Here is a 71,684-nt window from a genome sequence, read left to right as displayed (position 1 = left end):
CTTGCACTCAGGTGACCCAGGTTTGATCCTTACCATTCCATATGGTCCCCAGAGCTGTAAGGAGTAATTCTTGAATGCAGAGTCAGGAGTAATCCCTGAGTACCACCGGGTAAAGCTTCCAAATAAACAAAACAACACAAAATAAAACAAGGCTGTTTATGATATTTAATAGAGTTTAGTGTACTGAGATGCCAAGCTTGGATTGGAAGACTCGAGGTAGAAGAGTCCATCAGGTCCCTGAAGTGGAAATGCTTGGCTCTGGCGCCACCTGCTGTCAACTCAAATTTCAGGTGTGGAAATGATCTCCCTGGACAAGAACTGGGTGCTGAATAAGGCAAAGTGATATGCATAGTACCCCTTTAGTAACAATATTGCAAACCAGTGTCTAAGAGATAAAAAGGAAAAGATAGAGAGAAACAGAAGAAAAATGTCTGTCATACAGGCAGGCGGGGAGCCGGTGGGAAACTGGGATATTGGTGGTGGGAAATGTGTCCTGGTGAAGGGATAGGTGTTGGACATTGTATGACTGAAACTCAATCATAAACAACTTTGTAACTGTGTTTCTGATTCAATTAAATTTATTTGAAAAAGAAAAAGGAAACAAGATAAATCATACATACTATTTACACATATACACATAAATTACATTTTGTACTATTGTGCAGAAAAATTGATCTCAATCAAGTTATTTTATTGTGAAACATTTGGATCTTAGATTTTTCTTTTTGTAACCTTATTCTCCTCTCTGTCACACATTGACTAAGACACCAGGGACATGTGTGCAAACCACCTGGACCTTGCCTGGCCTGCAGTAGAAACTTTCTAAGTAGGCGTGACTATTCTACTCAGTAACAATAGCTGTTGACATCTTTGTCCAGCAAGTGGAAAGCAGTATGTGGGTACACTGTATAGTGGAAGAGATTTTTATTTGAGCTTTGGTGCTGTTGATAGCTTCTAGAATGAAGGCAATACCATGTCACATTTAGAATCTTGTGGGAATCAGAGAGCACAGTTGGGACTGGGCCTCTTCAATAACAGCAAAGTATAAGGTTAAATTTGCTGGACAGAATGTTTTCCTGAGGCTTCAACAAGACCATTAGGTTCAGTCCAAGAGTTGACAAGATAAATTGCTCACGAGAGAATAAGACTGGGCAGGGGCCGGCGAGGTGGCGCTAGAGGTAAGGTGTCTGCCTTGCAAGCACTAGCCAAGGAAGGCCTGCGGTTCCATCCCCCGGCATTCCTTATGGTCCCCCAAGCCAGGGGCAATTTCTGAGCGCTTAGCCAGGAGTAACCCCTGAGCATCAAATGGGTGTGGCCCGAAAAACCAAAAAAAAAAAAAAAAAAAAAGAATAAGACTGGGCAGGCAGGTAACAATAGGGTTAGAAATAGAAGAATTACTATATATGTAAGAGGAAACTATGGAGAGCCTCATTTTATCTGGTGTCTTCTTCTGACAAGCAAAGGACCATCTTTAAATCTATATAGCAAGTATTAGAACCCCATGGTTCTAGATGGCTTTGAGTACACAGCTCAATGCTTTTCTGAAAAATAAGCATAACTGGCACTTTCTGGGACAGAATAACAGAGAATATAAAGAAATGAATGTGCCCATTTCTTCTCAAACAAAACATGCATCTGCCTTGTGACCCAGCAATTTCCTTCTTGAGTCTCTCTCAGATAGATAAAAATATATTTATATCTAAACCATGCTTTCTGAACCCATCATCCATAATCACTCTTTGCCAATGTCACTGTTTTACCATTCATCCACAGCTCTCTGCAGAGACACCAATCTGGCCAAAACTCCAGGTATGCTATTATTTAGGGTGACACTATCAGGACTTTTTTCAAGTGAGTGCTGGCACCCTCCCTCTGCCTTATACTTCCAGAAGCCCTGGCAGCTGAAAACACATGCCTCAAAAAGCCACGTTATCAGCAATTGTGAGAGGAATTCCTGGACCACAGAGACACATTTGCAGCTATGTACCAAGTCCAAATTTTTAAACAGGTATCCACCACCCCCATAGGAACACACCAATATGTGCCTGAAACCACCTACTGTTCAGAAACAAAAGAAGTAACAGAATGATCAACTAAACCTTATGATAATGACTTAATGACCTTATTGCAAAATGCAATAATTTTCAGACTTTCTTATTGTTTTACTGTTTGTTTCTTTTTTACTTTTTTATTTCTCTATTTTTTCTCCCTTATAATAATTTCACTCCCAACTTATCTGGAAACAAATGTATTATGATCAACTATATAAACCATGTGATACATGGTCTTTAAATAAAGTAATTTATATTTAAAATATTTATACTCAAATTTGTATATAAATGTTTATAGTAACTTTCTTCACAGTAGTGAAAATCTGACAGCTCCAAGTGTTCCTTGGAAATAGGATCTTAGTTGTCTTCTGCCTGTTCTTTGCCATTGATATGACCCTCTGCAATGAGTGTCTGGGATATGGGTTTTACCCTTTCAATATTTGCAGAATTTATGATGGGACCCAGAGACAAAAACTCCCTATTTCCCCTATCAGAACCTCCTTATAATGACAATATAATAGCCATAAGAGTCATAACTGTAAAGATGGATGGAGATTTCTCATTGGGAGTGGGATAAGGAATTAAATATCTTTGCAATTTCTCAAAGTCTATTATTTCAGAAATAAAAATAAAATAAAAATCAAAGGTGTATAGGATGACTTCCTAAACTAAGAAATTCTAAGAAGGCATGAGACCTAGCAGCCTGGCTAGGAGCTGCTGGCAGTTAGGGCTAAGGAGGAGAAGTGTTCTACTCACTTAGGTCAAGGCCAGGCCAATGTCAAGGTGGAGACAGATTTGACCCTCTCTGGACAAGAAGGCTGCTCTATGAGCCATGCATGCTTAATAGCACTGCAAGGGATATGCAGGGGTGATGATTTTTGGGAACCAACAGCCCTTGGTTTAGATTTCCTATCTATAGAACTAGCAAAGGGGAATGTTTTCAGGTGACCTTGCCTAGACACACATGAATGACCATGAGCCAGGAAAGGGTCATCAGGAATCCCCTAGAGGGAGAACTGGTTTCCCTGGATAGTTCCTTTTCTGCACTGTGCTTGCCTCTCTGGGGTTGCTAATCTGGGACAACTTCTCTTGTTTCCATTTCCATTTTATAGCATCAGGAACACTAAACATGAGGCCATTCTCTTAACAATGGATATTACATTCTGTTGACTTGTGTTGTGCTATAACATATCTGATTCATCTTGCTTGACTGAACATGCCTATTGATTAGTAAATGTTATGCCTATTGATTAGCAGGTTCTCATTTCCACCTCCTCCAGGCCCTTGTAATCATCATCCAATTCTTTGACTCTCTGGAGTTGACTATCTTAAATATGTTGTGTGTGAGGAAGTGCTCAGTATTTGTCATTTTGTTACTGGCTTATATCAATTAGAACTATGTCTTTAAGGCATGTCTCTATTGTCTCAGTGAAGAATTGCTTTCTTTTTAAAAGGCTGAAGAACCAAAAAATGTCCCTACAACTAAAGGGTGTGCTGGAGAAATAGGACATAGGGTTCAAGTGCTTGCCTTGCATGCCACCTATCTGGATTTAATCCTTAGCATATGATTTAATCCTTAGCATATGATTCCCAAAGCCCTTTTAGGAATAAATCTTGAATATAGAGCCAGGAGTAAGCCCTGAGCAGTGCCAAATATGGTTTTGGAACACAAAAAGGCTCCCTTTCTCTACCCACAAGTTGCAACAACAAAAAAGTGACTGAAAAGTATGCCATTGTCTATTGGTACAAATGTTGTTTTTATCATATTTTTGTCATCCATTGATGGATACTTAAATTATTTCTGCATTTTAGCAACTGTAAATAATGCTGGAATGAACAGGGGAACTCTAGTATCTTTTATATCTCTTAGAAAATCCTAGTTTCAATTCTCTTGGATAAAAATACCAAGAATTGTGATTGCGAGATCACCTGACAGGTCTACTTTTCATTTCTTAAGGCTTCTCCCTATTGTTTTTCACAGCACTGGCACCATTTTGTATTTCTATAATAGCACCCAAAATTTTCCCATTTCTTACTTCTTTGGCTGGAGCAGTAGTACAGCAGGTAGAGAGTTTGCCTTGCATGTATCCAACACAGCTTCTGTCCTCAGCACCAATATGGGCTCTGAGTCTACCAGGAATGATTCCTAAGTGCAGAGCCATGAGTAAGTCTTGAGCCCAACTGGGTATAATTCAAAAACTGGGAGGGGGGAGAAAAGAAAAATCAAATTATCACTAGTTTTCTTTGGGGGGACAGGGGATACTTTGGGGTCGTATCCAAAGGTTACTCAGTTACTCCTGACATGATGCTCAGAGCTTACCCCTGTGTGCTCTGAGGATTATCCTATGATAGGGATAGACCATGGATATCCAACATGCAAAGCATCCACATTAGCCCTTTGACCTTTCTCCTGAGCTCCCAATTTCTCTTTATTTTCACTAACACTTGTCTTTTTTTTTTTTTTTTTTTGGTAACCATCTTGATCACACACTGATGACCTTGAGGGGTACAATTCTTAAGGCTACCACACATGTTGAAACCAAGGAGAAACCTACAGATAGTTTTCTCCAAGACAAGGCAAGGAACCATTCCTCAGTTCTAAGTTTTCAAGAAAACAGAATGCTTAGTAAAGATTTGGTGTCAAACTACTAGAGATATAACCTAGGACTCCAAAAATACAATACAATAATACCCTCTGCATGCCTATGTTCATTGCAGTGGTACTTAGAGTAGCCAGGATCTGAAAATAACCCAGATGCCAACAACAGATAAAGTGGCTAAAGAAACTGTGGTAAGTACATCTACACAATGGAATACTATGCAGCTGTTAGAAATAAAATGAAGTCATGAAGTTTGCGTATACATGGATGGATACAAAGACTATTATATTGAGTAAAATAAGACAGAGGGAGAGAGATAAACACAGAATGATTTCACTCATCTATGGAATTTAAGAAAACTGACAGTATAGTAATAATACCCAGAGAGAATAGAGTTCAAGGCCTGAAGTATCATCCCATGATATAAAACTTACTACAAAAAGTGATAAGTGCAGTTAGAAAAATAACTACACTAATTCAACTACCATGACAACGATAGAGAGATAGATACAATGCCTGTCTCTAAGATAGGCAGAGTGGTGGCGAGAAGGGAAATGAAAGGCATTGGTGGCAGGAAAGTTGCAATGGTGAAGAGGGGTATGCATTTTATGGCTGAAACCCAATTATGATCATGTTTGTAGCCATGGTGCTTAAATGAAGAAAAAAAACTTAAAAAATACCAACGACATCAACAAAAAATGTTTGATGTCAAGATTTGGTGACTGTTTCCTATTGAGGCCCATCCTGAGTGCTTTAGGCTAGGGACACATGGTGATGAGGGAGAGATAGATATAGCCCATTTCCTCAGAGATCACTCAAAGAGACTCTTCCTGCCCTGTACACTCTCCATTCTAGATTATCACTTCAAACTAGACACAGAAAAAATGCAGTCAATGATCAATCTCCTTGAGAGGAAGGAGAGATTTTTGTCCAAAAGCTTCTGGAAGGAGATTTACTGAGTGCATTAACAGCAACCTGAGCAGAGAACAAAAGGCAGGCAAAATGGTTGGCATGATGGGGACACAGACATTGTGCCTCTGAGATGCCTTCTCAATTCCCTCTATGTTGGACCTGCCAGGTCCTCTAAATTTCCCCTGCCAGTGTGGGAAAATGAATCCTCCAACTTCCATCCAGTTTCATATACCTTCAACTCTCCTTAACCTTGATTTTTTTTCCTCTTTGTGCCATAAGTCTTGTATCAAGATAGGGTGTCAATCACTGTGGGACTGATGACAAGGGGGGTACTGTGTTATCTTAAAAAAAAAGCAAGAAAGAAAGGCAAAGCCCAGCCATGCAACCCATGACATGGGTGATCACACATGGTGGGTCTTGCTGAAGTTGATCTGTGACAAGGGAAATATAACTCAAAGAAGTGAAGTTGTCATCCTCTGATGGGGATTGCAAAATAAGCTCCAACTTCTGTAACAAAAGACTCATCCTCAGAAGCATGGAGCCAACTTAGTCAGATGAAAGCCTTGGGTGAAGACTCATCTGAAGGAAATAAAGGAACAACCAATAGTTGGTTTGCTCTGGCATTAAGCACCACTTCAAAAGCATCTAACATGATAGTTCCTTTGTTTCTTCTAAGGACCTCCTAGTTGTATGCCATGCTTATTGGAAATGCCCAAGCTTGCTTGTGATGTGGTGAAGTGAGCTCCTACCCTTAGCCAACTAGTGTCTCCAACTATTCCAAAATCACAGTCCTCTCACCAAAGTTTCTAAAACTGAGCTTAGTTTGCATCTTAACAAATGACACATTTGCATCTTAACATGCTGCTGCATGGAACAATTATTCCCCAAACAGAAACAAAATCAAACAAACAAAATATCATGCTCATGCTAAAACATTCCCTCTCCCAAAAGAACAAAAGTTAATCTTTAGTGGACCCCCTACCTTTCTATATGCCATGTTTTGAATCAAGAGCTCTTTTGAGCTTTTGTTTGCTTTTTGTCTGTCTGGGGGCCACACCTGGCAGTACTCAGGGGTTAATCCTGCTCTGTGCTCAGAAATCACTCCTGGCAAGCTCAGGGGACCATATGGGTTGCCAGAGATCAAACCCGCTTGGCCACATGCAAGGCAAATGCCCTACCCACTGTCACACAGAAAAGAGCTTTATAGCCATGATCTCAAGTATTTTGACACCAGTGAGATAGTACCAGCAATTCTTTCCACTGGATACATGAATAATCCAAATATTAAATCATTTGCCTACCTACTTTGTCACCTCCAAAATCATGCTCTTAGACTTTCTAGCACTCAGATATAGTACATTTTCCTTTCTTTTTGGAGTTTGAATTTAGTTTCATTTTAGGAACTGTGGTTTACACAACTTATTTTCATACATGAGACATTCCAGTACTCTCCTTCCATCAGAGTGTCCACTTCCCTCCACCAATAACCCTGCATCCCTTTTCTACCTCACTTCCACCATACCAGTAAGCTCCCTACTCAAGGTCAGCTATCAGCTTCCATTCCCTTCAGACATTTGTTGTCCCCTAAAATGTTGCTTTATGTCCCTCTGAGAGAGAGATCAACAATCAAGAGAATGAGGATTGAAGGAATTTTCCTCCACATAGTTAAAGCCAGTTACCACAAGCCCACAGCAAATATCATACTCAAATATCATACTGAGAAACTAAAAGCCTTTCCTCTAAAAAGTCACCCACCCTCACTACTGTTCAATATGGTATTAGAATCCTGGCCATAGCAATTAGGCAATAAAAGATATATTAACTACATCCAGTTGTGAAAATAAGAAATCACACTCTCACTTTAAACAAATTTCAAGTTACCTTACTTAGAAAAGTTCATCAAAAAAAAAAAAAAAACAAACACCAACCCCCCCCCAAAAAAAAAACAAAACCCTCTTAGGAACAAAAGACTTGTAAAGTAGCAGCTACAAACACAACACGCTTTCTAGTTTTGTCTCTAATTCCCCCAAGTACAAACCCATAGCTCTAATTCTTCTCTTTGTCATTTCCACTAGCAAGTGTTGCAAAAATTCCAGTGTCATTTCCCAAGGAGCCTTTTGAACAAAGATCTTGTCAGCCCAATTAGGCCATGAAACCAGCCTTTCTGATTGGGTTTTCTCAGTAAAAGCAATCTGAGATAGCAAAGGATGTCTTGAGAAGATGCTGTGGTGCTTGAGAAATTCTTGTCTTTCTTTTATTTTATTATTTTTTGAGGGGGTCACACCTGATGAAGCTCAGGGCTTATTCCTGCCTCTGTACTCAGGGGTCACTCCTGGTAGTGCCTTAAGAACCCATGTACAGTGCTGGGGGGTCGAACTAGAATCAGCCACATGCAAGACAAGCACGTGATTCCTGTACTATCTCTTCAGATCCATCTTGTACTTCTTTAGATCAGACTAGTATGTGAATGACTATAATTTGTAGATCCCAAAAATCCTAGCTCTTTTTCTCTATTACCAGATTGGACTTCAAGCCACATAGTTTAGAGCACCATTGAAAGAGAAAGCTCCACTGTGAAGCTCCACTGTGAAGCCAGGCTGACCTTCCATTTTCACAGCTACAGCATGCAGAGACAGTCATTCCCATGACCTTCAGGGGATTTGGTGGAGTCTAACTTATTCCAGATTAGATTACAATACTGACTCCACTTTTTATCCTGACCTCTTGACCTCTCAGCACCTGGATTTTCCAGATTGTAAAGTTCATGGAACCTTCTGTGTGGGCTGTAATCATGATTACAAGAGATGAACACAATAAATACATGTCCCAAGAACTTGCATGGTGTTATTATGAGGTTAGCTGTTAGCAAACTCCACTTTGCCCAAATCCAAGAATTTCCACCATGATATAAGAGGATATTTTTAAATTTGGCTTTAGTTTGGTAGCATGGCTACAATAAGTCTTGTTTATGGTTTCGATATACTAAGTTACTGCATCTCACCCCTACCCACATGCCCCCAAACCCTCCACACCACTAAAATATTACTTCTCCTTCTAGTTTCCCTTGACTCCTTTTCCTATCCTTTATAGCCTCAGTCATCCAAGACCAGGGATATTCAATAATGACTGTTCCCTTGTTTAGTTTCTTTATATTCTACACATGAGTAAATTATCGGGTATTTGTCCTTCTCTCTCTGACTTATTTCACTTAACGTGATGCTCTTTATTTCAGGCAGAAAATGGCACCATCTCAACATTTTTTATAGCTGCGTGGTATTCAATTGAGGGTATGAAACACAAAACTTGATGAGAGGAGAGAAAGAATCTTTTAGTAAATAGTAATTATTGAGCTCTTTCTTCCATCTCCTAGCATATTTTTCTGGTGTCCAATTTCTGTCCTATCAGGCAATAATCTTGTTGTTGTTATAACAAGATTATAAGATTATTATAACGAGATTATAACAAGATTCCAAATCCTTTGAAAAGTGTCCAGAGAGAAAAAGTTAAGCAAAAATTGGTTTGAGTGGGTGGGTGGTCATAAAAGTACATTGCCTGACCTCAACATACTAGTCTTTCTTCTACTTTCATTTACCATCCAGAGATGCCCCATTTTTCTTCCTCTCTAGGATGTTCTTCTCCCTCACTAGGAGCTCTCACCAGGGACTGGCATTTCCTAGGAGGAAACTATGCTTCTCAGGATGACCAGCACAGTCCTGGCTGGAGGAGGTATCAGTGGTGTTCAAAGTGGAAACTTGTAATGTCTTTGCATAATACCAGACTCCAACAGAGCACAGTCTGGCAGGCACCAAGGTTAATTCCTGGCTGTGGTAGGTATTTGACTTTCCACATCAGATTAGATTAAATTCTGGGGTTCTTAAGAGCCCAGCACGCAGATTAGCAAGGGTTGGGTCGGCTGACTCTGAGATGTACACATAGTTCTGATGAATTTGTGCCAGAGGAAAGTGGAGAACAGCCTGGTTTGGTAGCAAAGAATTTGATGCTGCTTCCTCGCTCCTAAGGTGAGTTCTTATTAAAATTGTGTGTGTGTGTGTGTGTGTGTGTGTGTGTGTGTGTGTGAGATTTTGGCCACACCCTGCACAAACTTAGGAATCACTCCTGGTAGGCTCTGGGGACCATATGGGATGCTGGGGATTGAACCAAAGTAGGCGGCATGCAAGGCAAACACTCTACTTACTGTATTATCTTGTCAGTTCCTCCATTACATTTTGTTTTGTTTTGTTTTGGGTCACTCCAAGTAGTGCTCAGGGCTTACTCCTAGTTTTATGCTCAGGAATCACTCCTGGCAGTACTCAGAGGACCACATGCAGTGCAAGAGATAGAAACCAAGATGACAGCATACAAGGCACCCTAACCATTATATCTCCCCAGCTTCTCCACTGCAAATCTTTTCAAGAATTAAGTAACCAAGCTACCTATTTTCTTTATCTAGCAAAATATGAAGGAAATGATCTTTCTAGTATGTCTTATTTTCTCCCTCCCTCCCTTCTTTTCTTCCTCTTCCTCTCTTTTTCTTTTATTCCATCTCCTTCCATAGTAATTTTCTACTCATTTATTCAGTAATTGATTTCATATGAAAAATCTGAAAAACATTGTGGGGACTCCCTGCCAGGTATAAATTAAATTCTCTTCTTAATATAAAAAAAGCTGGAGCTAGAGAGATTGCCTGGCATGCAGCCAACTTGAGTTCCATCCCCAGCATCTCAGAGGGTTCCCCAAGTACTTCCAGTAGTGATTCCTGAACTCAGAGCCAGATGTGAGCCAAGAATAAAAAATTTTAAAGTATGAAAGACTGTTGCCTTTTGCAAGTCTCAGAGATATTTATCATGCATCATCTTTTTGTTTTGTTTTGGCTATACATGGTGGTGCTCAGGGGTGACTCCTGGTTCTGTGCTCGGGAGTCATTTCTGGCAGTAGTTGGGATACCATAGGGATATCGGGGATTGAATCCAGGATGCATGTGTGCAAGGCAAATGCCCTCCCCACTGTGCTGTCGCTCCAGCCCTCACACTCTATCTTTTAAGAAAACAGAACATTCCCTTTGGCGGTCAGATGAGCATCACTTCCCTCAGTGTGTCCAGATTGCTTCTGTCATAGAATACACACATATTTTGAATAGACACATGAACTCTGGTGGTCATGACTAACCCAAAGCTCAGGACATAACTAAGGTGAATGAGCCCAAGTTAATAGTGGTCCTCATTACTGGGCTCATGTAGCACCCGGCACTGAACTGGCAGCCCTGTACTGCCAGAATGAGTATTGCTGGGACTGAGCCCTGAGCCCCAACACATTTCCTGGTGAGTCAGCCACACAAAATAGAGCAATGCAAGAGAACTTAAGAAAAGAGGGTCAGAATGATAGCACAGTGGATACGATGTTTTGCCTTGCATGTGGCTGACCCAGGTTCAGTCCCAGACATTCCCTATGGTCCCCTGAGCTTTGAGCCCAGAGTCAGTAGAAACCCTTGAGCACTTCTGGGTGTAGTAAAAAAAAAAAAAGGGTAATAAGAAAGAAAGAAGAAAGGAAGGAAGGGAGGAAGAAAGGAAGGAAGGGAGAAAGGAAGGAAGGAAGGAAGGGAGAAAGGAAGGAAGGAAGGAAGGAAGGAAGGAAGGAAGGAAGGAAGGAAGGAAGGAAGGAAGGAAGGAAGGAAGGAAGAGATAGAAAGAAAGAAAGAAAGAAGAAAGAAAGAAAGAAAGAAAGAAAGAAAGAAAGAAAGAAAGAAAGAAAGAAAGAAAGAAAGAAAGAAAGAAAGAAAGAAAGAAAGAAAGAAGAAAAGAAGGAAGGAAGGAAAGAAAGAAAGAAAGAAAGAAAGAAAGAAAGAAAGAAAGAAAGAAAGAAAGAAAGAAAGAAAGAAAGAAAGAAAGAAAGAAAGAAAGAAAGAAAGAAAGAAAGAAAGAAAGAAAGAAAGAAAGAAAGAAAGAATCTGGTACATAATAAAAAAGAAGGTATTTTTAAAAATGAGACTACCACCTAACTATTGACATTGACACTTTATTTCTTTCTAGTTTCTTCAGTTTTTATTCCATATTTTTGGTGAGGCTCACCTGCAATGGTGCTGAGGGAAGGGGAAGAGGCCAGAGAGAGCATTATAATCATGTGGGCCTAACGATTCATGCTCAGACTCAGTAATGAGGGCCTAGTGCAGTGCTTCTCAATTATTTTCTGTCATGCCCCCCTAGGAAGAAGAAAACATTTTTCATGTCCCCCAGGTGACTGTAAATAGTATCTTTATTTAAAAAAAACTTCAACCTGCTCAGAAATCGCTCCTGGCTTGGGGAACCATATGGAACACCAGAGGGAATTGAACCGTGGTCTGTCCTAGGTCAACTGCATGCAAGGCAAAAGTCCTACTTCTGTGCCATCGCTCCAGCCCCAGTGTGATTTTTTTTTTTGCCCTCCCTTAAACACTTGTTATTGCAGGCATTGGCCAAAGTATAGGCATCAAAACTCATGTTCTAAAGCTAGTTAATGGGCTATAGTGATAGCACAGTGAGTAGGGCATTTGCCTTGCATGCTGCCAAAGTGGGTTCAAACACTGGCATTCCCATATGGTCCTCAGCCTGCTGGAAGTAATTCCTGAAGATAAATCCAGGAGTAATGAGACTCAAAAACAAAACTAGAACAAACAAAAAAGCTAGATAATGATTTTAAAATATGCATTCAATCTCCTGCCAGGATAAGAAGGAATTATAATCGCTCCTAAGCATGTTGCCCTTCTTTTAAAGTAGCCATGTGTGGGGGGAAAAATAGTCTGTTTTCTGAACCGTGTTTGTGCACTTTATGATTTTAATGACAGCAGGAAGGAAGAAGCATGTCTGGTACCTCTAATCTCACTGAGACCCTGGAAGATGCTTTCCAGAGGATTTTCATCACGTATATGGATGACTGGCGTCGGAACACCTCGGCTCAGCAAGAAGCCCTGCAAGCCAAGGTGGACGCGGAGAATTTTAACTATGTCATCTTGTATCTAATGGTGATGATTGGCATGTTCTCCTTCATCATCGTTGCCATCCTAGTGAGTACGGTGAAGTCCAAAAGGCGGGAACACTCCAACGACCCCTACCACCAGTACATTGTGGACGACTGGCAAAAGAAATACAGGAATCAGGTCTCAGGCCTGGATGAACCCAGGGCCACCATCCATGAGAATGTTGGTGCTACTGGATTCAAATTCTTTCCTTAATAAGGGGCCAAATATGAGATGTGTAATATTGTCACTGAAGGGACATGGGTGGCAGGAAATATGCACTTGGTGAAGGGATGGGTGTTGGACATTGTATGACTGAAACTCAATCAGGAAACAATTTTGTGATTGTATATCTCATGGTGATTTTCATGGAGATAAATGAAAAAATGTATTTATTAAAAAAAATAAAAGGCTGGAGCAAAAGCAGAGCAGGTAGAGTGTTTGCTTTGCAGGCAGCTGACCCAGGTTTGATCCCAGCATCCCATATGATCTTCTGAGCCTGCCAGAAATGATTCCTGAGCACAGTGCTAGGAGTAACTCAGAGTGCTACAAGGTCTGACCATAAAATCAGATAAATAAATAAAGAAGCTGAGGTTGAGGACAAGAGTCAGCATTTGTCATATAAGACAAGGGAGCAGTCTCAGAACACAGCCCAATTCTCACTGCTTAGAAGACACCAACTTCCTTGTCCTCATATCAACCTGTCTGTCCGTGGAGATCATGAGGTTGACCAATGAAGATGTGTGGCAAGCCAGTCTAAGTCATTTATGCTTTGCTCCCTGGAACAATATTCCAACCCTGAAGAACTCTTACTTCCTAGTCAGTGTTAATGCTGCTTTCTCATTGATTGTAATCAAAATCTATCAGGAAAATTAAGTTTAATTTTAAAATAAAGTACCTAGGTTGTGGTGCGGGGGAACAAGGGAAGGAAGCCAGAGATTAATGACTGCATCATCTTTCTTCTGAAGCATTGTGTGTATGTGACACATTCTATTTAGAAATAAACAGGAAGCTGAGATTTAAAAGTCTAGCACTTATATACTGGATTAACACGGGAGAATTCACTAACTCATGCACTGTGGTGTGATGTCTAGGTCCTTGGGATCACTTGACAGGGGTTGTTGTTTTTTTTTTTTTTTTTTTTTTTTTTTTTGCTTTTTTGGACAGACAGAGAGAAATCCAAACATTTCTTAAGGGCAAAGAGTCCTCAAAAGAAAAGTAGAGTCATCATGAATCACTCAGTGCGAGGCAAACCTAATTTTAAACTAGCATTTAAAGGTTCACAGAAAATGACTTATGAGTTCTTGTTATTATATATAAAATATGACATCATTTTATAAACAACTTAGTCTTTTCAGGCAATTTGATTTGCTCCTATGTACAGTAACATTTTGACTTATATATATATATATTTTTTTTTTTTAAGGTGTTCTTTTTGTTTTGTTTTGTTTTGTTTTTGGGTCATACCCGGCAGCGCTCAGGGGTTACTCCTGGCTCAATGCTCAGAAAATGCTCCTGGCAGGCTCAGGAGACCATATAGGAAACCGGGATTCGAACCACCATCCTTCTGCATGCAAGGCAAACGCCCTCCCTCCATGGTATCTCTCCGGCCCTTGACTTATATTTTTGTTTTGTCTTGTTTTGTTTTGTTTTGTTTTGTTTTTGGGTTTTTGGGCCACACCTGGTGATGCTCAGAGGCTACTCCTGGCTGTCTGCTCAGAAATAGTTCCTGGCAGGCACGGGGGACCATATGGGACACCGGGATTTGAACCAACCACCTTCGGTCCTGGATCGGCTGCTTGCAAGGCAAACGCTGCTGTGCTATCTCTTCGGGCCCTCGACTTATATTTTTATAAAAAGTGTCTTAGTTCTTTCTGGAAAACTAGAGTCACTGTTTGGTACTTGGCTCTGTGGCACTCACTGGGTGCTAGTATTGCTCAGGCTATTTATCAGGTGATGCAGATGAAGAGAGTCACATTCACTTCAGACCACTTTGTTAATAGGTGAGGAAGCTGGAGTCCACAAAGGAGGTGACTTCATTTGGTAATTCAGTCCAGAACCATGTAAAAGCCTTTGACATGGACTCTTGGCCTGGATCCTACAGATACATACAACAAATATCCCTCACTTGGAGTTTTTTTTTTTAGGTAAAACATGAGCTGGAGGGGCCGGGCTGAGGCGCTAGAGGTAAGGTGCCTGCCTTGCCTGTGCTAGCCTTGGACAGACCATGGTTCTATCCCCCGGCGTCCCATATGGTCCCCCAAGCCAAGAGCAACTTCTGAGCGCATAGCCAGGAGTAACCCCTGAGCGTCCCCAGGTGTGGCCCAAAACCAAAAAAAAAAAACAAAAAAACAAAAAACAAAAAACAAAACTATGAGCTGGATCTGCACATGTACACATCATGACAATATCATGGGATAGAGAACCATACCAGCAGGTGATTAGAGCAGGGAAAGGGAACATAGAGAATAACTTTTCAAGATCTACTCTCAGGGGCTGAAGAGAGAACATGAAGATTCAATCCCCCTCAACCAGGAGTGATTCTTGAGCTGAGAGCCAGGAACAGCCCCTAAGTATAGCCAGGAGTGACCCCGAATGAGAAACAATCCATTCTCAGTGTGTCCAAAAGGAGGAAGTCAAAGGTAACTAGATATCACAGCTGTAGCTTCCAGAAGCTTCATGAAACTTTCAGAAATATTGTGCCTCTAGGCTTAGCCCTTTTTCCTCCTTCAACTACTTCTCTATGGAGTCAAGGCAGAGCAATCATGGGCAGTGTTCAAGTCTCAAGGTTAGAAGATGATTTAAAAAGAGAAACCCTAGGCCAGAGTGATAGTACAGCAGCCAAGGTTCTTGACTTGTATATGGCTGACCCAGGATCATTCCCTGGTACCCCCTTAGGTTCACTTGATCCCACCAGTTCATTCATCTCCTGTATCAAGCACATGGATTTTCTCTTTGGACTGAGAAATAAGTTGGGTGTGTTTCTTAATCCCAAAGAATACAGGATGCACATTTATGCTTCTGGGAGCAGCTATGGAAAAGAGAGGATCCTAGATGGGATCAGAAATTTAGGCACTTTTGTGCAACACAGAACATTTATCCCTTGGAGCTCAGGCCTGCATCCACACAGGCATGCAAGGTTTCCAAGGTGACAATGATGGTCTCATGGATGAGGCTGGACAGGTTCTCCAATCTCTCTTCCCAACTATAGTCTACAAGCCCTGAAAACTCTCAACATATATGCTATCACCCGCTTCCCCATCCAGGACACTTGAACAAACACAAACACTGTTTCCAACCTCTCTGAGTTGGTCCCAGGCTCCCAGCCATGTCAATGGCTGCCTGAGCATTTGTTGGGAGCATCTGGTTTGTTCCAGTCAAAATGTGGTAACAAGAAAACCAGCCCCACCACCATGCAATTCTCTCAAAGCAGTTACTTTAGAACATGTATGTATCTTCTGCTATCGGAAAGGGCTTTATCTCTGATATGTCAACACTTTAGAAGGAAACCCTGCCACCAAAGGGACTGACTACCTTGCTCCACTTATGCCACTACCTTTAGTCATGAAGATTGAGCTACTTTCTCTTTCTGATGAGTATCTTGGAAGTTTCAGCTTATCATGCTCTGCTCCAGTCCCTCTCTCCTCACCTCACTCCCTAAAATATCCCTTTAAAATGCCCAAGAACTACTACTACTACTACTACTACTACTACTACTACTACTACTACTACTACTACTTATTATTATTATTATTATTATTATTATTATTTAATTAAATGTCCAATTAGGAGACAGGGATGGTCCCAAAGAGCTGAAGTGGAGCTGGAGCAATAGTACAGAGGGGAGGGCATTTGCCTTGCACATGGCCAATCTGGGTTCAATCCCTGGCATGCTATATGGTTTCCCAATACTGCTGACCTGAGCAGCAATGCTCTGGCCAAAACTTCTTATCAAATTATTCAGCTTAGGGGCCGGGCGGTGGCGCTGGAGGTAAGGTGCCTGCCTTGCCTGCGCTAGCCTAGGATGGACCGCGGTTCGATCCCCCCGGCGTCCCATATGGTCCCCCAAGAAGCCAGGAGCAACTTCTGAGCGCATAGCCAGGAGTAAGCCCTGAGCGTCACAGGGTGTGGCCCAAAAACCAAAAAAAAAAAAAAAAAAAAATTATTCAGCTTACTTGGTCAGATAAACCCTGAATGTGGCCCCCCAAATCCTGGAGCATTTTCTCAGAAGACTAAGTTTAATCCTTAAATGTCCAGTTACCTCTGCACAGATCAAAGAGTAATTTTGTTGCTGTCAGACTCTCTCCTTACCACAGCTGTCATTGGCTAAAGCTGGCAGTTGACACTGTAACTCATGTTCAACTTTGCTTATCTTTGACAAGGGAAGCAAACTCAGGGGATCTTCATGAAAAGTGCAAGAGGAAACACAGATGGCAATGGGCTGTCCAGGGGAAGTGAGATGCTCACTCTGGAAAGTCAGATGGAGATTCAGCAGCTAAAAGCATTTGGCTCACATCGCCACACCAGCACTAATTCCCAAGTGGGCCACCAACACTTCAATTTATCCCCTTCCACCCATTCCACACATACCAACTTGCCATTCCAGTCCGGCAACCCAAACTGTCAAATCACACAATTTGCTCTTTTTTTCCCCCCACCTATTTTGTATGCATTTCCACCATTTTCTACTTGTCTACCTGCTGCATCAAACTGAGTTCCACCTTTTCCCAAGAAACTCAGAAGGAATTTGAAAGGAGTCTAAGCCAGTGGCTACCCTCATCGAAAAGTGTCCACCTAGACTATGAGAGACATGCCCAGCTGGTGTGTGTGTGTGTGTGTGTGTGTGTGTGTGTGTGTATGTGCGCGCGTGCGCGCACGCGTGTGCATGTGTGCCATGCCTGACAATGCTCGGAAATTACTCTTTGCTCTCAGCCCCCTGTACTATCTCTCTAGACCTCAGACCCCAGATTTAGCACATGTTGGCTTCCAGCCCCTTGACAAATTCAACTTTGTGTCTCCCTATCCTCATGTGTGAGGTGAGCACCATTTTATTAAGTCCTTAATGGCTTTTAATTACTGTGCCTATGCAAAAAAAAAAAAAAAAAAAGTATGGGAACAAACCTACCACACCAGCACTCCCTCTTTTTCTTGGTTTGCTTTGTTTTGTTTGTTTTTGATATTATTTTCCTTCTTTTTCTTCCACATTTTTATTTCATTTTCACTCTTGTGGTTATTATTTGGTGACTTTTTTTTTCTGGGTTCTTTTTTTTTGGGGGGGGAGTTGCTGCCAAATTTTCTTCTTTTCTTTTTCTTATTCTTTTATCTCCAACAGAATCACATAACTTGAATCATTCAGCTTCATAAGTTGAGGGGGTAAAAGGATGACACTAGGACTGGTCATATGAACATATAGTGGAAATAAAAAAATGATCAGACTTGAACACCAAATCCAAAGTCAATGACAACAGAATAGAAACCCAATCTACAACAATCGGTAAAGTGGAGACCAGTTACACTAGTATTCTGGGGGGTAAAGGAGGGAGATATGGGATGCATGCTGGGAACAGGGGTGGAGAGAGGACAACACTGGTGTTGGGAATGCCCCTCATTCATTGTCACTATGTACCATACATATTACTGTGAAAGATTTTGTAAAGCACTTTGATAACAATAAAAATGTATTTAATAAAAATAAAAGAGATTTCAATCAGATGAAGGACTTAGAACAGACTTCTTTTTCTGGGAAAGCCTGGTCTGTTAATAGAAGAAAAGTCTCTAACCTTATTGCATTTGTGTTTCCCTTGGCATTCCTAACACTTGGCACTTACCCATCACCCAAAATCCAGATGGGACCCAGAGTTAAAACTCCAGGATTTGGAGGACCGAAGTGATAGCAGAGTGGGAAGAGCATTTGCCTTGCACGAGGCAGATTCGGGTGCAAACCCTGGAATCACATAGAGTTCTCCAAGCACTGCCAGGTGTGACACCCACACTAGGTGTGGCTCCAAGCCAACACCCCCCCCCCCAAAACCCGCAAACAAAAGAAAACCCAAAACCTTTTGGGTTCAAAGCTCCATCCTGTGTTTTCTTCTCTGTAGCAAGTCAGCCCCTGAAGAGGTTGACTGATGGAGGGATGGAGAATGAGGCCCTTTTCTTCCAGCTCGGAGCAAGCGTCTGCCACCCTGTCTAGCCCACGGTTCTGAGGTGAAACGGCGGGTAAACAGCTCGCAGACAATCAGGCTCGTGGAAATATTTGCTTTATTCGGATGGACAAAACTGAAGTCCAAAGACTCAGATTCAGTTCCAGCCAGCAAAAAGCTCCCGGCCTTCCACAGACTCCTGTTTTTATACTCCAGAATCAGGTCCCACCCAATGGTGGGATCAGATACCAACCAATGGTGAAAGCAGAATCAGGTCCTACCCTAGGGTGGGGGCAGAATGCCAGGTCACACCCTAGGGTAGGGCACAATCACCTAATCAGTTTAGGGTGAGCAACATAGTAATCCCCCAAAATATTTACATACACAACACTTCTCTATAGTCTTGGGAGGGGGAGTGCACTCGTTGGTGCTCAGGGGTTACTCCTGGCTCTGCACTCAGGAATCACTCCTAGTAGATTTGGGGGGGCCATATGGGATGGGGGATGGAACCTGAGTCAGCAGCATGCAAAGCAAGCAATGTGCCATCGCTCCAGCATTTTCTTTTGTCGATCTCCATATCCCCTTACCTCCATCTCAACCACAGAAGGGAAAGCTTAGCACAGAGAAAGATCTGGGTTTCCTTAGTATTGGGGTACAGTGGGATGAAGAATGAATGTGCCCAAATTCTGAGGCATCTACTAAGCGATTGTCGAACCCAGGAGTCAGGTTAGGGAGTTTTCCTACAGAAAAATGCATGCATTTTCTTAGAGAAAACATCTGGAAACACCTGGAAACTTCTTTGGGAGGACCCTCACGTGTCCTCAGAATCTCAGCCTGCAGCGTTCAGGGGCTTCGGGACAGCTATCAGGCCCTGCACTCTGGCCACTGTCCCCTCCCAGCGAGGTGACATTCTGTATAAACGGGGCTCAGGACAGGATCCTAGAGATACACCCCTTACCCGGACCCATAGCATTATTCACATCCACCCCCAAGCCGGGAGGCAGGAACGCCCACTGCGCCTGCGCACTAAATATTCAGAAAGGATGCCCGGCGTACTGCGCCGGCGCGCGAAGCGATGCATTTCAGGACTTGTAGTTTTCTTCCGTGGCATTGTGGGAACCGTGGTTCGTTCGCTGACAGGCCCAGGAAGGAACCTGCATTGAAGTAGGTAAGTGACCCCGAAACCCGACCGCTCTTGGGGCTCTGGGCGTCACGTCCTGCAATCTCTTTTCCTCTCCAACAGGGTCTCCAGCCGGCTCCCGGGTGCTGACCTGGAAGGGTCCCTAAGATCCTCTCCTCTAAGAGCCCCAGCTTGGTTCCAAGAAAGAGTGTTAAGTTATAAGGGGTTTGGGGGAGATGAGCCAATCTTTGGGGAGGGGGAGCAATGACTTGGGCCTAGCCCGGCGTCGGATCTGAGCCAAGCACTTGTTCCTTGAGAGACAGATTCTCAACTGGAATGCATCCAGAGTCTGTTTTAGGGTTTACTGAGGCCCGGGGCATTGCACGCACGATGCCCAGGAAGCAAGTGTGGGTTCGTGCAGCTCTGCAGAGTGTGCCCTGCCCCATCCCTGTGCACCGGAGAAACCAAGCTGTCGAGTCCCTGCAGCACAGGTGGGGTACGGTGGGTTTCTTGAGTCAAGACCCTCTGCAGAGAACACAGGGTATACCGTATCTCAGACCCTCTGTGCCAAGAGATCCCCATATGTATTGAGGGGTGCAATTCAGAATGGCCAGGTGCTATCCTGGCTATTCCCGGGGACCTCTCTCCTCACCTTCTGCATAACTTATCCCTTTCTCATTTCACCCAATAAGTCACAGTGCCAAATGTTGGGGTACAAACATGTGTTTGAAAAACCTGTGACCAGAGGCCAGAGAATTACAGCACAGACAAGGGCATGAGGCTGGCCGGGGTTTGATCCCCGACGCCTCCAATGGTCTGTGCTCAGGGATCAGTGCTTCACAGATGCCTGAGCACAGAAGCAGGAATATATAAGTCCTGAGCACTGCTGAGTATGACCCATAAACTTAAAATAAAAGTGTGACATTACTTTAAAAACTTGGATTCTGTAGTATCCACAATTATCCAGGGGAAATGTGGTATTTCAAGTGACTGAGCGAAGCTTTGAGTGAAAGAGAGAGGGATGAGGTTAGTTTTGCAAAGATGCAATAAAGGGCACCGCGAAGGACACTGCCCCATTAGCACCTAGAATTAGTTAGGGGCCAAAGGAACTGGCTCAGGAGTATCAAGAAGAAACCATGGAAGGGGCACAGTTCATAAGCTGGCTACTTTTGATTGGTTAAGCCCAAAGAAACAACTTTTTTGTCCTTTAGGAAAAATGAAACCAAAGGGAAAAAAAATCAGTGTTTCTTAATTATTTATTTATTGGCCAAGCAATGTTGAGGGGTTACTCCTGGCTTTGCACTAAGGAAGCACTCCTGGTAGGCTTGGGGATGCCAGAGATTGAACCCAAGTCAGCCATATGCAAGGCAAATGCCCTTCTATCCTATTAGACCACCCCCCAAATCTCAATATTCTTTGCAGTTAAAGGGATTGTTAAAACTTTTGGATCTTGCTATATTATTATTATTATTATTATTATTATTATTATTATTATTATTATTTTGGAGTTCAAAGTAAGTCTGGGTAGCTGCAGAAAGATTTTATGCCTCTGGGAACTGTCCCTGTCTCCTTGTTTGGCTTACTTGTATAGCCCTTAGATACCAGCTGTCTCCTGATTCAGCTAGTGGGTCAAGTGAACAGAGGGACGGGAGCCAACAGCCTGCTGATATTTTTAGCCTTCTCAGTTGTTCTCACTTGGGAATGTCTGCAGGGTGCTACAAAAATGGCATAGTTGGGTCTCTGGGGGGCTTATAAATTGGAGAGAGAGGGAGGAATGAGCCAGATGGATCTTTCACCCTCCCTAAACCCCTTACTCTGCAAATTGACTTTCAGTGTGTTTGTACATTTCAACTGTACTAAGTGTTTATAGTTTTCAGTTCCATGTTATCAGAGTGAGTCACGACAAGGGAGTTCCAGGTCACCAATTCTTACTTGGATTGTGATTTTTTAAAAAGGGGACACATTAGTTAATGATTTGACCCCCCCCCCTCAGAAGTAGGCCTTCTCCTCAGCTCCCTTAAGCTTTCCTTTTGTTTTTCTCCTTTGTCCACTGTCTAGTCATGTCTGCATTTTGTCTTCCAGTACATGCCCTTCAGCTGGGCTTGTCCATGCGTGGATGGAGTGATCTTATCATCATCATAATAACTGGTGTTTGTTTAGGGCTTTGTGTGAGGTGCTGTGTGAACTTGGTGGTGTGTGTTTGCAGTTCAATCTCACAAGGAGAAATCACAGACACAAGCGACCCCCTCCCAAGGTCACCCCTATGAAAACTTAGAAGTTAATCAACAGCCCAGACTCCTATTATCTTCCTGTAAACTTTGGGGGTCGATTTGTTGGCCTGGATCTTGGGACTTTGGATCTTATACATTATTTGGCCTCGGTGCTTCCTGGAGAAAAGCCAAGTTTGCCCACTTTGAGTACACAAGTCAAATCAAGGGCCCTGAAAGTAAAATGTACAGCACCTTGAACATGTATTTGCACTGATTGAAAAAGCTTCTAACTCAATGGTTACTAGTATCAGTTCAAGTGAAATTGAAATTACAGCCATGAGTTATAGCTGTAGAAGCATATTTTCTCCATGCAGGTCAGAATAGGCCTGTTCCTTACAGACAGGTATATGATGTCTTTAGCAATATCATCATGTATAAGTGGATTTATGGCTTAATGGCCTTTGAAGTCAGCCTATCTTGGCTCTCTTGGGCTACCTGGCTGCTAGTTTTCAAAATAGGAGGATCTTGAATAAATGTCACATAATTTGGAGGCACTTGGTACTTTGAGAGGAGAAACTATGGATAAAGCATGTCTCCCAGAGGAGCTGCAGTGACTTGAGTTCAATACTCAGCATCCCATATGGTCCCCTGAGCACCACCAGGAGTGATCCCTGAGCACAGAGTCAGGGGTAACCCTTGAGTGTTGCCAGGTATGTCCTATACAAAACAAAGCATTTCCCTGAGTTTTGAGGTTTTCTGTCCTGCACTTCAGCACTTTCACTTCAGGTGAAAACCCCCCTCTAGTTCACTGGTTTTCAATCACAGGCCTTTGGACTGGTACCTGTATTCAGATGTGAAAAGATTGAAAGTCACTGCTGTGGTTGATACTCTCTCTCTTCATTTACAGATGGTCCTGAGGCCCCCTTGAAGGGGCTCACCAGCGTGCATAGGTTCTTCATCTAGAAGTTCATTAAGTGTACTGTTTGTTCTTCTGCCCCTTGGGGTGAGTGTCATAGTTTAAACCCAGTGGCCAAGGGGCCAGAGAGATAGCAGCAGGGCAAGGCCTATACCTGGCACATGGCAGGCCCTGGTTTATTCCCTGGCACTGGATTTGGTTCCTCAAGTACCACCAGGAATGATCCATGAGTGCAGAGCCAGGTGTGACACCCTGAGCCCCCCCTAAATTTACTAAAATTAAAACTTTTAATTTTTAAATTACTAAAATTACTAAACACAGCAGAGAACTCTGGGTCTGGTTCCCTCCTATCTCACCTTCTCCGTCTTATTCACCTTTGGTGGGAGTTGTAGGCATGGGTTGCCTTCTCAGAACCACTCTCTGACACCCCCCCCCAACTCCCATCACTGACTTTTTTTTAGGAGGGGAGGGTTTTTGGGCCATACCCAGCAGTGCTCAGTTGTTACTACTCAGTGATTACTGAGTGGCTCTGCACTCAGAAATTATTCCTGGCAGGCTCAGGGAACCATATGGGATGCTGGGAATCAAACTTCAGTTGGCCACATGCAAGGCAAATGCCTTCCCCACTGTGCTCTCACTCAGACCCCAGTCACTGACTTTCTTTGCCTGAAAGTAAAAACTCTCAGAACTTGAGAAACATCGAGGCATTCCCCACAAAGCAGTAGCAGTCCAGGTCAGTTAGAGATGGACTTAAGCTCTGGGCCCCCAGAGGAATGGACCTGGAGTCTCCTGACTATCTTGAGGCATAGCTGCCCTTGTCCTAGGCTCTAGGTCACATTGTTGGGGGGCTTGATGCATACCCCCCACTACAGTGACCTGCTCTGTTCTCATCTACTCCTTTTCTTTTTCCTACCAGAGCCAAGGACCCATCCTGCCCTGTTCAGTGGCCCTGCTCACCAGAAGTGCCTTCCCTGGGTCCAGCATGAACTGGAAGGTGAGCAGGGCTAGAGTTAAACACTTTCTTCCTAATAAGTACTCTGGGCTTTTCAGTGCAAAAGAATAGAATGATTCTCAGTTGTGGGCTCTCTTAGAGTATTGTTCTTTTGATGTGATATGAGGTCCTGATTATTTTAATCTTATCTGATCATTTTATTTATGTTGGGTGATGTCGCTGAGTTTTGGTCCTTCCCTCGTCCTCCAGACAAGCCTGGTCAATCACCACCCCCTTCCTGCCAGACAGTGCAGGTTCACTCCTGGCCAAAATGGTAAAGGGTGTCATTGAGCCTAGATCACTAGCCCTCCCCACCTGGGAGCCAGCCTGAGCTTCCTTCTTGCCCCTCTAGTCACTGGTCCTCCTCACCCTCTGTCTCCCTGGGCTGTGTATGATAGATTGATGAGTTGACGATCCCCACAAGTGCTCCCACTGGCCTTTCTCCCCAGCCTCACGGACCTAGGGTCCCCTGGGCTGCCCGTGCTATGTCGAAGAGTGGGCTCCTTTGGGTGGGCGCTCACTACATGCTCGAGTCGGTGGTCTTTCCGCCCTCCCCTGGCCTGTCTCAGTGACTCACGGCTCCCTTGAATGGGCGCTTTCCACTCGCTCCAGTCGACGACCTCCCGCACTCACTCTGGCCTGTCCCAGGAACTCACGGTTCCCTTGAATGGCCGCCTTCCATTCGCTCTGGTCGGTAGCCTCCCCCATTTTATTTATTTTAATTAAAAACATTTTTTTTTTTTTGGTTTTTGGGTCACCCTCCAGTGATGCTCAGGGGTAACTCCTGGCTATGCACTCAGAAATCACTCCTGGTTTGGGGGACCATATGGGATGCAGGGGGATCAAACCAAGGTCTGTCTTAGGTCAGCTGTGTGCAAGACAAATGCCCTTCCATTGTGCCACTGCTCTGACCCCTTAATTTTTTAATTTTTAAAATTACTTTATTTAAACACTATGGTTACAAGGTTGTTCATAATGCACTTGGTTTTTTTTTCCCCCAGATACAAAATTGTTCATGATTGAGCTTCAGTCATAACAATGTCTAACATCCTTCACCAGTGCCCATTTCCCACCACCAGTGTCCCCAGTTTCCCTTCTTTCCAATTCTGTCTACCTTTAGCACGCATCTGCAATCTGTAAGATCTCAATAACATCTTCTGTTGTTCTCACAGAGTCTTATTCCCACCTGTAGTTGTTTCTCTGGACTCAGTTCTAGCCTGAAGGCAGAAATTTGCCTCCTGGTAGGAAGTGACAGGCCAGAGGAGAGGAGAGTCACCAGATTCATTGTTTAGAGGTTTAGTGTATTGATTTTCCGAGCAGTTTTCCTGGGCTCATGGGCTCAAGCCAGAGGACCCAGAAGGAAAGCGGATTCCACCTTCCCTTGGCAGATAAAGGGACAGAAGTTCAGAACAGTGAAAAGAGAATGATTCGGGTTGCACCAAGCGGCTGAGGGCATAGCACTGCTGTGTTCTGTTCCCTCTCTAACCCTGTTCAGCTGCCCGGGGGTGAGAGCAGTTCGAGCTTCCAATAAAGTGGAAGCCATATGCCTACCATGGGCAGACACTGTCCTGGTGCCCAAGAATGCCCAGCAGGTTGACGTTGTGCCCCCAGGTCCTGGAACATGTGCCCTTGCTGCTGTACATCCTGGCAGCAAAAACCCTGATCCTCTGCCTGACCTTTGCGGCCGTCAAGATCTACCAGAGGAAAAGACTGGAAGCAAAGCAGAAAACACTGGAAAGAGCCAGGAAACAGCCAGAAGAGAAGAAGAAAAATGAATGACCCGAAGTGAGTGCCAGTCTGGGATGGCTGGGACAATGGAGAGAGGTCCTGGGGGTGTTGTTATATTATACCTTGTTTACTCTAAACAAAGATCATCCCTGGTTTCTTTGTATCTGTTTACAACTTGGTTTTACCCATACATATAAACCTGGGCAGGGCTGGCTCAGGATAGCCGGAGATATCTGTCCTTACTCTGTCCTTACTGCCCCACTTGGGTTGGTCTCTATACTCAATTAAAAAAACAACAGTTCTGGCAGGTATCTCACTCTCCATATGAAGTACAAGACTGCCAGACTACACGTGTTTCACCCACAGCTTGGTTTGAATTATTTTATGTATGACCCTGTTTCAGATTTGGGGTTGAAAATATGGCACATGGGGTGATTTTATAGGGGTGAGGGGAGAGGATGAGGGCCCCACATTGTGTAGGCACTATGGGACTAAGGATCAGCTGTGGGCCTATAGTGGCTCCTCTCCTATCCCAGGGCTCTGCCTAGACTTGCACAGAAGCCATGAATTATAATTCAGAGAAGTAGAGGCAAAATGGTGGTGCTACATCCCTCACCTACTCACAATTATGCATAAGCTTGCAGGCAGAGCTGGGAGGCTAAGGAGGTTGGTTGGACCCCTAGTGCAGACTAGGAGTTTGAGACCTGAAAGGGAGGGACTGGAGACTTCAGCTTTTGGTGAATGCTGGTCAGCCATCAGAGACAGAAGGGCACATTGCAGGAGAGAAAAGAGGAGCTGAGAGAGAGAAAAGCAGGGAAGGAACCTGACTTACATGTGGCTGACCCAGGGCCAATCTCTGGCTACACATAATGTTCCTCAAGTCAGACCACAGGTGATTCCCTGAGTACAGAGCCATGAGCAATCCCAGAAACCACCAGGCCTGGACCTAAAACTAACCAAAAAATGTTTGAGTCTTGGGATTCAAGAGATAGTGCTTTCCTTGAATACCCACCAGGTTTGATCCCTGGCATCCCATATGGTCCTTCATCACTGGGAGTGATCCCTAAGTGCAGAGCCAGGAGTACCCCTGAGCATTGCAGGAAACAAACAAAAAATATTGTTAATTATTTATCTTTTAGGGGGGACAGGTAGGGGAGGAAATTCAGGGTTCCATTCGAACCATTTGCAGCCCACTGGGCTGAATGGCCAAATGCTCAGATCAGACAGGGCGATGCTGCTACATCCTGGGAGTGCACAGGGGTCTCCGTGGTGCCAGGGATCAAACTCAGGGTCTTGCATGTACCCTTGTGCACTCCTGCCCTTTCTTTTCTCTCCAGGTCCCTGGCCTTTTCTTTTTCCAAAACAGTATTTTATGGACTGAAAGTAGCAGAAAGGAGGGTTGTGGGAGGAAATGCTCAGAAATGGAAAAGAAGGAAGCAGCTCACACTGAAAGGGGCTTACTGAAGTTCTGTTGGCTACAGCCTTCAGGATAGGGTATGGGGGATTGCATTGACAGAGAAAGCAAAGGTGAGTGAGGTATGGGGGGATAAACATTACACCCCAGGCACTCCCCGGGCCCACAGTGAAGGTTGTAGGATGCCTGCCAGGCCCCATGCACTGAACTGACCAGGAGTTGCCCCTGCAGGCAGCATTTCTAAACATAAGGGGCATTAGGGTGGAAGGATGTTGCAATGCACAAAGTTTCTTCATTTTAATTTATTTTAATTTATTTTATTGGTTTTTAAGCCATACCTAGTGGTACTCAGGTTTAACTCCTGGTTCTGTGTGCAGGGATCATTCCTGACAATCTCGGGGACCCTATAGGATGCCGGGATCGAACCCTGGTCAGCTAAGTGCAAGGCAAACACCCTAAATATGGTTCTATAGCTCTAGACTCTGCACCTTCATTCTTAACTGCACCTGTTAAATCTCTCTCTTTAGGTAGGTATGGGGAGGGAGGGCCATATGCCGTGGTGCTCAGAGCTCTGCACTCAGGGATCACTCTTGGCAGTGCACGGGGGACCCTATGTGGTTCCAGGGGTTTGAATCAGGGCCAGCCATGTGCGAGGCAAGTGCCTTAACTCAACCCTTCTACTGTATATTTCCAGCCCCTCCATTTGCTACACCTGACATGGTCAAACATACAGGTTAAGGCTGAGCAAGAATAAGGCATGATTTTAACAAACATTTCCTACTTTGTCCTTTGGACATTTCTTTCCAGATTTTGCCATGGAAATATTAAGGCAGGTGGATGGATTTCAGCAGACTGGAGAGAGTACAGAGACTGATGAAAGATGTGTCCAAAGACAAACTTCCAACCTAGAGTTTGAACTTCATGTGATGTGGAGCTTTGTATGCTTCTAACAGAGCTGGTATTTTTATTAAAACAAAAATTCCTTTGTAAAAAAAAGGTGTCTCTAGTCTTTGAAAAAGCAAAGTTCTTTCCTCCTCCTACTCTCTCTTTCTCTCTCTTGCTCTCGCTCACTCTCGCTCTTCCTCTCATCATTAACGTACATGGTGTTAGAAAAGGACCTGATTTTTTTTTTGCATGTATCTGAACAGTTTTCCCACCAGTATTTATTGAAGAGGCTTTTTTGGCTTCATTTAATAACTTTCTGCCCCTTCACTAAACATTAACTGTCCATGTACCTGAAAGTCTGTCTCTGGCCTCTCAAATCTGTTGCATTGGTCTGAGAATCTGTCTTTAAAACAGTCCAGTACCACACTGTTTTTAATACTATGAGTTTATAGAGTAGTTCGAAGTTGGGAAAATAAAATTTCCCTCTTCCTTTTTCTTATGATGCTTTGATTGTGTCAATGGGGGATGAGGATGTTATAATATAAACTTCAACAACAGTAGTTTTTTTTTTTTAATATACGGGTGATTTTTTAAAAATTTTTTTAGTTTTTGGGTTACACCCGGCAGCACTCAGGGGTTCCTCCTGGTTCTATGCTCAGAAATTGCTCCTGGCAGGCTTTGGGTACCATATGGGATGCCAGGATTCAAACCACCGCTCTTCTGCCTGCAAGGCAAACACACTACCTCCATGCTATCTCTCCAGCCAAGATATGGGTGATTTTTATAAAAGACAACATTGAATCTGTATAATGTCACAGTCCTTTCCATTTCCTCATGTCCTTTAAAAAAAAAAGTGTTCCATAGTTTTCTTTGTGTTAAGTCTTTCCACTTTTTTTGGAGGGGTGGGTTGGGCCACGTACTCAGGGGTTACTCCTCGCTCTGTGCTCAGAAATCTCTCCTGGCAGGCTCGGGAAACCATAAGGGATACTGGGGATCAAACCCAGGTTTGTCCCGGTTCGGATATGTACAAGGCAAATGCTTTCTGCTGTGCTATTGCTCTGGTCCTGTTTTTCCTCTTTTACTTAGCTGATTTCCAGGTACTTGATTGTTGAGGCACAATTAGGAATTGGATTGTTTATAAAATATCTCCTCTGTCATTACTTTCATTTCAGTATTATTTCATTTCTGCTAATTTCTCATTCTATTTATTGATTGTGTAGCCTGTCATTTTACTGAATAAATATATTATTTCTAGGAGCATTTTTTAGGTTATTCTAAATATAGTGTCATGTTACCTGCAAATAGACTTTAATTTCTTTTTATGTTTGTTTTTGGGCCACACCCGGTGACACTCAGGGTTTACGTCTGGCTATGCGTTCAGAAATCGCCCCTGGCTTATATGGGATGCCGGGGGATCGAACCGAGGTCCATCCTAGGTTAGGGCGCACAGGCAAACGCCCTACTGCCTGTGCCACTGCTCTGGCTCCTCTTTTCTGATTTGAATGCCCTTAATATCTCTCTCTCCTCTCTCTCCCTCCTCTCTCTCTCCCTACTCTCTCTCCTCTCTCTCTCCCTCCTCTCTTCTCCCTCCACACTCTCTCCCTCCTCTCTTTCTCCCTCCTCACTCTCTCCCTCCTCTCTCTCTCCCTCCTCTCTCTCCCTTTCCTCTCTCTCCCTCCTCTCTCTCTCCCTCCTCTCTCTCCCTTTCCTCTCTCTCTCCCTCCTCTTTCTCTCTCTCCCTCTCTCTCCCTCTTTCTTTCCCCCTCTCTCTCTCCTCTTCTCTCTCCCTTCTCTCCCTCCCTCCTCCCTTTTCCCCCTCTCCTCTCTCCCTCCCTCTCTTCCCCTCCCCCTCTCCTCCCTCTCTCTCTCTCTCCCTCCCTCTCCCTCCCTCCCTCCCTCCCTCCCTCCCTCCCTCCCTCCCTCTCTCTCTCTCTCTCTCTCTCTCTCTCTCTCTCTCTCTCTCTCTCTCTCTCTCTCTCTCTCTCTCTCTCTCTCTCACCTAATTGCTATGGGAAGGACTTTCAATACCATATGGAGTAGTAGTGGCGAGAGTGTGAGTGATCGATCAGTCTTGTCTTATGCTTGAGGAAAAACGTCCGGTTTTTCATGAGTAACTTAGCAGTGGAGAAGTGTTTTGGGGTCCGTGGACTGATTTCTGGTTTCCGGTCCTATACTCGTGTTGACCACTAGGGGGAGACGGTGCGCCACCAACTGGAGTTGTTGAGCCATTTGGGATGGGATCTTGGAGCCAGCCCATTTTTGACCCTAGCTGCGTGGATCAGCCAAAGTGGTGGCTGTAGGTTAGGAGGTGTTGGAAGTCCACAACCCAGTCCCAGCTCACGGCAGCTGTCCAGAAAGTCTCTGGGCTGCACAGAGAAGAAACTCCAGGTATGCCAAAGGCACTTAGTCCTCTGAGGTACCTAAATGGCTGAGATGCCCAGTTATCCACCACAATGTTTCTTTTCCTCTTTCTAGTAATGGAAGCCTGGTTTTCGCATGAATCACATCTCCCAGTTTCCTGGGGCACAAGTGTGGCCAACAAGAGGTCAATGGGAAAAATGGTTAAAATTTCCTGGAAGAGCCTTTGAAAGAAATAGTTGAGTCCTTTTTCCTTTCTTCACTGCTGTCTCTGAAATGTGAATGCAGTGGACTTTCAGCAGCCACTTTGGACTGTTAAGTCAGTAATAGAGGGGAGGGCATTTGCCTTACTTTGCCTTTCATGCAGCCAATCTGGGTTTGATCCCCAGTATCGCATATGGTTCCCCAAGCCTGCAGGAGAGATGTCTGATCATAGAGCCTGTAGTAACCTCCTGAGCACTGTTGGGTGTCGCCCAAAAACAGACAAAAAAGTTTCAGGAGACCTGGGGATAAGGGAGTTAGTGGCCTTGAAAGGAGGAGTTCTTCCACTTTCCAGCTTGATCCACCCAGAGAAATGCATGGGAGGGGCGGTTAGGATTTTGATTTAGTGAAATAATTATGAATTGTTGGAGAGCCCCTGTCCATAACCTTAATAGTAGGGAGATGACCCAGAAGAGGAGAAAGGGCCTATGAGTAGGAACCAGAGATTGGACTGATGTGACCTTAACCCAAGACATATTCCCAGGAAAGAAAGAAAAAATTCTCTCTGGAGCACTAAAGGGGGTTTTGTCAGGCCAGAGAGATAGCACAGCATCAGAGCGTTTGCCATGTACACAGGTGACCCAGGACTGATGGTGTTTCAATTCCCAGTATCTCATATGGTCCCTTGAGCCTGCCCGGAGTGACCCCTGAGCACTGCCAGGTGTGACCCAAAAAAACAAAAAAAGGAGGGGGAGTTTTTCCTCTACCCCATTTTGATTTAGCCTCAGTGGAACTCATTTCCTCCTTTTTATTAGAAAATTAATAGGTTTCTAGAGTTTTATTTTAATTGATTCTGTTTTTAAATTTTATTCTTAGGGAGAAGGTTTATGGCTACCACTAGTGGTATTCAAGGGCTACTCCCAACTCTGTGCTCAGAGGACCACATGGTACCAGGGATTTAACTAGACAGGAGTACACAAGAAAAGTGTTGATTGAGGCCACACTCAGCAATTCTCAGGGCTTACTCCTGGCTCTGCACTCAGGATTCTTCATTCCTAGCAGTACTTGAGGAGCATATGGGATACTGGGGATTGAACCTGGATGGGCTGCATGCAAGGCAAAGTGCTCTACCCACTGTAATATATCTCTAATTACAGTTTCCTTGGTTTTAAGACACTGAGTTTGAGAAATGAATATAATGCCTTGCTGTATTTCAGTTGTAAAGTGGAATGTGCCACCTTGAAACTTTCTGGTGGGTGTAAATACAATTAATTCATCAGTCTATACCCAGATAAAATGCACAATAACAAATGTCCCAAAAGTCTAACACTTAGTTTCTAGAGAGCACAAAACATCTATTTTCATCTGGCAAGAAACAGTGGCCCCTCAGACAACATGGCTTGAGGTTCTACAGATGTGTATTGCATGAAGTTTTATTTCATGCCAATTTTTTGGGGAGCAGATGATATATATATATAGATATATATATATATATATACACATACACACACATATACATTTAAAGTATCAATAAACACAACACAGTGTCATCAATGCAGCTTCTACTTGGAATTTTCTTTTTAATTTTTGGGCCACACCTGCTGGTGCTCAGAGGTTTCTCCTGGGCTCTGTGCTTAGGAATTACTCCTGGCAGGCTTTGGGGAACCATATATGATGCAGGGGCTCAAATCCATGCTGGCTGCATTCCTGGCAAATGCCCTCCCACTGCGCTATCACCCAAGGTCCATCATTGGGATTTTCTTCTCTCTAGCTTACTATATTTCAAGAATACTATAATTGAGACATACAATGTGCAATCGATGTAAGTCACCTGTTTATGTTATCAACAAGGGGGTCTGGTCAGCAGTGGGCTAATTAATAGTTAAATCTGGAGGGGGAGTCAGAAGTTACACATGAAAGGTTAGACCCCCTAAATCCCACACTCAGAAATCCATGGTGAATAATTCAGGGATTTCAGTAGAGAATTGGAGCAGGAGGGAAAAATATCTGATCCTGGCAGCCAGGACTTAGTTAAGTCTATTAGGAGCTGGATGGAAATTTTCCTAAGTGATTTTTCACACACACTAGTATATGATTCTTTCTATGGTAAAAAAGCACTACCTGTGAATCTGTATTTATTAGAAAGAGGCTTCAGGAGGATTCCAGGCAGGCTCATGGGGCTCAGAGGCACCTCCTGGAGAATCTTAGCCTATCAGGCTGATGGTTCAATATTCAAGTAGCCCAAGGATTCAGGGCTACTTGGTCCTTGCAGTGCTAAGGGCTATTTGGGTTACACTGGCAGTGCTCAGGTGCCCCCCCCACACACACACACAGGACCACACCTAACAATTCTCAGGAAGACAGTGTGGTACCAAGCATCAAACCTGGTGGCAGCAAGCAAGGCAAATACTAATTCCATGGCAATCTCTTGTCAAGGATATAAATATCAAGTTATTTTGTATTTTAACAATAAGGCTTTAAAAAAATAATAAAGGCCAGAAACAGTACAGAGGGCAAGTCATTTGCCTTGCTTGTGGTCAACCAGGTTTGATCCCCACAGCACCACATATGGTCCCCAAGAGTCAGCCAGGAATGACCCCTGAGCACAGAGTCAGGAATAAGTCCTGAGTAGCTCTGGGTGTGGCCCCAAAATAATTTAATTAGATATCAAGTGCAATAATACATCATAAACCTATGTCCCATATCAGTTTCAGCCTCCAGATTTGAACAGGAGGACTTTGTACTATCAGGGCTCACAACACAATGTCATGTGTTTCATGACCTCCTATATAGGTCTTAGGATCAAGAGTTCTATTGGGATTCTTGAAGTTGAGATGGGAATTGCATCAGGTAAGGGGAAGGGACACAGACCCTTCTGTTCAGTTTATCTGTTCCTCACCAAATCCTGCTTATACCGATCAACAGCAGAATCCCACCAAGTCCCACCTTGGCTGGCAGGCTGGATGAGGCTTCACCATGTTGGATGTCTCTTTGACCCTCTCTCACACCTTTCCAACAAGCAATGGGAAAGCAAAGTCTGGTTATTTATTCTGTGGGCTCCATCTCCCACTGATGGCAAACCTGCCTGGCCAAGGAGATCCTTGTGGTAAGCTAAGATTGGTTTATATATTCCTTCACTTCAGTTCCACAACTCGATCCTCTTTACTGAATTTTCTCAGACTTCAATTTTAAGCTCTGCTCACCCTGCTCATCATTGACTTTCTATGTGCTAAGTTAGTTTCTTTGTCTTTTTGTTTTGTTTTGTTTTTGGGTCACGCCCAGCAGCACTCAGGGGTTACTCCTGACTCTACACTCAGAAATCGCTCCTGGCAGACTCAGGGGACCACATGGTATGCCTTGATTCAAACCACTGTCTTTCTACATGCAAGGCAAATGCCTTACCTCCATGCTATTTCTCCAGCCCCGCTAAGTTAGTTTCAATCCTCCCTTTAACATAGCTGTTAACAAGATGGCAGGCAAGGTCCTCATTGACCAACAAGCTTTAATGACATCTCCAGTTAATACCATAAAGCACTTTGCCAGGGACATTCATCCTCACAGATTTCCTATGTGTGTCACTGTTGAAGAGTCTTTGACTACTACTATCAGACTACTTCTGGTCCACATCAGAGGCCAACAGAGTTGGTTTAAAAAAAATGCCCTGCCCCAAGATGTGGTCTCATTCTTAGGAAAATTTACCAAGATAGTAGTTTTCCCATCTCCGTACCTTGTTGGTCAGTGTTTTCCATTTGTTTAAGTTGATCCTTTCAATTCCTTTGCTAAGTAAGTCACTGAAAAGTATATATTGGTAAGAATAAACTATGTCAGTGGACTGCAAACAAAAATCCTTCCTGTTATTGATGATAAACCATTTCAGAGAAGACCAGGCTGAGTCTAGTGGGTTCAAATAATAATAAGGGGATGGCAGAGAAAGTAGCTCATGGCCATAGGATCTGGCCACCTTGGGGCAGCATATGATGCCTGTTAAGTTAATGGTGACTTGGCCCTGGACCTGAAACTCCTTGTCTTCCATTGGCTTTATCTCCTCCTCTTGCATTTTCCCTTTGACCACAATGGTGCACTTCCCATAAGCCTTCTTGGCCATATCACAGAACTCAAAGAAGAGGTTGTCATCTCGTCTGATGGACAACTCATCTTTCAGGAACATTCGATACTTCCAAGGCACCCAGCCTAGGCTGCCTCCGCCATGCACAACATACCATGTTGGGGCATGCATGAAGTAGCCATCGTGAAAATCTTCCCCGGTTACAAGACTTTCTGGGATTGCAGTCTCTCCAAAATACACAGTCTTAAATCCTTCATGTTGCAGTGTTCTCAGGCTTTTCAGATATTGTAGACATTGTTTTCTCTTGAGGCCATCGAAAGTACTTCTGATAATGATATTCCTTAAAAGAGGATTGACAAAGGACACCATAGTGGCTCCTTGAATGTTTTTAGAGGTTGCATGTCTCTGTCTATGGCCACCTGGCAAGGGTGGGTTTATGACCTCATAAGGGCTTTCTTATAGCTGAGCCAGTGCCTGAGAGACTGGATTTCAGAACTCTGTGGAGCATCTACTCAAAGCAACCCCCCATGTGAGATGGAAACGAGAAATCACATACATATAAAATGCGGATGACACCATATCTACCATGAGTCTGTGATAGATTGTCCATTGTGATGGTTTTCTAGGATAGCCATAATAAAATACCTCATGTTGTTTGACTTAAATGGATAAGTATTTGTAAGATAGGTTTATCCTTTCAATCTTCTGCTAAGTACATCACTGAAAAATAGATATTGATAGGTGTAAAAATACCCCACATGCCTATTTCCAACCATGGTGAGGGGTCTGAAGTAGGATTTCTGCATGAACTAATCCAAACCAGGCTGAGGGTGAAACACGTGTAATCTGGCAGTTTTCTATCTCAAGAGCAAGCTGCCTGCCAGAACTATCATCTTATTGAGTAAAGATATAACCCCCAGGTAGGGCAGTAAGGGCAGAATAAGGACAGATATCCTATACTTAGCCAGACCCACCCAGTTTTACATGTAAGATAACCTCTGTTTTGGGGTAAAACCAAGTTGAAAACAAACACAGAGGAACCAGGGGTGATCTTACTTTTGGGTAAAACAAGGTATAATCTAACAGTAGGAATATCCTATATCGTGAACTACAAACAAACCCTCTTTCTGTTATTGATGGCAAACCATTTCATATTAAGGTCAGCAGATCTGCCATCAACTGAGTCTTCTCTCATTGCCTTCTCATTTCATCCTCACTTTTCCTGAGAATTCTCCTATTTATATCCAAATTTCCTTATCTTAACAGGATATCTATTCTTTAAAAAATAATAAAGTTCTAGGGGGCCGGAGTGATAGCACAGTGATAGGGTGTTTGCCTTGCATGCGACTGACACAGGACGAACCTGGGTTCAATCCCCGGCATCCCATATGGTCCCCCTGAGCCAGGAGTGATTTCTGAGCGCATAGCTAGAAGAAGTTAACCCTGAGTGTCACCGGGTGTGGCCCAAAACAAAACAAAAAACAAAATAATAAAGTTCACCTGTATGACATCATCTTACTTAAATTATTTCTTTCTAGATGCTTCTTTCAATCTTCACTTTCTGGGATTTTAGGAACCAGGTCATTAGCATAAATTTTGGGACTGAGACTCAAGTCAACCCATAGCAGCAATCTTTGAACATGAGTGAGCCAAGTTCTGGTCTCTCACATTTGGTTCATTAGCAAAAGGAAGAATATTGATATTAATCCATTTCAACAATATTTACTGGACCCTTCCATGCAGTTGGTGGTATGCCATCTACCAGGTATCATGACAATGTATGGTGAAGCTGAAATACTTGTGTTGTACATGCATGGTGAAGGTCCTGGCTACCTGGCCCCTTTACAGTCAAAAGTGTTATCCAGGTGGCTGAAGGATGATGTAGAAAATAACCAAAAAATGTCGGTATATTCTGCATATTTGCCTTTCACAAGGCTATCAGTTCCTGAGCTAATTTCCTATTCAGCCTAGAAAATAGTTCAGATGTTACATATTCTAAAGCAAAATGGCTGTTGACTTCACACTCTAGTTGCCTATCAGTTTCCTTGTTGGTCATTTCTTGTTCCCTTTCTGTTGGGGACTGACTTGTTTGAGGCCATTTTGCTGTTCTTTCTGCCATAGCCCAGCTTTTCACCTAAAAGCCATTTTGCAGTCTTGCTGTGAATTTTTTGAGCTAAAGAGAAAGGCATGCAGCTGCAAGATATAATTAGCTCTAGCCCGGAGGAGAGCAAAAGCTGCCTGGTACCGTTATCAGAAACTAGGCCTCACTCCTTAAGACCACATTCCGGAGTGAACTAGGCTATTATCAATAAGTGTATGCTACATTGTCTGTTCAAGATCACTGAGGCAGGCACATCTCGCACCACCTCCTGATAGTTAAGCAATTAGGAATGCAGCTGGAAGGTCACTAGAAATTTCCATGGAAACAGCACGTTCATCATAACTTGAAGGTCATCCAGCCCCCCTAGTCCCACTGCCCACTTCCTTATTTAGAGAATGCCTAAATTTCTTTGTTCCTTGAAACCTGAAATATATCCTTGCCTTGTATGGGCCTTCGCGCCAAAAGTATGACTGACATCACCTTTGTACTGCCCCCTTCTCCTTCACTATATAAGAAGGAACTGTAGCCAATAAAGGTACCCTTGAACAGTGAGACGCTGCCTTGGGTCTTTATTATTAACCTCTTTCAGATTTTTTACAGGTGTGGTTGCTCTTCTACTCAGCAAAATAGGAGTGCGGTTGTCTGAGAAGCCTTTCCAGCTAATTCCTGCTGGCCGGGTCCCCCCTGGGGGGGCTTCAGGACCCCGCATTTTGGCGCCCAACGCTGGGCTCGAAGACCACCGCCACACTCCGAACGACTACGGGTCGGCGAGTCCGGAGCTGTTTCGTAAATCGCAGGATATACCCCATCCGGGTAGGCGTTGAAACGAGTTAGCCTTAATCAAATATTTAAACTGCAGTTTTTTCAGTCGTTCTGATCACCGCCCCTGATTGGCTCTTGGGGCTTCGCCCGTTGGCTTCACTTCCATGGGTGTTTTCATTGAGTACTGAACTTAAATTCATTATTGATATTCAGTCTGAGTTGAAAGCCAGACATGTAGAGGTTACCAAAAAAGAATATTTGTAATTTTCTTATGTTTATTCATAATGTATGTCATTGGTTTATTATTACCTGTCCAGAAATTGTTGCGTCCACTTGGGACAAAGTAGGACATGAAATGAGTGATTATTTTGTAAATAATGATGATTCACAGAAGGAAAAAATTATGTTCCAATATTGGAGCCTGTTAAGAGATATCATTGTAACTAAAAATGCCGGAACCGCCAAAGACATCATCCATGCCGTTGAATCTCATGTACAACAAGTCTCCCGTGAGTGTTCCAGGACTCCCTCTCGTTCTAATTCTGTCTCTCATCTCCCTTCTCCCTCTGAGAATACTTCCCCTTGTCCTCCCTCCACCACTGATTCTTCTACCTTTGTCTCCAAAGTAACTAATGCTCTTAAAGATCTCTCTAATGCTTCTCATTTATATCCCTCCCTTACTTCTGTCCATACTTCTGCTCTATGCACCCAGACCCCTACAGAAGAGGCCGCTGCACCCTCTGTGCAAAATCCTAAACAGCCCTTCACTTCCCTAGCTTCAGCTCCGTCCCTGTTTCACCACCCTCCCCTCCTTAGCCAGCAATTGCAACAATACAAAGCCTTTAATTGGAAAAGCCTCAAAGAGCCATTTCAAGCCGTAACCTCCTATGGCCCCAAGCCCCTTACACGCTCTCCTGCTTAGAATCTAAAAGCTGAACTCTTTGTCTCTTGGGAAGTTAACTTTTTTTTCCGCTGCAAAGCCCTTGCAGACAGGCAGGAATTCTGATCTCTAAGCTCGTATAGCTAGCCTCGCCTCTTTTCATACCTTAAAGGTACAGCACACACTTTCCAGGTCCCAGCTTGCCAACATGGCTCTTGCTGCCCTCTGCGCCTGGAAGTCGCTCCCCAGAGCCGGCATTCCAGCAGCTCCCCCACACCGGCAACAAACTGTTACTGCTTTCTCCCTCCCCCCCCCCTTTTTCTGACTTGAGTTCCCAACTCACCACAATTACATCCATGGTCTCTCACCTCTCTAACAAACTTGATAATGCTCTTGGCTCAAAAACCAGCGCTACCTTTCCTGTCTTTCTCCCTAATGGAGAAAGTCTTCCCCCGCCTGCTCAGCAGCCTCCACCGCGGAGAACGCTCAGTCCCTAACCATGGCAGATTCCCTCCTCTCACCGCTCCCCCTCTTAAAGCTATAGATATGAAACTACTTGGCCAAATTGAAAATCTTAAACAAATCTTAAGCCTTCAAAAACAGGCTGCTTCTCTTAATTCACAGGTTTCTGCCTTTCAAGCTTTCCCCCGCCCTCCTAAATCTATAGTTGTCTGTCCTCTGCCCACTGAATTCCACGGCCAAGCCCCCCCTCTTGAGAACTCAAAGAGACAAACTAATGAAAGTGAGGCTAAGTGCCATAAAACAGAAACTGCTGCAGTGCCTACAAAAAATTCTAAGGGCACAGTGAGCAGGATAATTACAAAGTATCATCTGCTAAGCCATAAAACCTTGCGATATCTACACTTTGCTGTTAAAACTTCTGAGCCTAATGTACCCTTTACTTTGCTCAAACCAATCCTCAGCCTCCTTCAGCCTCTTTCCTGCCAGCCTTGGAGAACAGCCAGCTCAAGCCCTGACACTCCCACTTTAAGCCTTCCAATTCACCTTGAAATACCCAATCTTTGTTATTCAAAAAAAAAAAATCTGAAAAGTAGCATCTCTTGCATATTCTCAAATCAATTAATAAAACCATGATTCTCATGGTGCTTTTGCAACCCAGACTCCCCTCTTCGGTTGCCACTCCCTCTAATTCCAATAAATTAGTAATTAATCTTAAAAGATTGCTTTTTTTTTCTCTATATCATTACACCCTGCTGACTGTAAATAATTTGCCTCTAACCTTCCTGCTGTTAACTGTGCTAGCCCCTCCCCAAGTTATCAGTGAAAAACTCTGCTTCACCTTGTCAGCCCTACACTTCGTCAAATATGTGTTATTAGGTTTAGTGCATTAAGTAGTGTAAAGTAATTATTAAAACATTAAAAAGCAACAGAAAGATAAAGGCAATAAATTTTTTTTTCATGCCTCTCAGAAAATTTTAAAGCAAGGTCATGATTCTGTCACTTTACAGATAACAAAATGTTGGTAAAAGAAAAACTTCTTTGTGTTTTAAAATCCAACCAAACACAAAAGTGTTAAATTTAAGTCTTATATTTCTATTAAAAGTTTTATTTTAATTTTTAAAGTATTTACAAAATTATGTGAAAAATAATGTGGTTAGCCTTTTTAAACAATATAGTTAATTTAATGCACAGTAAACACCTAAGTATGCTTTATAGTACCCTTAGTTTTAACTTTGTGCTACAGCAATGGTTGTTCTTTATTTCTGCATTAAAAAAAAAAAAAAAAAAAAAAAAAAACTATTATTTTAAGTGCATTCAAAATATCAGCACATTATACAAATCTGTATATTTGTGTCGCAGTAAAAAAATAATATTGATGAAAAATATATTATATATAATTTTATAAGTAATATATAAAAGTAACTGTTGCATTAAATAAATAACGATGGGGCTGGATGGCGATGGATGGAGGCCTTTGTGCTTAGGCCCCAGCCACGTGGCTTCATCCCCCATCCAGCTGGCGAATTTCAGGCCCAGGTAATCCGCGTAATTAAGACTCACTCACACGCAGGCTTCAGGAAGAATCATCTTTATTTATGCCCTAGCCACCACAGGTGTGTGGCCTATATCAACCTTTCAAGCGCAGCAATATTTTGCTAGCCCTGCATCTTATTTCCTGTTAGCCATCTTTCCTTTGGGGGGCTCCATGCGGCCCCAAGATCCAAAAGCCAGGAAGCCAACCCGGGCCAAGAGAAAAATGGCCAAAGGGCAAAAAGCCAAAAAGCCCGAATTCCCTTGGTCCCAGCCTTATCTACCTTTTTCCAAACCCCTCCCAGGAATGGGAGGGGCTTGCAGGTAAAGTTACACCTACTATCCGGTTCAGACCCCTCCCAGAAATGGGTGGGTCTTAGGGTACACCACATTTCCCCCTTTTTTAAATATTTTCATGCGCCAACGTAATAAAGTGAAAATTAATATACCAGCCCTTTTCAAAAACATATTATTTGCAAAATATACTTTACACCTGTAACCTAAAATTCTATTAATGCTTTTTTACCAAGCACTATTTCGGAACTTTTATGTTTCTATATTTTTAAACTATATTGGGGGAACTTCACTGTTCCTATATTTTTCCTATACACAAGTACTTCAGCATACATGCATAACATACATTTTAAAAACAGGCTAAGTACATTAAAATACACAGTAAAACATTTTGCAATTGAAAATATTAACTCTGAAAGACAACAAAACACATTTAAATTATAAAGAAAATGACTTAAGACAAAGATGCAGGTGGTTAGAAATTAGATGTTAAATGAGCTAAACTGAATTACTTCCCTTTTATTTTTATTTTTTAACTACTAACTAAGTAAAACTTATCCCATCACCAACTATGAGTAAAATATTACTACCCACTAATTTTTTACACCTAAAACCATAGTTCAGATGATTAATTTGTCCCACGCTGATCTCACCACGTGGCTTCTTTAAACTTTTAAAGTTCAGATGTTGTTTTGTCCCACGCTGATCTTACCACGTGGCTTTTTTCCGTAGTTCCAGGCTCCGCTGCCGGTTTGTGATCTGGAGCGAGGATTCCAGGTTTTTTGCTTTTCCGGGCAAAGCTGAGCCCAGCCAAGCCGATTCCAGCCGAGATCCCAGCCGAGCCGAGCTGCTTGGAGCTTGCCGCTTGGAGCTTTTTGCCGCAGGGGCTTCACCGCTGCCTTTTTTCCCCTCTGGGAGCACTTTGGATGTTCAGAGTTCCAAGTGATTTAAACTAAAAGTTCAGTTCGAAATTTCCAAAGTTGAAATCCAAATTCAAGCCAAAGGTTATTTTCAGAAAATCAGTCCACTTTAAATACAGTCTTTTTTCTCCTTCGTTTCCAATTTAGACTTTTAATAAGTTTTTGAAGAGGCCCAGGTTTTTGGTTTTTGTAACAAAGTTTTAGTTCTGGGCCTGGGCTGGAGGTGATGCAAGCTTCCACCTCTTTTGTTTTAATTGCCCTTGTTTTCCTAGAAGGGATTACGGCCATGTTTGAACATGGCTCCACGTGGCCCAGTGTTTTGGGCTCAGTGCACCCGAAAAGAGCCAAAATGAAACAGAAGAGCAGAAATATTACCATTTTTGCTGTTTTGTTGGGTCCAGGATTCAGGTTAAAGTTCGGAGCGCCATTTGTAGAATTAATTAATTAACGATGGGGCTGGATGGCGGTGGATGGAGGCCTTTGTGCTTAGGCCCCAGCCACGTGGCTTCATCCCCCATCCAGCTGGCAAGTTCCAGGCCCAGGTAGTCGGCGTAATCAACACGCAGGCTTCAGGAAGAATCATCTTTATTCATGCCCTAGCCACCACAGGTGTGTGGCCTATGTCAACCTTTTAAGCATTCGCCCTGCATCTTATCTCCTGTTAGCCATCTTCCCTTTGGGCTCCATGCGGCCCAAAGATCCAAAAGCCAGGAAGCCAAGCCGGGCCAAGAGAGAAACGGCAAAAGGGCAAAAAGCCAAAAAAAAAAAAAAAATGAATGAAAATGGAGCTGGAGAGATAGCATGGAGGCGAGGCGTTGGCCTTTCATGCAGAAGGTCATTGGTTCAAATGCCGGTATCTGCCAGGAGCGATTTCTGAACGTGGAGTCAGGAGTAACTCCTGAGCACTGCCAGGTGTGACCCAAAAACGACCACCACCACCACCTACAACAACAACAAATAAAGAAAAGGTGCTTCTTCTTGCCTGCTACACAACCTTTCTGGTGTCTCTTCGAAAGATCTATGTACGTCTTAGATTTATCTTCTCAGGAGCTTGTAGTTGATTCCTTGATACATGTTTCTGGTTTTAGACACCCTGTGCTTAGGTTAGAAGTTTTTCTTTACATTTTCCTGTGATGCGCTTATGCAAACAGCCGCTCTTTTATTATTGACTAATTTTTCTTTTAATAATTGTAGACAATATTGTTTGTTTACTAAAAACAAAAGGGGGAATTGTTGTGTATGTAAATATTTTGGGGGATTACTATGTTGCTCACCCTAATCTGATTAGGTGATTGTGCCCTACCCTAGGGTGTGACCTGGCATTCTGCCCCCACCCTAGGGTAGGACCTGATTCTGCTTCCACCATTGGTTGGTATCTGATCCCACCATTGGGTGGGACCTGACTCTGGACTATAAGAGCAAGGGTCTGTGGAAGGCGGGAGGCTTTTGCTGGCTGGAACTGAATCGGAGTCTTTGGACTTCAGTTTTGTCCATCCAAATAAAGCAAATATTTCCACGAGCCTGATTGTCTGCGAGCTGTTTACCCGCCGTTTCACCTCAGAACCGTGGGCTAGACAGGGTGGCAGACACGTGCTACGAGCTGGAAGAAAAGGGCCTCATTCTCCATCCCTCCATCAGTCAACCTCTTCAGGGGCTGTCCTGCTACAGTAACTAAACTTTATAAGCAAATTAACTAGTATTAAATATAATTTTAGTCTTAAGTTCTAGGTGTGTAAATGCATCAGATGTCTTTAACTATATTTTATAATAATCTAAGCATTTAGTTAATTTAGTATATAATATTTTTTACAAATTATTCACTTAAAGTCTTCATAGTAAAAACAGTTGTTTGTTTTTTAAAATCAGTTTTTTATACCTTTAATAATCATAGTTCATGCTATTGTGTTTAATCATAAAAATTTTAACACTTTATTGCAGCTGTCTTACTGTTCTACTGCAAAACCAATTTAAATAAAACCTATTCATTTACAGCAAATGATTTCATACTTCAGAGTGAATACTCCTTCTACAGTGCTCATTAACCATTTTACTTAATGTTTTAAACTTCAAATTAAAATTGTTTTAAAAATGTTTTGTGTTAAATCTAAACCTTAAAATTTATTTTCAGCAAAGTTCCACTCCATCTACATTAAGTACTTCTCAAAACTAAAAAAGTTTTTCTACAAAATTTTTTTTTCTTCTCACAAACATGCTAGCTAAATATTTAAAAGCGCTTGTCAATTTTTTTATAAATAAGTCTTAAATCAATCCTTTTGTCTGTTTATGTGTCTGTTGTGATGAATGAAAGTGGCCACAAGTGTAAAATGTTGTGTTTAGTGTTGTTTTGTTTTGTCTGTTTATTTGTTATCTCTACATTTTATAATAATACAATTTTTAAAGCCTTATCCATTTTTTAAATTTCAATTAATTTTTTCAACCTGGTTCAGTCTGGTCAGTTCACAGACTGGCATCTTACAACTAAAAATCATGTGTTAAAAATTATGTATTAAGCTAGCTTTGTCCTTCTAAGAACATGGCGGAGGGTGTGGAGAATGGCAAACCCCAGATTTCTCAATGGCCATCGGGGATAACTTTTCCCTGGAGAATTTCTGGACTTTGCAGTCACCTGGCTTTCCTGCTATGTGTAAGTTCAAGCCTATAGAATATGTATTTATGGCTAAAAAATAGCATCCAGCTTTAACATAATAACTAGAAGTTTAAGAAAAATCCTTTATATTCAGTTTAAAAAAAATTTTTTTAATTAGCAATTGTTAATTATAAATTTTCTTTTATGCCAAAGTCTAACAGAGGTCAAATAGCATTCCCGTGGTATTCAAAAATAACTAGTGTAATGTAAATTGCTAATGTTTTCTGCAAATTCTTAATTTTTATATGAAGTAACCATTTTGCCTTCTGCCAAGCTGTTTTCTTATAAACCTCCTGCTAGACGCCATTCCTGCAAACCTGTTTCTAACTGACTCCACCTTTGACAATGCTGAATTAGACACTCTGCCTAGCTGCCTTGGATGCCCACCGATGCCACCAACAACCTCCATCCTCTCTACCTCCATCCCTTGGCCGGTCTTGCAAGTCGACCTTTGTGCCCTAGCCATGGGTGCAAGCCTATACTGGGGCACCTCCAATTTCCGCCTGCCTCAACCTCGTGCTGTTGACCCCGATGACTATTACTCCCCTGCTAGCGGTGGCTGCAACTCTGTTATTCGCCGTGATGTACTACGCCACCCCTTCACCACCTTCTACGTCTGCCCTGGTCACCACCGGCCCCGTTCCAGCGACTATAAGTGTGGCGCTCATAACCAACACTTTTGCGCCTCCTGGGGCTGTGAAACCACCGGAACTGCTTATTGGAAACCCTCTTCCTCCTGGGACTTCATCACCGTTTCACGCCCCCCAACTCCTCCTTTTCTGAACTGTGATGCATCCTCTGCTACCCGTGGTTGGTGTAACCCCCTCATCATCGAATTTACTGCTGCTGGACGTCAGCATCACTGGACTCAACCCGTACAATGGGGACTCAGACTTTACGTTAGGTGTACCGACCCTGGACTTCTTTTTTCCCTCCGTTTACTTAAACAGTTGCCGAATTCTCACCCCCTCGCCGTTGGTCCTAACACTTTTTTTCATCCTCATTCAGGTCCATCACACATGCCTTCTCCTCCTCCTCCTCTTCCATCTGCATCTTCTTCTCTCAGACAACTCACTATGCCTTCAGGTCCTTCTCCGTCCTCTCAGGTTATTCTCAATCTCATAAATGCTTCTGCTCTTGCCCTTACAGATCCTGCCTATGAAAGATGTTGGCTTTGTTTTTCTCCTCAACCTCCTTTCTATGAAGGTGTTGCAGTGTTTGGCAACCTTTCCTCTACCTCCAACCCCTCTGACCTCCGTTGGAACACACAACCTCAACATGGCATTACAGTCGGTCAAGTCGTAGGCTCTGGCCTCTGCATTAAGCCTAACGACTCCCTGCTTCCTAGCCAATTACTTGACGTGTGCAACGAAACTATTGACATCTACAATTCTTCCTCCTCACAACCCTATCTGTTAGCCCCCAATGGTACTTATTTTGCCTGTGCTTCTGGCCTTACTCCTTTCATCATTTGTTCCTCTTTTCTCCTTTCACATGATTACTGTATTCTCGTTATTCTCATTCCAAAAATCACCATTTCCCTCTCCTGCCGCCTCACCCTATTCCTATTCTTCTCAATCCCTTTCTCGACAATGCCGTGAGCCCTTCACCTCCATTACACTTGCAGTGCTCCTTGCTGTTGGCGCTACTGGCGCTGGCACTGGTATCTACTCTCTTGTATCCTCTCAATCCAATTTCCGCACTCTTACTCAAGCAGTGGAACAAGACATTAATGAAATCAAAACTAGTCTGCAATTTCTCACAGATACTATTAGTTCCCTTGCTGATGTTGTTCTCCAAAATCGTCGTGCTCTATATTTTGCCCTTATGTAAGAGGGGGGAGTCTGTGTAGCCCTTAAGGAACAATGTTGTATTTTCAAAGATAAACCTGGATTAGTTAGGAATAGCGTTCAACACATTGGTGACGGTATAAAAGATTTTGAAAAACATTTCGATGAAGAACAAGGCTGGTACCAGGGCTGGTTTTTCTCTTCTCCTTGGCTTCACACTATCTTGTCCACTATTTTGGGCCCACTCATTAGCCTCATGCTGCTCCTTTCTCTTAGCCCATGGATTTTCCGCAAAATCACTGCCTTTATTAAGAACCAGGTAGATGAACAGGCAAAAACCTCTATTCAGGTTAACTACCAGCATCTAACCCCGCGTGACTCCTGTGAAAACTTGGCTTTAGTCACCAAGCCGCCTTTCCAGCCACTAAGTTTCCAGGAGATAGAGCGCATAGCTAACAAGCGGAGCTCGCTCCGGCACTTGTGCTCTTGGCTGTGGAGACACCTACGACGGGATTAGCAAGGTCCCAGTTAGGGCATGGCCCAAAAAGGCTACAGCGCATAATTCGGATCCCTGTGCACACCCACGGCGTTTGTAGCCACCTTTTAAATGCGGCTTTGGCCGTGTCCGACCTGGTCAAACCTTGTAGCCTAAGACACGGTTCTACCACCCGCTCACGACTTTCCTTCTTTTATTAGAAGAGAAAGGGGGAGATGTTGGGGACTGACTTGTTTGAGGCCATTTTGCTGTTCTTTCTGCCATAGCCCAGCTTTTCACCTAAAAGCCATTTTGCAGTCTTGCTGTGAATTTTTTGAGCTAAAGAGAAAGGCATGCAGCTGCAAGATATAATTAGCTCTAGCCCGGAGGAGAGCAAAAGCTGCCTGGTACCGTTATCAGAAACTAGGCCTCACTCCTTAAGACCACATTCCGGAGTGAACTAGGCTATTATCAATAAGTGTATGCTACATTGTCTGTTCAAGATCACTGAGGCAGGCACATCTCGCACCACCTCCTGATAGTTAAGCAATTAGGAATGCAGCTGGAAGGTCACTAGAAATTTCCATGGAAACAGCACGTTCATCATAACTTGAAGGTCATCCAGCCCCCCTAGTCCCACTGCCCACTTCCTTATTTAGAGAATGCCTAAATTTCTTTGTTCCTTGAAACCTGAAATATATCCTTGCCTTGTATGGGCCTTCGCGCCAAAAGTATGACTGACATCACCTTTGTACTGCCCCCTTCTCCTTCACTATATAAGAAGGAACTGTAGCCAATAAAGGTACCCTTGAACAGTGAGACGCTGCCTTGGGTCTTTATTATTAACCTCTTTCAGATTTTTTACAGGTGTGGTTGCTCTTCTACTCAGCAAAATAGGAGTGCGGTTGTCTGAGAAGCCTTTCCAGCTAATTCCTGCTGGCCGGGTCCCCCCTGGGGGGGCTTCAGGACCCCGCACCTTTCAGAGATAAATGCATGTAGCAAATGTGTAGAATGAATTCCCTCAATTGAAAGTATGGACTGAGTATCAAGTACTTAAGAGTACTTGATAGTTTGACTACTGAGTGGATTAAGAATTTCTCCTCAATGGGACCGGAGAGATAGCATGGAGGTAGGTTCTCTCCCCTTTTACTTTCCTTCTGTCTCTTTTTCTTTATTTACCCCTCAACATCATCATCAAATTTTGAACACCTCCAGGTTCCAGGTTCAGATAATCCTAGAAAGCCTAGAGTCCCACCACCATTCCCCTCAAAGGAAGACACCGGGGCCGGGCGGTGGCGCTGGAGGTAAGGTGCCTGCCTTGCCTGCGCTAGCCTAGGACGGACCGCGGTTCGATCCCCCGGCGTCCCATATGGTCCCCCAAGAAGCCAGGAGCAACTTCTGAGCGCATAGCCAGGAGTAACCCCTGAGCGTCACAGGGTGTGGCCCAAAAACCAAAAAAAAAAAAAAAAAAAGGAAGACACCATCTTCTGGCCATCAGCCAAGTCACAATGGAAAAAATGATGATTGTTATAGGAAGAGGTGAAGTGAGCTCTAGAAATTGGAGTGCCTACAGGGAGACCTTGCTATGGAGAGGCCTCGGTGTGAGAACGTTTGTAGAACCAGGTGGCTGTGGAGAAGAGCTGGTATTTCTACAGAGGGCAGTCTTCAAGGCACCCTTGCCTCTGTCTGTTCTCAAGAAGCCAGCAGGGAGTGAGCTAGACAGAATTCATAGAATGTGCTACTGGCTTTTCCAGAATGGGTGTTCAGAAAACTCAAAGGTTTTTTTTGGAGGAGGAGGTAAGATGACAGGGCCAAGAGAGACTCAAAGATGTAAATACAGTGAGGGGTAAAGAAAAAGAAGAAAGGGGAGAAAAGGATGATACCAGGACCAGTCATAGGAACATGTAATGGAAATAAAAAATTATCAGACTTGAACACGAAACCCAAAGTCAATGACAATAGAATAGATACCCAATCTACAACAAGCTGTAAAGTGGAGACCAGTTGCACCAGTATTCTGGGGGATAAAGGAGGGAGATATGGGATGCTTGCTGGGAACAGGGGTGGAGGGAGGACAACACTGGTGTTGGGAATGCCCCTCATTCATTGTCACTATGTACTGTAAATATTACTGTGAAAGATTTGTAATGCACTTCGGTCACAATAAAGATGTATTAAAAAAAAGAAAGAAAAAGAAGAAAAGAAGATTATCTGGGGGGTCTCTGCTCAGAACCCTAGAAGAAAGCCAATGGTTGTACTGGTGTGTGTGTGTCTGTGTGTGTCTGTGTGTATGAAGGTAGTCAACAAGCTTGCTCATTGTTTTCCTCTGTGTGTGTGTGTGAAGGTAGTCAACAGGCTTGCTCATTGTTTTCCTGTACCGTGCACTTCCTGTTTGCTGACTCTTCTGTTAATTAAATCTCTGTTGTATCTGGGATTGTGAAGTGCTTCCTTGTATATCAGATGTCCCCTGAGGGCAGAGGGGGTTGAGTAGTGGAAAACTGGAGATATATTGTCCTATATAAAATCAAACTTCACAAAAAGTAAATACCTTTTATTTTTATTATATTATTATTATTATTATTATTATTATTATTAAATACCAATTCCTTTTAAGTTATAAATAAGACTTATTGTGTTATAAATACTTCTGGACACTTTTTCTTTCTCATACTTATGTGACAGTAAGAATGATGCCTCTAATTTTAGGGATTGATTTTTCCAGATAACCTCCTATTTGGTAAGATCAGTATAGATCTAGATCCCAAAGTAGAGGCTTAGTTTTTTTCTTTATTTTTTTAGGCCATACCCAGCAGTGCTTAGGGGTTATTCCTGATTCTGCACTCATAAGTCACTCCTGGCTGGCTCGGGGAACCATATGGGATGATAGAGATTGAACCCAGGTCAGTCACGTGCAAGACAAACACACTACCTGCCATGCTATAACTCTGGCCCCAGATGTTTAATTTTTTAAGAAATCATATTATTTATCCAATAGTGTGTTTTTGTAAACTTGGTAAGTCATATATTTTTCCACATCATTGATACTGAAAAGCCTCACTCTTTTCTAATTCAATGCAATATTGAATTCTAATATAGAATTATCTAATAATTCTATATTAGTTTTTATATTGAATTCTTACACTCCTAAGTCAACAACTGTACTATAGCAATTAAACCTGCAGGAGTAAACAAAACCATTGAGATTTTAGCCTTTCTATTAGATCAATAATGATAGAAACAAAATTGACATAAACAAATAAGTACATTTTAGGGTAATGATGTGTGGTAAAAGGAAAATTAATATTTAGATGTTGATATGTCTGTTCACCTAAACCTATACAATTTTATATAGCCACTTGGATAAAAACAAATTAAAAAGGGGCTAAAAAGTAATTTCTCCTGGCTTTGCATTTAAGAATCATTTTTGGCAGGCTGGGAGGAACCATATGGGTTGCTGGGGATCAAATCTGAGTCAGCCACACACAAGGCAAGTGCTCGACTTGCTGTGATAACTCTCTAGTGCCACATGGTAATTCTTTTAAATCAATAATTCATTATGCTGGGTTTCCTTAGCCGGGTGAGAAAAATAGACGCCTGCCTACATTTCAAACAGGCTAACACTGGAGAACAGGTGTGGCCAAGGGACAGCTGAATCTGGTCGTCAAGACATAACCATGCAGTCCATTCAGGATGTCCTTGAGATGACTATAGGCTTAATTTATAATTTTGGTAACCTGGGAATATATCCCATATATCCCATGTCCTTGGGATATATGCACCCTTGCTTTGCAGATGATATGCTTGGGAATTTCTGCTTCTCTGCTCTCCTGCCAGCTGCCTGCAAGTGCTCCATCTTCAACAGATATTCTTTATTAAAAATGTTTATTATAACACCATGATTTACCAAGTTGTTATAACACAGTCTTTTTAGTCATTAAAGGTTCCAACACCAATCCCACCGTCAGTGTGACCTTCCCTTCACCAGTGTCCCCAATCTCCCACCCACCACTCTAACTGCCCCCTGGCAGGCACAAACAAATTGACTTTATAGTATCTGTTACAACACAAAGGCAAACCAAATTATCAAAACTTAGATCAATGAGGGTCAGTTTGACATGATTGTTCTGTCTCTCCCTGCTGTTACTAAAGCTAGTGTCTGAGGATTTCTTGGGCCATGATTGGTGCTAGTTGAGCCTCCTGTGTTACTGGTTAGATTCCAGAGCTTGGTAGATTGCTATGGAACTTTCCTATCAGATTTCTGGGGATCTTATTGGGATGACATCACCATAAGATATTGAAGTGTTGTGCGACCACATGCTGCTGTGTAGTCCATGAATTGTAGGTGTGAAACAAATTCGGTGGTTTTAAGTTTGATAAGGGTAATTCATGGAGATTTGAGGGTGTAGATATTTGAGGGTGTAGATAGCAGTGTTCCCAATAATTATTCCATAAAAAGAAGCTCTGACCTTTATTTGGGAACCAGTCTTTGGAATACACACTCCGCTGGATTTACTAGAATAATTAAACCTGGGTTCTCCCAATATTTAGTTTTCTGTTTGCCCTCTGTGAGGCTTTCCACAGTAAACCCCACTCACAAGGCCTGAGTCTTGGCCAGGCTTACCATATCTCCTTGCAGAAATCCCAGGTTGGATAGATCATAGTCTATTCCCAAGATACTTCTGGTTAGAACCTGAGTCCATGTACCTCAAGTCCACAAACAACTTTCCTAGGTATGTTTCCAAAGTCATTGGCCTATTTATCTTTAGGGGACCTAGAGTGAGTGAACCAAGAATTCCAACCCAGGCCAGCTGTGGGCACAACTCAGCCCTTTTTCACTGTCCTGTCACTCTGTCCTTCCTGGTTCCCTGTGGACAAACAGGAAGAGGGTTTGTTCACTGTCAAACTTCTGACCTGGTCTCCTTTTGGGTCATAGTTTTGGTTTATGGGTCACACTTGACAGTTCTCAGGGGTGACTTATGAGTCTGTATTCAAGAATCACTCTTGGCAGGCTCAGAGAACCATTTGAAATATTGGGGATCAAATATGGTTTGGCCGGATGTAAGGCAAATTCCCTACCTGTTATACCATCACTATGGGCCTGGTTTATTGAGCTTCTGTGAAGACACCACAGAGTCTGGCTCCCATAAAAAAGGCAAGACAGCAGGAAACCCTGTGAATAAACCCAAAGTGAGAACTTGCCCTGACCCTCATTGCTAAGGTGCTTGTGGATGTCAGATGTCAGCTTTTTTTCATTCTCCCAAACTTGGTTTTTGGATAATACTCCCAGGGAAAAACATCTGCTATGAGAGGTCACAAGCAATGTTGCCTATGAGGAATTAGAATGATGAGGTTAAGTTTTGAGCTTGGAAAGGCTCTGACCTTCCCACAAGATGCATCTTAGGCAGCTCTTGTTGTGAGCCCATAAGCTAGTTGTTAAGGAAGAAGAGGCAAAGTTCCTCCTTCCCCCATCACCTCATTTTCTGGAAGAGTGTTTTTTGGGGGGCCCACACCTGGTGGCACCCAGAGGTTACTCCTGGCTCTGCACTTGGGAATCACTCCTGGCAGGCTAGAGGAACCATATGGGATGCCGAGGATCAGACCCAGGTTGGGTGCATGCAAGGTTAACACCTTAACTGCAGTGCTATCACTTTGGCCCCAAGAGGGACATTTTTATTAAAAAAAAAATCTTATAGCAAGAATGATAATACATTGGGTAGGGTGCTGCAGACGTCCTGCGTCTCAGCAAATCTAGTGGGATGGAGTCCTTCACAAGAAGAAAGCGGGAGCACAGGTGGCCAAACAGAATAATATTAAAAAAATAATAACCACAAACACAGAGTATATGGGGTTAACAAATCTTCTAGCAGGAGTGCGAACAGTTTATTTTCAAGGTAGGTTTTTATAGGGGTAAACCAGTCATAGATGTTAAGGATGATAATTACATAACAAAGCAAAGTTACTCAAAACAGTTTTTATCAATTAACCTCAAGTTTTCCCAGAACTTCAGCTGCAAGGACATAAAAAAGAAAAAACATTGTTTTGGGCCCGGAGAGATAGCACAGCGGCATTTGCCTTGCAAGCAGCCGATCCAGGACCAAAGGTGGTTGGTTTGAATCCTGGTGTCCCATATGGTCCCTTGTGCCTGCCAGGAGCTATTTCTGAGCAGACAGCCAGGAGTAACCCCTGAGCACTGCTGGGTGTGGCCCAAAAAAAAAAAAAAGAAAAAACAAACAAACAAAAAACATTGTTTTAACTTATAAGTTCCAAAAAAGGGGTTCTCTTGTAATCTTTGGTGCTTGAATTTCTTTAGCTAAATTATTTTATAGAGACCACATTTTTTCCTTAGGATTTATGAAGGAGAGATAGTTAAATTACTGAAAATGCCAAGCATCTCTAACGAAATTCCTCAACCATCCACGCAGGGGAAAAAAGTCGTTCACAGCAGGCCTTTTGAGGAATCCCGTGGGGGTTATTTCAATTTGCCCTACCAGGAAAATCTGAGGATACATCTGGTGGGCTGAATTCCCCTAAAAATTTATGGAGGCATGGCAGTAGGGTTCTTGCCTTGCACATAGTCAAACTGAATTCCATCAGCACCCCCATATGGTCCTTTAAGTCTGCCAGGAATGATCCCTATAAGCAGAGCCAGGAGTAAGCCTTGAGAATTGACAGGTGTAACCCCAAAACAAAACAAAAATCTGAGGGCCAGAGCACTAGCACACAGGATAGGACACTTGCCTTGTATGTGGCAGACCCAGATTCTATCCCCAGGATTCTATTGGGGTACTCCAAGCCTACCAGGAGAAATATAAGTACGAGTGTCTACAAACACATGTATTAGCATGTATGTGGAAGTGTGTGTAATACAAGTATGGCTATAGAGTACATGTTTATGTTCCTAGAATATGCTTGCATATATATGTGTGTAGATCTCCATTTGCAGATTCATGAATATGTGTGTTTGTGTCTGAATGTGTCTATTAAATTGATACAAATGTATGAGATTGTGTGTGCTAATGCTAATAATATGTACATATGGTCTGTGTTGTGTGAGAGTCTGTGTATGCTCACAGGCTTGGATGTGTAGATGTACATACTTAGTCCTGTTGGGAATTACTAGCCCCAGATGCATTTCCTGTTTTCTTGACATCTGGGCAGCAGTGCTTAGAGGCCTGGTCCTGGGTTATCCCCTTGCTGCTGAACTCTCTTCCCATGCCTGTGGCCCATGCTATTCCCAGTTTCCTACCTCCAGGAAGCAGGAACAATTAGTCAGAGGAATTGCCAAACTTTCTTCAATTCTTCTCAGCTCACCTCTTGCCTGAAGGAAAACTCTGTCTTCTGACTTCTTCCAGTGCCTTCATCATGCAGGCAAGAACCAGTCTATGTGTTGCGTAGGTCCATGGTTCCTGAGTAAATGTCACTCACACTTCTCCTTTTGAGATGGGGACTTGTCTGCTTTTATGCTGCGTTGTGTACCAGGGCTCTCTCTACCTTTGGAAAAACTATCTTTCTCCATTTAGTCTCTCTCTCACTCTCTCATCTTCTTCCCCCCTATTTCTATTCCCCTATTCCTTAGTACCAGCAAATAAAACTTGCTTTTACTTTAAAGAAAAGAAAATAATAGCCATCCCACAGTGCAGATTTCCCCCAAGATTCTGAGGTGAAGCTGAGGTAAGAAACTGCCATCTCCAAAAGAAGTCACTTCAATGCCCAGTGGGGACCTGAAAGTTTATGTCAACTCATAGGAACCTCAAGTTTAGTTCTGAAAGAAGCAAAACAAATACTTCCTCTCAAAAATGCATACAGAACTTCGTTGATTTACAGTGAGATGATATCTGGACCAAGCCATCATAATTAGAAAAGAGAAAGTCAATACCCACCAGAGCTTAGCCTTGGCCACCTTCCACACACACACCGACCATATCCATTAGCCCACCGACAAGAAAAATTATTCACAAAGGCTATTTTACCCTAATATATTGAATAGCTATGGAACTGTTGACTCCAGAAAGTAAAAGGCCTCCTGCAGGTCACTGACTGGGAGTCATATCCCAGAATCATGAGAGCATGGGATTGCTTATTGCTAGTTTAGGAAAAAGATGAGATCCTGGTGTCATTTCCCTTTGGGTTACTAAAACAGCTTACCATAGACTTGATGGCTTAAACAACAAACATTTTTCACAGCTCCAGAAGCTAAGAAGTCTAAGATCAAGGTGTCAGAGATCCAGGGTTCAAAGAGGACCTTCCTGACTTGGAGATGGCAACTTCCTGTTGTATCCTCCCATGCTTAAGGAAAGTAGAAAGAGAAGGCTGGCACTTGGTTCTCTTCATATAAGACCAAAGTTTTCACTTCCCAATGCCTTCACTTTGGGGATTTCCACATATGAATTTGGGTGGGTAAGAAATGTTCAATTCATTGTACATGGTTTGGACATCATATATGGTTCAGCTCTATGAAACTGTATTCCTGTCTTGGGCTCTTTCTACCTTCCAGACACACAGTAGATAGGAAGATTCTCCACTGCCTTCCCACTCTGAAGTAGGAGGAGCTCTGGTCTAACTCCAGCCAGTGGGTATTGGGCATTCATGAAGTACCTCCAGTCTGGTCTAGAATGTTGTTGTCCAGGTGAGACCTTTCCCCACTCCCCAACCCCAGAGTTCTTTTCTGGACCACAACGTTCAATTCAGAGAGTAGCTGTGCCAGATGCCTAACTCTTCAAGTCACAATAGAGATTTGCTGAGTTTAGTTGGCCTGCTTCATATGCATGTATGACCTAAGCAATCTCTTCATGTCTCACCTTGAATGAAAATAAAACTATGTTCTAGGACCAGAGCAATATTACAGTGAGGAGAGCATTTGTCTTACATGAGGCCAACTGGGCTCGATCCCTGGCATCCCATCTGATCCCCTGAATAATTTAAGAAAAAATAAAAAAAAAACTTTTTAAAAAAAAAGTAATTTGAGAAAAAAATAAAAGACATTATTGTAATACAGAAACAATTGAGATGAGGGCTGAAAGGACCAGTCCACAGTATGAAGCTTACCACAGAGTGATGAGTTAGTTAGAGAAATAACTACACTGATGATTATTATGATAATGATAGTGAGTGAGAGAATGCCTATCTCAAATACAGGCAGGGGGTGGGGGAGGAGAGAAATAGGGGGCATTGGTGGTGAAAATATTGCACTGGTGAAGGGGGGTTGTCCTTTATTTTATAATTGAAACCCAACTACAAACATGTTTGTAATCATGGTGCTTAAATAAAGATATTAACTAAAAAAAAAAACAAAAATGTTCTAGATAAAGATTTCATGGACTTGGGAAATGAGCAGACCAAGTACTAGCTATCTGACTACATGTGGCAATATATAGAAGCCTCCATCCCCTATAGTCCCAACCTTGTGGACTAGCATATGTCAGGTCCCTGGTGTTTGGTGGTGGTTGTTGAACATTAGGTTTCTCTTAGTGCAGCTTTGAAGGATACTTGGGTGCCTAACCTTCCTCTACCTGGACTTCCCCTTCCTGACAGTCCACTGAGTTTAATTAAGGCATTTACTCATTGCTGATGATGTTCAGATCTCTTTGAAGGAAACCAGATCAACCCCTTATACCAGACTTCAACCAACCAGCTCATCCTGGCTCCCTCTCCCTCCACATGATGTGCTGTTTGAGATGCTGATGATTTAAGCAACCCTTATTAAATCTCAGGGTTCTAGTTTGGACTTCTGGACATTTAGATTGCAAGAGAGGGACAAAACAAAACAAAACAAAACAAAAAAAACAAAAAACAGGAGATCAGGTTTTCAAATAACTCTGATTTAAAAACACAGTAGGGTCACAGCTCCACAGCTCCCTTGAAAATAACAATGACAAAATCTTCTCCAAATAGCTTGAGGGTTTGTGGAAAGCAGAAATTGGTATCATTAAAACACTGGGTTTTGTCTGATAATCACAGTTTTGGAAACTCGTCAAACAGAAATCCCCTCGTTGGTTTTCACAGCACTGTTTTCCAGTGTGGTGGCTCTATCCTGAGGCTGATATCGGATGTCCTTCATCTCTCTGACTGATGTTCACTGATGATTCTGTTTTGCTGTAGCACGTTGGAATTTCACAACACTTTACATCAGCTTTTCTTATCAAGATTTGTAGCCTGTGTCTTCTGTTTTGTAATAATGACTTCACCCCATCAGTACTAGGGAAAGGAATCTAATGTCAGGAGAGTGTCCATATAGTAGGCAGAATCTGAGAGAGTCCAGGGCCCCTTCTGCAGTAATATGAATCTTCTTCTGTGCAATTTGCTCCTTAGAAGTCATGTATGATAATTTAAATCTCTCTTCTAGGACATTCCCTCCAAATATCCCCACTGCACCATTTCTAACCATAATTATCTGTGCCCATGAGTACCCACAACCCCCTACTTGACCTTCTTGTCCAGGTCCCTTTATACTCTCATCCCCAGGACACCTTCTTTCTTTGTGAATACTAGAGACCATGAGACCTTTGTCCCCAATTTCCAACCCACAGAACTTCTAAGATTTCTGGACCTTTTCAAATGTCAAAAGCAATTTTAATTATATAGAAAATTTAAACTAGACCAGTGTATGCCACTGAGGCGACTTTTGGTGGGCTCCAAAAGTGAGTTCTACATGGGAACTGGGCACTAACCATATGATATGGGGGCCAGAACATGCATCCATCATGCTCAGAGATGATCTTCCAGTGTTTTTTAAGGGCTTGAGTCCTCTCTCAAGATGGCATAGACACCTCACAGGAAGTTCCTACAGATAGGAACTTTTCTTTCTTTTTTTTCTCTTTCTTTCTTTCTTTCTTTCTTTCTTTTTTTTTGGGGGGGGTCACACCCGACAGTGCTCAGGGGTTACTCCTGGCTCCATGCTCAGAAATCACTCCTGGCAGGCTCGGGGACCACATAGGATGCCGGAATTCGAACCACCGACCTTCTTCATGGAAGGCAAATACAATACCTCCATGCTATCTCTCTGGCCCCCCTTTTTCTTTCTTTTTTTTTTTTTTGAGGGTGTGTGTTGGCTTGAGAGTGCTCAGGGCCTATTCCTGGCTTTGTGTTAAGATCTTCCTCCTGGTAGTGCCAGGGAGGAAATATATGTGTGGCACAGGGGGATGGAACCAGAATCTCAGCTAAGTGCAAAGCAAGCATCTTAGCCCCTGTACTATCTCTCCCACCTTCTTGCCTTTCAAGGGATCCCTGAGAGTTCAGTGTTGTGAGTGCTGCTATTTCCATGCAAAGTTCCCAGGCTGGTCTGGGCAGTTTGCAGAACAGCTCTGTTGCTTATGGTCAGCGGGGAGCATTTGACAACATTGTCCTGGAGTCCTTTCTTTTTCAGTTCAGAGGTCAAATTTGAATAATACACCTCTTCCAAGGACTTGTCGTTCTTCCTGAGGATGTTGCTGGCCAAACGGAAGAGGAAGATCACGCCATAGATGCCAAAGATGGTGAGGATGTACCAGGCAGCGCTGGTCCCCTCAGGAATCTTCAGGGCCCTGGAGGAGTTAGTGTTGGTCCTCTCCATGGGGACCTTCAGCAAATGTCCCATGACAGAGCTGGCCTGAGTGTGATTGGGGGCCTCTTGGGTAGTTCCATTGATCCCTGTGAAAGAAAAAGAATCTGATGAGATCTGGCCTTGAGACCAGGCAGTCACACATGATTTCATTTCCTAACAGTGGCTCATATGGGACTATTCAGTGTACAGGAACCTAACAACATATCTATCAATCAATGCACTTTGAAAAAAGAAATCAAAAGGATCAAAGCAGTGTTTTTATTTATTTTGGGGTCACTTCCAGTGATGTGCAGGGTTCTATTCCCTGGTTCTGCACTCAGGAATCACTCCTGGCAAGATCAGGGGACCATGTGGGATGTTGGGGATGGAACCTGGCATGCTACCCACTGTAATATTGCTCCAGCCCCCTCAAAACATTTCTTGGCTAGGAGCCTCAATATCACACAAAGATACCATTGTTCCTAAAATAATGTATACCGCTATTATCCCAAAAAATAAATATCAGTAGGATTATCTTGTGAAATACACATTCTTTCCATACTGAAAACCCAACTGTCAAGGCTAATCAGAAAAATCAGAGAAATAAAGTGGATGTGTAGAAGTTGGCTTAGCCAGAAATTTAAAACTAGCCAGCAAGAAAACAGTTTTCTTTTGGGGAATGAATTAATGAATATTTTATTTGCCTGATTCTAAGTTGGGCTTTACTAGGCTTTGCAAAGAATGTGTGTGGGAAATGGGGACTCTTCAGAACTAAGTCCAATCTCCTTAAAATGTATCTCTATACTCACAACAGCTAAAATGGTATGATACACTAAGAGAATGGAACCAGAGTCCAAAACCTTCTAGCAGGTTAGGAATTGGAACTTGGTAAGAAATAAAGTATTTCTGACCTGCAGGGAAAAGATGGATTATAAGAAGCATTTGAGCAAAATAGAGTAGACTCGCATTTCTCACCTTATCCAAAATCAGTTCAGATAGATGAGAGCTTTTTTTTTGAGGGGGGGTTACACCCAGTGGCAATGAGGGGTTATTCCCAGCTCTGCACTCAGAAATTGCCTCTGGCAAGCTCAAGGACCATATAGGATGCCGGGATTCAAACTGTTGTCCATCCACGTACAAGGCAAATGCCTTTCGCTGTGCTATCACTCTGGTCCCCAGATGAGAGATTTTTAACATCAAAAACATAAGAAATTTGGGCCAGAGCGATAACATAGTGGGAAGGGCATTTGCCTTGCACGTGGCCAACTCAGTTTCCATCCCTGGTATTCCACATGTTTTCCGATTTCCCTGATGCCACCAAGAACAATTCCTTAGTGCAGAGCCAGGAGTAACCCCTGAGCACTGCTGGATGTGGCCTCCAAACAAACAAACAAACAAACAAATTCAAAAGCAATTTATAGTGCTAGTAAAATTAGCAGTAGGGTTTATCATTGTAACTCTTCTAATAAAACGTTCTTTTCTAATCATAACAAATCAATTTGAGGTGATAAAAAGGGGAGAATTAAATGTTAAATTTAACTACATGGGAGAAATTAAGATAATTGCACACCAAAGATCTAAGGAAAATTGGGAGAATATTGCAACTTAAATCACTAACTTTGTCATTTCCAGTTTTATACAAAAGGCTGGAAACAACAGTGAGAAAATAGGTCAAGAAGAAAACAGGACAATCGGTTCCTAGATGAAATCGGCTTTTTAAATGTTAAAAAAGTGTTCCTATCACTCAGTGAGAAAAAAATGCAGATAAAATCAGCACAGAGACATCATTTTGTGGTGGGTTTGCAAATTCGTCATGCTTCAGAATGCATCCTGTGGGCATGTTGGTTGGGGTATAAAACAGGTTGCTTAAGGATCCTGGGAGATGGGCCAAGTGCCTGATAGAGAAGAGTACATGCCTGGTATGTGCTAGACCCTGAGTTCAATCCCCAGGACTGCACAGATGTCTGAGCATAGCTGTATGTAGCAAATATATTCAACAAGCTCATACATCTTAATCTCCATACTATAATAAAAACAACCAACAAGAATGCCATAAATCTTAAAGAGGGCAAAGGACCATGTTTAGATTTTAACATAGATGTAAACTTCTAGGAGACTTTGTTGATATATCGAACACATTCTAGAAACCTAGATTAACAGAGTTTCAGAAGAATCTGTTCAAATATGTACAAAATATACCCAATGAAGTACTGGAGAACATTAAATTATTTATACACTTAGTCTGATTACTTGCTGGTAATGATGTGATTTCAAAATACAGAGGCTATGGTGCTTATGTTATATTACAGTATGCTTACCTTTGATTCAATGGTTCAATCTAAAGGACTTTCTAGAGAAAGATATAGAACTGTCTAGATCTAAAAATGCATACCATAGCCAATGTATGTCCAAGGCCAGTTATTGCATGACTGCACGTGATGGCTAATATGTATGAAAAGCCTGCATAGCATCCGTGAGAGTGAAGATATTTGAGCATCTCCAAACAGTGAAATACTATAGTCACAAAAATGGTAAAGAGGTGAGGTGGGTTTGGAGGAAATAAATATAAAGAAATGAAACATAATCCCATCATGATAATAGCTTGGGATCCTATATATTATAAAGTGGGAGACTCTGTTCTTTGTATGTCCAAAGTAGGAAAATGATCTAGAGACAAATGGTCTTGGAGAAGAAATTTCAGGGAGGAGCTCTACATTTCACCATGTTCCTGCATTTTGTACCATATCTGTTGGTCTTTTTAGAAAGACCAAAACTTATACAGCAGAATCTAAACACCTTTGGTCTCCTTAGGGAGAATTTAGGTAAAGATACTGCTTGCCCTTCTAAGACCAGAAGAATATAAGATCTTAATTACTGTTTAATTCAAAACTTTTGGGGCCAGAAAGATAGCACAGAGGTAGGGTATTTGCATTGCACGCGGCCAACCAAGGACAGGTGGTGGTTCGATTCCTGGCATCCCATATGGTCCCCTGAGCCTGTTAGGGGCAATTTCTGAGCTCAGATCCAGGAGTAACCCCTGAGCGCTGCTGAGTGTGACCCAAAAACCAAAAAAAAAAAAAAAATAATAATTTCAAAACTGTTTCTCTACCAGGAAGCCAGGTGAGAAGGGGAGGCTGACAGTCAGAGAGACATGTAACTAAAACAAGTAGTTTTTAGTTCATCCAAATCCCTTTTTTTACGACATGAATATACTATAATCTAGACAAGCCACAAGGAGAATCCCAGAGCCTGATAGAAGACCTCAGCTCTTAATAAATGGTTTCTAGTTAACTAATCTGTCGACAATTTGTTTTGCTAATCAAAGACTGAGAAAGGTTATTTTTTTTTAACTGTGGAAACTTTTATGTTTTGTTTTGTTTGGGGTGACAGCAAATAATGCTTAGGGCTTATTCCTGGCTCTGTATCAGGAATCACTTCTGGCAGTTCTCAGGCAACCATAAGAGATGCCGAGGATCTAACCCAGGTCTGCTGAATGCAGGACAAGCACTTTACCCACTGTACCATGACTCTGGACTCAACCATTACAAATTTTATACCTCTAAAAGGTGTCATGATTTGGGAATTCAAGGAAGGCAGGACGCAGGGGGAAATTCCATTAAAATTTTTCTATAAAAAAAACACACAAAAATATTATAAACCTTAATTATGGCAAAATAAAAACATGTTTAGACTTTAACACATGTACAAACTTCTAGGAGGCTGTTGATATATTAAACATATCCTAAAGGCCTAGAATGATAGAATTCTAGAATATTTCAAATAAATAAATTATTTTGTATTATTTGGGGTGTCACAGGGCTTACTTAACAGCCCTGTGTTCTGGGCTTACTCTTGACTCAAGGATCAACTTCTTGTGAAGTACTGGGGACTATCTGGAAAGTCATGGACTGAATTCTGGTTGGCTTCATGCAAAGCAAACACCTGACCTACTAAAGTATCTTTCCAAACCACCATGAAATTATTTTTCACCATATTAATCTTTGCAACACACCGTTCTTTATTCTTCCTTTAAAAAAACCAAAGAGCATGGACCCGGAGAGATAGCACAGCGGCGTTTGCCTTGCAAGCTGCTGATCCAGGACCAAAGGTGATTGATTCGAATCCCGGGGTCCCACATGGTCCCCTGTGCCTGCCAGGAGCTATTTCTGAGCAGACAGCCAGGAGTAACCCCTGAGCACCGCCGGGTGTGACCAAAAAAACAAAAACAAAAACAAAAACACAAAGAGCAGGGCCGGAGTGGTGGTGCAAGCGATAGGGCATCTGCCTTGCACGCACTAACCTAGACGAACCATGGTTCGATCCCCCAGTGTCCCATATGGTCCCCAAAGTCAGGAGCGATTTCTGAGCGCATAGCCTGGAGTAACCCTTGAACATCACTGGGTATGGCCCCAAACAAAACAAAACAAAATCAAAGAGCAGGCAACCAGAGCAATAGGATAGTGGGGGAAGGCATTTGCCTTGCATGCAGCTGGTTGACCTGACTTCAATCCCCAGCATCCCACGTGGTCCCCAGAGCATTGCCAGAGTGAGTCCTGAATGCAGATCCCTTAGCAGCACGAGATGTAGCCCAATCCCCCCCCCCAAAAAAAGCAGGTTTTTCTCTTCATATCTGTGCTCTTTCTCCTGTGAACAATGATCTTGCTTATCTTTGTTTCTTTGCTTGCTTCTTCCTACTCCAGAGAAGCCTATGTTCTCTCTTAAGCACATAATGGCCTTCTTCCTCATCTCAGTGTTCTAAGCAAGTATTTTTTTCCAAAAAAATAAAAAAATTAAAAAGTAATTATAAACACAAAACAAACAAACAAACAAAAAAAGCCCTACTTTGCTGGTGTTGAATAGTACAGTGAGTAGGGTGTTTGCCTTGCATGTTTGATTCCCAGCACCACATATATATGATGCCTTCAGCATCATCAGGAGATCCAGGAGGAATCTGAGTACCACCAGTTGCTAAAAAATGTGAAAAATTATAAATCAAAAACGACTTAAAAAAAACAAACACCTACCATGCTTAAAAAACAAAATCAAACCCCAAAAGCAAATGAGCCCATAGAAGAGACAAACCTCTCACCTGTGCCATTTTGCCCTGGCAACTCCTAGATGTGAAACAGACAAGTGATTCCAGAACTGGGTGCAACCCGGTACCCTAGCGGGATACTCACATTCCATGAGGTCTCTTCTCCTTTACAATTCGGGGAGCCAGTAGAAGCAGCTGCCATGGAAAGGGATGATGCTGGATTAAAACCCTTCTTGCAGTTAATCACAATCCTACCCAAATCGCGCTGACCCAGGGGTCCAGGGCAGGGAGTAACTTGACACCCCAAGAATTTAAAGGCAGCACCAAGAAGAGACTCAGCAGAGAGAAACCAGAGGAATTTTCTCTCCTACAGTTCATCGAAGGTTTGAAGTTACTTTGTCTTCCGTTTGAAGTTACTTTGTCTTCAGCTTAAAACGAAAATAGCACTGCCTGGCTGTTGCTTGCTGGAAGCCAGGGGAAATATTTTGAAAACAAGAGACTGGGTAGCTGGGAGTCCTCGGGTCCCCTGTGCAGAGCTGGGTGGTAGGAAGTGCTCTGTGAGGCTGGTTTTGTGCTGGCTTATAGCTGGCTGGTTCCTGAAATTCCCCTGTCAGGCACCTGTGGCAGGTGTGGCAGATGGAAGGGCAGGTGTGGCAAAGGCTGGAAGTCAGAGGAACAGGAAACTCCATGGCCACGAGTCACCAACCTCTTCTCGGACTCTCTCCACATGAGGAAACCCAGGCAGGAAGCCAAGAGCGGAGGAGGACTTCGAAGAGGAGTTTGGATCACTCTGTCTCTTGTCCGAGAACTCCTGAGTCACAGAAGCACATCAGTATCAAAACAGATCTGGCTGGAAAGTGCTGGGAGGTGGGTCTGGGAGGAAAGGAACCCTGTGTGGAGAAGAGAGATGAAAGAAGGCTCTGTTTGGTAATCATTTCCCCCAAACCCATTTCCCTTAATCTCCATGAATAAGACCATGATCTGACAAGTCTGGAAGACTTGGTGACTTTTATTATGAAGTTTAATGGCATTTTCATCAAAGGAGGACTAGGGAAGTAAATTATAAATTACCAGTTGAGCCAACCATCCCACTCCTAAGAACATACATAGGAGAAATGTGCCTGCGGGGGAGGTGAGAGGAGAGAGGCAGATAACTATTTCTTGCAGCATTATCCTCGATGGCCAGAGAAAGGAAATAGACCTAGTGTCCTGTGGGTAATTATATAAATAAAAGGCAACACATCAGGGTTGGAGCCGTAGCACAAGTGGGGAGAGCGTTTGCCTTGCACGTGGCTGACCTGGATTCAATCCTCAGCATCCCATATAGTCCACGGAGTCTACCAGAAATGATTCCTTGGGGTCGGGGAGATAGCATGGAGGCAGGGCGTTTGCCTTGCATGCAGAAGGACAGTGGTTTGAATCCCGGCATCCCATATGGTCCCCCAAGCCTGCCAGGAGCGATTTCTGAGCATAGAGCCAGGAGTAACCCCTGAGCTCTGCCATGTGTGACCCCAAAACAAAACAAAACAAAACAAAAAACCCAGAAATGATTCCTGAGCATAGAGCCAGGAATAACCTCTGAGCACTGCGGGTGTGTGCCAACACCCCTCCCCCCAAAGTAACACAACTAAGGAAAATGAATAAAGTACTGATTTTCTATCACACAACTGAACCATAAAACCTGGCTTAAGTACCTCAGAAGAATGGGCATTCTCCATTCAACCCTGATCTAGGGAAGACATCTATGAAACATCCAAGGTTGTCTATAACATCACCTGGAGGCAATCCTCTACCAGGGAAGACCCTACCGCTGCTCTGACATCGACCTACTCAAAAGAGACTTCCCTTAACACTGAGAAGACTTAACAACAACAATGACCTGCTTACTGGGCTGGGCTTTCTGTATTGCCCCTTAATTGTGAGGTGAAACTAGAGGATACTCCACACCAGCCTGACTTCAATGTAGAATGTGCAAATTCCAGGATCTTTAATACAGAAACCTGATGCCAACAATAGAGACTGCGTGAAAAATAAAACTGTATTGGCACTACAGACAATGCCTGGAGCCTAGAGTTGGTCTTATGACAGGAAACTTCAGGGGTAGGGTCTCCTTGTATTTAGACCAAGGCTTTTCCTTTCCATGTCCCCCATATTTTGGTGGGCCTATGCAAACAATATTTGCCACTCTAACACCGTTTTTACTGTGCTCCTTTGACTCTAACCCTTAAAAAAAAACCTCTTAAACCTTTGATGTTAAGTTAAACCAATATGCATGTGCATGAAAATATAAAAAAATACTATGCCTTCAATGTTTAAGGAGTCACATAATTTCATGGCTTTAGATTGCTTTGTGTACTGCTAAGAAATGTTATAATGTACTACAATCTGGGGACTTGTGGACAAAGTAATTGTACATGGGTTCTGCCTTATTTTTCTTAATGTTCTTTGACTGTAAGTTTAATATTTAGGCGTCATCAAGGGATTTCTTCTGAGAACTATGTTTATGGGCGATTGTCCTTCCACTGTAACTTTACCTTGTCCTCTTTGCATCATTGTTCTCATAATTAAAAATTAAAAATAAAAAAAACTGGCCTAAGTAAAAGAAGCAAAGGACTGTACACCGGGTGACACCTTCTCCATGACATGTCAGTAATAGAAAAATCTGGGCAGAAGAGATAGAATAGGAGGTCAAGGCACTTGCTTTGCATGCAGCAGATCCAGAATCAAATATCCAACACTACATATGGTCTCCTGGGCATCACCTGAGTCAATCCTGAGCACAGAGTCAGGGTACCACTGGGCAAAGTACCACTGGGCATGCTTAAGACTCCCTCCCTCAAAGACTAGAAAAATATGCAAAGGCACAAAGTTGGTAATGGTTATCGTGGCCTGGGCTTGGAATATTGGGCAGCTCCAGCAATGTGGCACTGTGGTACTTTGGGGTGATGCAATGTGGTGTTAGCTGTGTTTTAGATTCTGAAAATAGATTGGGTGCCTTCAACTGTATGCTCTAAAAGAATTAATCCTATAAATGTAAATTATATTTAAATTTTAAATATATTTTAAATCAGTGCCACATAATCGCAATGATAAAAACCAGTGTTTGAGATAGAAAAGGACAGAACTAAGTATTCAAGCCAAAGACAACAACAATAGAATCAAGAGACCCTTTCATTCAATACCAGAGTTCAAAGAGGATCTGAGACAATCATCTTCATCATCAGATGACCCCACTGAGAAGTAAAGAGCTAATAAAGTGGTTCCAGGAAATGTGAAAGAGAGGGCACTAACAAAGGAGACTACAACTGGATCAATAACTCTAGAAGAACATGATACATAGTAGAAAAATAAAAAAATACAGAATCAAGAGACCCAAGCTATAACAATCTAAACTTAAAATAGGTCTGTTATACTGGCAGGACAGGGGACTAAGGTTGTAGTATAGGGTACACTTTGGGAACATGGTAGAACAACACTGGTGGTGGGAATGACCCTGATTCATTGTATGTCTAAAATCCAACTATGAAGAACTTTGTAAATCACAATGGTTTCAATAAAATAAAAATTAAAAACAAACTTTACATCAACAAGGGACCTTTTATGAGTATATATGCCTATTTTACATGCCTATTTTAGGAGCTCATATGTATCATACCTATACTGTCAGGATTTTCCATTCCACTCCCAATGTTCACACTGAAACTAAATCACCAAAGGATGCATTTCTTTGATTACCCTGTTTATAAAGGAATATTATGTAGTAGGAATCAGGAAGCTATTTGTGTACTGGTGTGTAAAGATCTCTAGGGTGTGTTCCAAGAGCAATAGCACAGGGGTTTAAATAGCTTGGGGTCAAAGTGGTTTTAGTATTGTTTATTAGAACTATTAATATTATCAACTAATTAATAACATTAATGATTAACTAATTGATTTATTATAATTAATTATTTATGATAACTATAAGTAGTTATTTATCCCTTCCAAATAAGTAAAATAAATAAGTAGATCACCTGCCTCGTCAACATTTGGTCATAAGTTTAGATCCTTGGTGTCCCAAATGCATCAATCACAGTCCTGACTTCTCTGCTACGTGATGCTGGCAGCTCTGCTCCCTGAAATTCCTGGTCCTACAGGCAGTGGCTGGCATACATCCAGGTAGAGGTGAGCACCCGAAAGGGGCGCTCCTATCAGCTGGCACCAGCTCTAAAAAGGTCCCTGAGCAGCACTGTCAGAAAGTGCAACATGAGAACGCTGCAGTGACCCCAGGTGGGCACACCAAAACTGGTGTAAATCATCTTTGTAAAATTATTACTTTATATAAATGCCGTGTTTACAAGGTTGTTCATAATACAGATGGTTTTATTCACAGATACAAGGTTTTCATGGTTCGGTTTCAGTCACACAATGTCCAACAGTCCGAATCAGTGCACATTTCCAGCCACCAATGTCCCCAGTTTCCCTCTTGCCCCCCCCTTCCTGCCTTTCGACAGATTTCTTGTTGTCGTTGTTGTTGTTCTCCTCCTCCTCCTCCTCCTCCTCCTCTTTGTCCTCCTCCTTTCTTCATCTTTTCTTCTTTCCCTCTTCCTCCTTCTTTAGCCTTCTTCCACCTTCTTTTTTTCCTTCTTCTTTCTTCTTCTTCTTCTTCTTCTTCTTCTTCTTCTTCTTCTTCTTCTTCTTCTTCTTCTTCTTCTTCTTCCTCCTCCTCCTCCTCCTCCTTCTCTTCTTCTTCCTCTTCTTCTTCTTCTTCTTCTTCTTTCTTCTTCTTCTTCTTCTTCTTCTTCTTCTTCTTCTTCTTCTTCTTCTTCTTCTTCTCTTCTTCTTCTTCTTCTCCTTCTCCTTCTTCTTGTCCTCCTCCTCTCCTCCTCTTCTCCTTTCTTCATCTTCTCCTCTTCTTCCCCTCTTCCTCCTTCTACATTCTTCTCCTCCTCTTACTCCTTTCTTCATCTCCTCTTCTTACCCTCTTCCTTCTCCTCCTTCTCCTTCTCCTCCTTCTCCTTCTCCTTCTCCTCCTCCTGCTTCTGCTTCTCCTTCTTCTTCTTCTTCTTCTTCTTCTTCTTCTTCTTCTTCTTCTTCTTCTTCTTCTTCTTCTTCTTCTTCTTCTTCTTCTTCTCCTTCTTCTCCTTCTTCTTCTTCTTCTTCTCCTCCTCCTCCTCCTCCTTGTTTTCTTCTTCTTCTTCTTCTTCTTCTTCTTCTTCTTCTTCTTCTTCTTCTTCTTCTCCTTCTTCTTCTTCTTCTTCTTCTTCTTCTCCTCCTCCTCCTCCTTGTTTTCTTCTTCTTCTTCTTCTTCTTCTTCTTCTTCTTCTTCTTCTTCTTCTTCTTCTTCTTTTCTTCCTTCCTCTTCTCTCTCTCTCTGTGTCTCTCACTTTCTTCCTTTGAATCATCTTTGAGTCCTACCACAGCAAACACAAGGAACCCAGTACACATCTCTGTAAGCACTAAGGCCAGACAAGAGTGTGAGCACCGTGACTGGATGTGCAGTTCCGAATGAGCACCACCACTAAATGTTCAACTGCTCTGCTTACTGCCTCAACAACAAAGCAGGGAAGGTTTGATTGATTGGTTTTTCTTTTCTCTGAAGCTGTCTGTCCTCAGGAAACCCAAGGGCCACACCTGATGAGTCTCAGCCAAGTAGGTCAAGGGTTCAATGTGAGGATGCAGTGTTGCTCTGGCTCTGGGCTGTCAGAGTTCGTCAAACAATGGGGTGGTGGATTTTCAGGAAACCATGTAGTGTCAGGTATCGAACCTGTGGGTGGTGGGCTGAGCACGTGCCTGAAGCCCTATTCTATCACTACAGCCTCTAATTAAAAAAAAATTTTTATTGAAGCCATTGTGAATTACAAGTCCTTCATAGTTGTATTTAAGGCACATAGTGACAGTGCATTAGGGCCATTCCCACCATCAGCATTAACCTCCCTTCACCATAGTTCCTAACATGCATCCCAGACCTCCACACTTAGCCACCTGGACTGCTAGTGTAACAGGTCCATTTTGTGTATAGCTAGTTTGGGTCTCTTGATTCTATTGTCATTAACTTTTGTTTGGGTATTTAGATCTGACCATTTTTTATTTTCACTCAATACTCCTGAGACCGCTTGGACCCCAGGACCCAGCCATTTTTTTTTCTTTTCTCAGATGGTAGGAAGGCATAGAAATATGAGGTAGAACAAGATGATTCATGTTCTATTGTTATGTAAAAATAAGATGGGACTCCTATCTAGAAGCTATAAATAAAATTAAAAGAAGAAATAAAAGAAGATGCCCTCATTTAAAAATTTTTTATTATTTTTGGTTTGGGGGCCACACCCAATAGTACTCAGATCTTGCTCCTAGTTCTGTGCTCAGGGATCATTCCTGGTGTGCTTTGGGGAATCCTCTGTGTGTGTTGAGGATAGAACCCAGGTCTACCACATGCAAGACAAGCATCCTCCCTACAGTAATCTCCCTTAAACTCTGACAGCCCCTCCTGGGTTTACACTTGATTAACTTGCAGATGAGTTGAAGACAGACTGGAGATTACTGAGGTTTATCTATGACCTTGAAGGTTGCATATTACCTTGAGATATCCATATGGCCTTGAAACTCTCAGGGCCTGGTTAGTCCCAGGTGCAGATCTCAGCATGATGAATAGTCTGCAGCTGAGGACTAGTACCAAGAGGGGTCAGAGGGGAATTTGGGATGCTAGTCATGCTCCATTTATGCACTTGTTTCCTTTGGGGACCCTGCCTGGAACCAGTAAGTCACCTGGCACTCTCTTTTCTGCACCTTTCTGCAGATAATACTTCATGAAAGCCTCACTTGCATTTCCTGAGCTCAGGAAAAAAATAAAGAAAAATGCAAATGTGATTTGCCACCAGAATTCTGTATTCAGGTGAGGCTGTGAGCATGTGCAGTGATGACCTGAGGCTCTGTGTCTGGGATGGGGATGGTGGGGGCTGGGCAGCTTCACCTGCCTTCAAAGTGGTGTGGATGACGTCAACTCTCTGTCATTCTCTACCATTCCAAGATGCTTACATAATAGTGTAAGGGAACAACTTGTACCACCTCCAGGAGGGCCAAGAATTTGCTTCCTACTGTGTGTGTCTTCTTAGACCTTCTGGCTGACCCTAGATAAATACTGACCCAAACATGACCAAGCAAATCAATTCACCCAGTAAATATTTGTCTTAGTTCTAGTTCCCGTAGGAAGAGCCCTAATGCCCTCTGGCTCTTTTGATGGCAGAGGCCAAATGTACTGGAGACTATGACTTTGTTCTTTATGTTCACTAAAAAACCAGAAAGCACAACAAGGTGTATATTGGAAGTGAAAGTGGCAATGATATGAATTTAGAGATACAAACACTTCTACATTGTTCATGTCATCGATTACAATAGACATGAACTGGACAACAAAGTAAGCTTCCATTGATGGATTAATAGACAAAGAAGACCTGGTATATACATTCAGTAGAATACTTCTTGGAAGAAGAGAAAAAGAAAGAAAAAGGATGGAAGGGAGAGAAAAAAGAGGAAAAGAAAGGAAGGGAGAAAGAGACAGGAAGGAAGGGGGAAGGTAGGAGGAAGGAAGGAAGGAAGGAAGGAAGGAAGGAAGGAAGGAAGGAAGGAAGGAAGGAAGGAAGGAAGGAAAGAAGGAAGGAAGGAAGGAAATGAGAGAGAAATGAAAAGAAAAAGAAAATCTGTGGTTCTAGTCCATGAGCTTGACATGGTGGTGGCTGTGGGTTCTGTGCATGGCTGCTGGGGCTTTAGGAAGTGCTTTAGGAAGTGTAAGAGGAGACAGCCCACCCTATCCTCAAAAGATCCCAGTGATTTCAACCCCTCAATCTGGCATTCCTGGAGTTTTGGGTGGTGAAGGTGCCTCTGCAAAGATCAATGAAAAAGCCAGGAAGTTGGGCCATTGGTGGTGTGGCTGTTGTGGGGTGTGTGTATAGCTGTTAAGGCTTTAGCAGAGTGGGGGACTTGCCCTGCCCCATCTTGAGGGGTCCCAGTACAATCAACTACAAAACCTGTAAATACATGAATTTTCAAGTCTTGGCTTGCTCCTCTTTCGAGAGGTAATGCTTTTTTAAAAACTGCTGTCAAAAAGGGAAAAAAGAATGAATTTCCATCTTTTTTTTTTTTTTTGGATGAAGCTAACAGAACAATGATAACTGAACCACAAATCTCCGCACTAGAAGAAAATCCAGGGCCAACTTCACTTAGGAACATTGATGCAAATGTTCTAGAGACTATGAGCTCATAAAGGTAACAAGAGGGTGATATATTCTGAAGGAACATGGTCAGAGAAATGGAAATGTTATTCATTATGAAGAATCCCATGATTCACCAGACAAAACAGGCCAAATGTCTTTGTCCTCAGACAACAGGTACTTGTTATATTTTTATTCTTATTTTTAACCCTCAACAAATAAAAAGATGGATATATCTCAGATGTGCTCAGTGAAATACACTTCAAGTTAAAATTAATTTGATTAACAGTAAAATACTAGGAACAATCACAGAAAAGCAAGAATAAAACATGGACCTTGGTAAGCTCTGCTATTGAATATTTGAAACAGATGAATGTCCAGATTTTATTCAATTAGAGGTAGAAACTTTGAAAGTGTTGTGTATGTAAATATTTTGGGGGATTACTATGTTGCTCACCCTAATCTGATTAGGTGATTGTGCCCTACCCTAGGGTGTGACCTGGCATT

At 42.7% G+C, this 71,684-nt stretch overlaps 4 protein-coding genes and 1 pseudogene across 5 annotated transcripts; 3 read left to right on the top strand and 2 right to left on the bottom strand.

The window, feature by feature from the left end:
* Positions 1 to 9,503: 9,503 nt before the first annotated feature.
* KCNE2 (potassium voltage-gated channel subfamily E regulatory subunit 2) lies at positions 9,504 to 12,767 on the top strand. Its single transcript, XM_049785832.1, has 2 exons — positions 9,504 to 9,582; positions 12,381 to 12,767. The coding sequence occupies exon 2, from the start codon at positions 12,396 to 12,398 to the stop codon at positions 12,765 to 12,767; it is 372 nt and encodes a 123-aa protein (XP_049641789.1). The 5' UTR covers positions 9,504 to 9,582; positions 12,381 to 12,395.
* Positions 12,768 to 22,903: 10,136 nt separating this feature from the next.
* SMIM11 (small integral membrane protein 11) lies at positions 22,904 to 47,722 on the top strand. 2 transcript variants are annotated; one of them, XM_049785842.1, is made up of 4 exons: positions 22,904 to 23,024; positions 23,854 to 23,931; positions 25,540 to 25,713; positions 47,657 to 47,722. In XM_049785842.1, the coding sequence occupies exons 2-3, from the start codon at positions 23,920 to 23,922 to the stop codon at positions 25,705 to 25,707; spliced, it is 180 nt and encodes a 59-aa protein (XP_049641799.1). In that variant the 5' UTR covers positions 22,904 to 23,024; positions 23,854 to 23,919; the 3' UTR covers positions 25,708 to 25,713; positions 47,657 to 47,722. The 2 variants fall into 2 exon arrangements, with proteins under 2 accessions (XP_049641799.1, XP_049641798.1); XM_049785841.1 differs by lacking the exon at positions 47,657 to 47,722 and adding an exon at positions 27,878 to 28,066.
* Positions 34,200 to 34,949, bottom strand: C13H21orf140 (chromosome 13 C21orf140 homolog). Its single transcript, XM_049785811.1, has one exon. The coding sequence runs from the start codon at positions 34,947 to 34,949 to the stop codon at positions 34,200 to 34,202; it is 750 nt and encodes a 249-aa protein (XP_049641768.1).
* On the top strand, positions 39,969 to 40,118 carry LOC126026962 (uncharacterized; annotated as a pseudogene).
* Positions 47,723 to 57,653: 9,931 nt separating the features above from the next.
* Positions 57,654 to 63,057, bottom strand: SMIM34 (small integral membrane protein 34). The gene is made up of 2 exons (XM_049785558.1): positions 63,042 to 63,057; positions 57,654 to 58,066 (listed from the first exon to the last, which is right to left on the bottom strand). Exons 1-2 carry the CDS (start codon positions 63,055 to 63,057, stop codon positions 57,654 to 57,656), a joined length of 429 nt encoding a protein of 142 aa, XP_049641515.1.
* Between the last annotated feature and the right edge of the window lie 8,627 nt (positions 63,058 to 71,684).

The sequence above is a fragment of the Suncus etruscus genome, chromosome 13 (assembly GCF_024139225.1).
Source record: "Suncus etruscus isolate mSunEtr1 chromosome 13, mSunEtr1.pri.cur, whole genome shotgun sequence".
In the NCBI taxonomy this organism is placed as follows: domain Eukaryota; kingdom Metazoa; phylum Chordata; class Mammalia; order Eulipotyphla; family Soricidae; genus Suncus; species Suncus etruscus.
The sequence above is the reverse complement of the archived record's forward strand: the minus strand, read 5'-3'. Positions and strand labels throughout refer to the sequence as shown.

Coding starts and splice junctions, on each gene's coding strand:
- KCNE2 (XM_049785832.1), top strand. CDS start 12,396: ATGTCTGGTACCTCTAATCTCACTGAGACCCTGGAAGATGCTTTCCAG.
- C13H21orf140 (XM_049785811.1), bottom strand. CDS start 34,949: ATGGTGTCCTTTGTCAATCCTCTTTTAAGGAATATCATTATCAGAAGT.